We start from the raw sequence: 66,856 nt of genomic DNA on the forward strand, positions 1-66,856 counted from the left end.
TATCACTTGCCCACCAAACCAAACCTTCCCCCAGATCCCACGTCCATCTCTAGTTTCTCTCCTTATCTCTCTTCATGCCCTCTGAGCTCATCTTATGAGATCCACCTCCTGCTCCCTTGATCCCATTCCCACTAAACTGGTGACCACAGAACTTCCCTTCCTTGTCCCTATGCTGACATTGTAAATGATTCCCTCTCCTCAGGTACAGTCTCTCTGCCTTTCAAAATAGCCATCATCACACATTTGATCCCCTGTCCTTGCATACTACCGCCTAATCGCCAACCTCCCTTTTCTCTTCAAAGTCATTGAATACATTGTCGCTTCCCACATCCGAGCCCATCTTTCCCGCAACTCCATGTTTGAATCTCTCCAAAGCAGGTTTTGAGTCCCTGCCACAGTACTGAAATAACCCTAATCAAAGTCACAAATGACATTCTTTCTGATTATGACCATGGTGTATTATGTCTCCTCGATCTCCCTGCAGCCTGACCACACCATCCTCCTCCATTGTCCAGCTCAGTTGGACTGCCCTTCACTCATTTCCACTCTTACCTATCCAATCATAGCCAAACTATCTCCAGAAAGGCTTCTCTTCCCACTCCATTACCTCTGGAGTCCCTTCATGATCTATCCTTGACCACTCCTCTTCCACATTTACATGCTGCGCCATGGAGACATTAGCCTAGAAATTGGGCCAACCCTACAGAATGCCTGCAACAAAAAAGGTAAGTTTCTTACTTTTGAATGTGGGTCCAGGAGAAGCAGGAGTTCTCCTCCCGATCCCACATTAAACCACCTTCCCAAGCGCCTCCGCAACCAACCCCACCCCCAGGTCCAGAGATTCCCAACCTCCAGGCTTCCCAGCCCCAACCCCCCTCCATCCTGGCCCTGAGATCCCCAACCCAGGTCCCAATCCCTGGGCTGCTGCCAGCCCCTCCCCCAGTCATTCCACCCCCAAGACCATCACCTACCTGTGGGCCACTAGCAGCAGCCCAATCTTCCACCACTCACCTTCTTGGGCTCCTCCCGCAGAGCCATTCCTGTATGAATATCTGACCCTTAGTGCACAGGGTAAGTATCATGCGCATGGGGTAGGGAAAGCAGCCAAAAATGGGCACTCCTAAATTTCTAGACTATTATCTGAAGACATGGGGTGGGTCAGCTTCCACATGTACGCTGACTACATCCAGCTCTACCTCTCCACCCCCACTCCCAACCCCTTCACTGCATCTGTGCTGCCAGACTGCTTGTCTGACAGTCAGTCTTGAATGAGAGCATTTAAACAAGTATTTACATCTTCTCTAACTTTAATCTTCCTTTCTCTACCGAAAAGTAATTTGTGCCTTAAGAGCTGCTAACTTGTTGATGAACTTACTGATTTGGTATTCTACCATCTTGCCAAATCTGAATTGCAGATCAATTCATGGTTAGAGGTTATGTCTGCATGTGATTCAGGTCACTTTAAATTTACTGGTTTCCCAGTTTGCCAAGCATCCAGCAAAATAAAAATGTTCAGTAGACTTGGAAGAATGAAAACCCTAGACAGATGGGCTGCTAAAGTTTAAGTTTATTACTATATGTTGACAATAGTCTATTAGGCATAAACTTCACAACAATCTCCAATGATTACATGAAAAAAAAACAAGGAATAGTTTTTATTAAAAAAGTGTAACTACAAACTTAAAGCAGCCTTTATTTTTAGGAACGCCTGAAATTCCTAGCGTTTTCTTCGGGAGCTAAAGCCAAATCATTAAGATGAAGGTTTGTTGGGCTCACTTGCATGTCGTTTCCTCATCATTTCTTGAGGCAGGACACAGCTTATCTTGCCACTAGAAAGAAAATAAAATTATTGCAGCAATTTGGTTATACACTGGTTTTTGACACATCATACCTTATGCACTAGAGTTGATGTTATGGTCTAAAATGAATATATGAAACTTAGTTTATTACTTGATCATTTGCAATCCATCTTCCATTACTATTCTTGATTATATTGTATGGATAGCTCACCTTTCTGTGGACTCTGACAGAGATGTCATTACGGGAGGGTTCTGTGTTTTCCCAAAGAAAAAGCTGATCCACCATTGGCCTGATGTAGACTTTGGTAATCCTGTAAATAAAAAAAGTTAATTAGTAACTAATGATATCTGCCTACCTGTGTCCTTGATATAGGTCGTGCACAAACAAAATAGGTCCATAAACTTATGCCTATTTTAAGTTACCAGCAAGTCTTGTTGAAAGCTATGCCATTTATAAAAAAAAATTGCTGTTCATGACAAAAGTGTACATTCAATTCAAAGAATTAAATGCTAGTTTCAAACACCCAAGATTTTCCAGCCTTGATGGCCAGTACATGCAGGTTTCTTAGTCAAGGTTGGACAATAGCGTACTTCCATAATTTAGGTTCAAAGCAAGTTTAATATGAGCACTGTGCATGTTTCAGGAGTAAATTCCCTACTGTTCAAACATTTGGACGTTTCATGATCAAATTCTTGCAGCAAGACTTGCAATAATGCTGAAACCCCATTTGCACTGGATAATTTAACTAGGGATGCTGTATGTCTTGTTGGCGCATAACTGAATATGCAGGCCCATGAAGACAATCCAATGAAGTTTTACAGCTGCATGCACTTGTCTTTAAATAGAAAAATTTGACCAGTTTTGTAAATTCCTGCATCTATAATGTAGACTGCTCATATAAACACACACTCCTGATTGTGGTGGCACTATAATGTCTCTTATCTCCCAGCTTCACAGCCTGAATTGCTGAGAAACTCCTATGCTCCAACCAACTAATTATCTTGCTTTCAAAATTGCCAAAAAAATCACTACAATTACAAATATTAATTCGAAGTATTATATAAAAAAAGGGTAGAATGTATGACTAAAATGGGGACTGAATTACATTCTGGTTCAATTATCCACCACTTTATAATCCCGATTCACCTTAAGACTAAACTTCATCTCAACTGAGTAACACCATGAGGCCAATTAGTTAATTAAAAGCAATTTTGGAATATTTATATCTTAATTAAACTCAAACTATTTCCAAATAGTTTTGAATTTAATTAGATCAGATAGAATTGTTTAAAACACTTGATGAAATGAAACAAACTGCACATCAATAGCTTATCTCACTATATATACACTGCATTATGTGAAGTGCTTAGTAAAAATCCTCTTACCTGGGTGGTGTGGAATCACTTCTCCCATGTGCTCAGAGCTGCCACAAGAGCTATTACTGGAAGCTGAACCAAGGCGCCCTGGAATTGGAGATTTGTACTTTAAGTCAAGAGTTTATCATAAATTTGTTTTTCTGCAAACTATTAAGCTCCTGGAATATAATTCCCCAACATACCTAACAGGTTTGGAACAGAGGTTTTCAAGTTTGTTTTGCAAATACCAACAATGGGAAGGTACCCTGTCTTGAATTTTGAAAGACAGCATCACCCACTCAAAAAAGGAAAATAGTTCATATAGGATACAACATTAGAAATACTGTAATAAAAACAGAAAATGCCAGAAACACTCAGCAGGTTAGGTAGCATCTGTGGGTAGAGATGTGCTAAGTTAATACAGAACACTAAGAAAAAGTCAGGTTAACAATGTTAGGAGCTCAGCACCCTTCCTCCTCCTCCCTCCTCCCTCCCTGGACCAAGGACCTGAGATTGAAAGCCAGTGGTTTAGAATACAGCTTTCAACCTGAACAGAAGAAGATACAGATCTTACTCATTTGTTAGCAAAGTCAATTTCATGTGCAGTATAGTGTAAATTATAATGTAATTACATGAGTTGAAATCATGCATACATGAAATTCTTCTGTTCACTATTTAACAAAGGTTTTAACCCATTTAGCAGACCATCAAAAAGGAACAATGACAGGGACGGCCATGATGATCCACCTAGCTATTCCCATTAGCACCTTTGTTAAAACAGCAAAGGAATTTCCAATGAATACACTTAATACATTTGTCACCAACATTTTAACCACTAGGTCAGTAGTTTTCAAACTTATATCGTTTACCCCTGCAAAAAACAGACACTTTCAGAAATCTCTTTCTCTAAAAGGGGAGGTCTGCTAACTAGATGGGGGAAAAAAAGTTATTGCAGAATATACTAGTATAGATACTGAACAGAAATAGCAAGTTAGTTAGTCAATAAATACAGAAATCTGATTCCTCAGGGACCCCAGTTTGAAACATAATAAAAGTTTACAGATCTGATCCACCTATACATATAGTTGCTGAAACAAAAATTCTTGAGTTACAAATTTAATCCTGTTGGATATGGATAGGCAGAATTAAAAAGCCAATTGCAGTTAATAGAAATAACCAGTCAAAATATTTTTTAAAAATTACAACACGAATACTAGCCTGACAAATTCAGTAAACTGGACTCATTTGAATGAAAAACTGATTGCTATGAATTTTATTACAAGCAAAATAAGTTGTTATTCATCAAGTTTGCAGCTGCTTCTGTTGGAAGTAGCCCAACTTAACAAGCACATATCCTCCATTTGATTATCTGCAATTCAGTCATTCCCTCCTCCTCCCCCTCAAAAAAAGTAACATTGTTTTCCAGCAGAATTACTTACTCCTGTAATAATCATGGGTTGCTGCAAGAGAACCAGTTGATGGAATGGATGCCATTATGATCTTTCAAAATTGTATCTGGATGGTAACCTGAAAGAGCAGAAGGAAACAAAATAGGAAACTATGTTTAGGTTAGCAGATTAGCACTGTACACTCAGCTGGAAGCTCAACAGGTTCTTCAAAATTGGTGTGCCATTCTAGTGTAGAGACATGCCCAGCCTGACTGGTCACATAACAGAACTACATATTGTAGGTCAGCTTTAGTCAGTATGGATAATTAGCAAGCACACCTCAGTATTATTAAACATATATTATATTTCCATCCCAAACCATATCCTGCAACAATGTCAAAGTATTCATTGTACATGAAGCATTTTACCAAGTTAAAAAACAATATAAATTAAAGCCTTTCCTTTCAAACAAAAGTACATTTTATTCTAAAATCTTACCTTCATATAAATCAGTTAGTCACAGAGTTTAAGTCCCTATGTAAAGAGACTAAAAGTTTGAGAATATCCAGCATACTTCAGACAGCCAAAGTATAAAAAGTCAGTAATTTCATGCCAACATCAACCATGTTAAGAGAAGTTTGTAGATTGAACTGGAGAGAGGCAAAAAGAAAATCACCAGTATTGTCCAAATAGATCCTGTTTTTGACTAGGATCTATTTGGACAATTTACCCCCACTGGATATACCTGAATGGTTGCCTTAAAATGACAGGCCAAGTTAGCAGCTAAACACCACAACTGTGCCCTAGACCCCAGATTACCCACAAATATCACAGCAAATCAGATAATCTCAAAATTATTAATTATTCAGTAATTCAGAGTTAGTTGGGACCATTTTATAGTTTATTTCAAGAGTGGGAACAGGGAAGGAAAAATAGAGGGCATTAGGAATTGGCCCTGACCCAATAGTCTTATCAAAATCTATTGCTGTAACTTAAAGATTGCTAAACTCAAACAAAGTTATACTGTTGGGAAGCAGTGGAGAAGAGGAGAAAAGGGAAGAATTTATAGGAATCTTCTAGGTGCTGTACAAGAAATTTGCCTCCAGTTTAGCTGCAGAATTCAACAGGTTTTAAGCTGTCACCATAGTAGTCTACAAGTTATAAACAGAATCTTGGCCCCAGTACCCATCCCATGAACCCCAGAGACTGCCAGAATCATTCGCAGTATAAATTACTTAAGTGTCACCTATTTTAGGTGAGTCACTGTTAAATTGACAGCTCCCATGTGTTCAAAACTGTCACTGTTTGAGATTGCAAGTAATTGAATTTCACAAACACAATCTGTGTTTCAACTTGCAGAAAAATACCCACGGCATACAACAACACTAGATAAATCTAAACAATTCATGTACTTAAAAAAAAGTTGCTTGGCTACAGTACAAACGTTGCTACACTAGAGAAACAGTTGAGTTAACAGCACAGCTGACAAGCGAAGGCTGAGTAGGCTTAAAAGTTGCTGATTGCATTGCTCACTTCCTTCCCCCGCGGATACAGTGCAAACACTGACATAAAAACCGCACCAACAGGCTTCTTGTGTCGAGGCCTCGCAATGAGAGCAAACCGCTTAATAAAGCGACATCAGGGCAGCACTCGTAACACCAGAACCGGATGGAACTAGATCGTACGGCCCGTGGCAACCAGACTGTCACCAGGGACCAGAGACCGAGAGGACGGGTCGGCCACAGACCACCCCAGGCACCGAGTGCCCCTCCACCCCGAGTGCCCTCCCACTCACAGGCACCCCTTTCCCCCACCCACGTACCTTAGACACAACCCGCACCAAATAGCAACCCGAGAGCGATGACTGAAGAAGGTAAACGCTAGGCGACAGGGCCCATTTGAAATAGTTACTGACACAAAGCGATTCCCCCACGTCCGCAAATCAAATCTTCTTTTTCTTCAAGGTAAACTAGCGAGAAGTTCGCTTATATACACTTCAATACTCGCGGGTAGCCCCGCCTCTCGACGGCCAAAGAGCTGCCAATCACCAACACAACAGCCGCCCGTCCGTGGCAATGAGCGGCGCAGGTCACCCACCCCCCCCTCAGCTATCATTCATCGGCGTGAGCCCCGCCCCTCCTCATCGACAACCGTTGATTAATTACATCATCACACGATGCAGCTCTGAGAAGACCTAATGGAACTCATCGTTTCAGTTTCCCTGGTGGTCTAGTGGTTAGGATTCGGCGCTCTCACCGCCGCGGCCCGGGTTCGATTCCCGGTCAGGGAATTTCATTTTCCACTTCGGATTATTACTTTTTATTTGCCGTGGTACCCTGTATGTTCAGTGAAAGAGAAAAAAGCGAATCACTATAGATGCTGGCAATCTCAAACAAAAAAAGTTTGTGCTGGAAACACGTAGCAGGCCAGTCAGCATCTATGGAGCAGAAGCAATGCTTCTGCTTTTAATTTCAGATTGTTTTAAATTGTAGCATAAATTAAAACCGTAAATATAAAATTAAAAAAATGTTCCCTGACCGGGAATCGAACCCGGGCCGCGGCGGTGAGAGCGCCGAATCCTAACCACTAGACCACCAGGGAGCTCTGAAAAGTGAAGTGGAAGATTTACTCTTTGGCCATTTTGAATCTATGGTGGTATCGCAAAGTTTTGTTCGTGTATTTCCATATTTTCAAAACAAAATGTGATAGTTCAATAAAAGTATTTTACTATAAACTCATCTTTTTCTCCAGCTTTCAAACCACTTCACCATTACAAGAAACATAAGAAAAATCAGGGACCATTGAGGCAAATAGCATAGATACATTTAATGGGAAGCTAGATAAGTATGAGGGAGAAAGAAGTAGAAGGTTATGTTGATAGGGTGAGATGAAGTAAATAGAGTGGGAGAAGGCTTGTGCAGAGCATAAACACCAAATGGCTTGTTTGTGTGCCTATGTAATTCTATATAATATCATCCCTCTGTCATAATCCATTGGCTTTCAAACTGACCATAGAGGTGCTTGTGAGTTTTCCAAGGGTCTGTAAGATATGTCTGCCTGTCACCAGTTTTCTATATTTGTTAACTTCCTAATATGTTATTTCTGTTACTGTATATAATTGCAAAAATGTTTTCTGCAATAATGACACTGTTTTCCTTTCGGTGGTTAACACTGTATTCAGAGGTTGGGACAAGGAGGCATAGGAATATAAAAATATTTGTGTGATTCATGCACAGAAATGTTTGAAAATTAGTGATATACGAGATATAAACTAAGAGTTATAATTGATACCATTTTATTGCAGTACCTTTTTATGTTGGACTACGTTAAAAGTAACAGCATAAACACGTCGTCGCCTCCTAAATCCTTGCCAATCTTTCCCGCAACTCCATGTTTGAACCCCTCCAATCAGTTTTCCGCCCTGCCACAGCATTGAAACGGCCCTTTGTGACTGTGACCATGGTAAACTATCCCTCCTCATCCTTCTTGACCTGTCTGTAGCCTTTGACAAAGTTGACCACACCATCCACCTCTGTTATCCAGCTGGATTGGACTGCCCTTGCCTGGTTCTAATCTTAGCTATCCAGTCGTAGCCAGAGAATCACCTGCAATGGTTTCCCTTCCCACTCCTGCACCGTTACCTCTGGAGTCTCCCAAGAATTTATCCTTGGCCCCCTCCTATTTCTTAGCTACATGCTGCCCCTCGGTGACAACATCTGAAAACACAAGGTCAAGTTCCACATGTACACTGACAACACCCAACTCTACCTTACCACCACCTCTCTTGACCCCTCCATGGCCTCTGATTTATCACTCTACTTGTCGGACTTCCAGTAATGGATGAGCAGAAATTTCCTCCAATTAAATATTGAGAAGACCAAAGCCATTGTTTTCGGTCCCTGCCACAAACTCTGTTCCCTAGACACCAGCTCCATCCCTCCCCTTGGCCACTGTCTGAGGCTGAACAAGACCATTAGTAACCTTGGCATCCTATTTTACCCTGAGCTGAGCTTCAAACCCTATATCATCCCCATCACCAAGACCTCCTACTCCCACTTCGGCCATTGCCTCAGCTCATCTGCCACTGAAACCCTCTTTGTTACCTCTAGATTTGACTATTCCAATGCTCTCCTGGCTGGCCTCCCACCTTGCACCCTCCATAAACTTGAGCTCATCCAAAACTCTGCTGCCCATATTCTAACTCGCACCAAGTCTCATTCACCCATCACCCCTGTGCTTGCTGACCTACATTTGATCCCAGTTCACCAACGCCTCGATTTAAAAATTCTCGTCCTGTTTTCAAATCCCTCTGTGGCCTCGCACCTCCCTATCTCTGTAACCTCCTCCGGCCCTGCAACATCTCTGTGCTCATCCAATTCTGGCCTCTTGCGCATCCCCAATTTCATTATTCCACCATTAGCGGCTGTACGTACAGCTGCCTAGGCCCCAAGGTCTGGAATTCCCACCCAAAACTTCTCCACTTCTCGTCCTTTAAGATCCTCCTTAAAACCTATCCCTTTGACCAAGCTTTTGGTCACCTGTCCTAATATCTCATGTGACTCGGTGTCAAATTTTGTTTCAATATGCTCCTGTGAAGCGCCTTGGGATGTTTTACTATGTTAAAGGTGCAAGTTGTTGTTGTACCTTTTTCTGTTGGACTGCCTTAAAAGAAACAGTATAAAAAATGTACATACACCTGTCATTCCAAAAACAACTCTGGTAAAGAATAATGAAATGATGATAGAACATTCTCCTCGATAGACCAATGTCCTCCTCGGCATCCCAAACATCACCTTTTACAAAATACAACTTGGCCAAAACTTCTCCATCTATTTGCGTGGGACCGATTAGGGACAAAAAAGATCTTGTGGAGGCAGAGGGCATGGCTGAGGCACTAAATGAATACTTGGCATCTGTCTTCACTAGAGAAGAGAATGCTGCCATTGTAGCAGTAAAGGAGGAGGTAGCAGCAATATTGGATAGGGTAAAAATAGATAAACATAAGAACATAAGAAATAGGAGCAGGAGTAGGCCAATCGGCCCCTCGAGCCTGCTCCGCCATTCAATAAGATCATGGCTGATCTGATCCTAACCTCAAATCTAAATTCATGTCCAATTTCCTGCCCGCTCCCCGTAACCCCTAATTCCCTTTACTTCTAGGAAACTGTCTATTTTCTGTTTTAAATTTATTTAATGATGTAGCTTCCACAGCTTCCTGAGGCAGCAAATTCCACAGACCCACTACCCTTTGAGTGAAGAAGTTTCTCCTCATCTCAGTTTTGAAAGAGCAGCCCCTTATTCTAAGATTATGTCCCCTCGTTCTAGTTTCACCCATCCTTGGGAACATCCTTACCGCATCCACCCGATCAAGCCCCTTCACAATCTTATATGTTTCAATAAGATCGCCTCTCATTCTTCTGAACTCCAATGAGTAGAGTCCCAATCTACTCAACCTCTCCTCATATGTCCGCCCCCTCATCCCCGGGATTAACCGAGTGAACCTTCTTTGTACTGCCTCGAGAGCAAGTATGTCTTTTCTTAAGTATGGAGACCAAAACTGTATGCAGTATTCCAGGTGCAGTCTCACCAATACCTTATATAACTGCAGCAATACCTCCCTGTTTTTATATTCTATCCCCCTAGCAATAAAAGCCAACATTCCGTTGGCCTTCTTGATCACCTGCTGCACCTGCATACTAACCTTTTGATTTTCTTGCACTGGGACCCCCAGATCCCTTTGTACTGCAGTACTTTCCAGTTTCTCGCCATTAAGATAATAACTTGCTCTCCGATTTTTCCTGCCAAAGTGCATAACCTCACATTTTCCAATATTGTATTGCAACTGCCAAATCTCCGCCCACTCACCCAGCCTGTCTATATCGCCTTGTAGGTTTTTTATGTCCTCCTCACTCTCTACTTTCCCTCCCATCTTTGTATCATCTGCAAACTTTGATATGTTACACTCGGTCCCCTCCTCCAAATCGTTAATATAGATTATAAAGAGTTGGGGACCCAGCACCGACCCCTGCGGAATACCACTGGCTACTGGTTGCCAGTCCGAGAATGTACCATTTATCCCAACTCTCTGCTTCCTGTTAGATAACCAATCCTCCACCCATGCCAGAATATTACCCCCTATCCAGCGATTCTTTATCTTGAGCAATAATCTTTTATGTGGCACCTTGTTGAATGCCTTCTGGAAATAAAGAGGTACTTAAAAGATTGGCAGTACTCAATGTAGAAAAGACACCCAGTCCAGATGGGATGCATCCTAGGTTGCTGAGGGAAATAAAGGTGGAAATTGCAGAAGCTGTGGCCACAATCTTCCAATCCCCCTGAGATATGGGGATGGTGCTGGAGCATTCAGGAATGCAAATGTTACACCCCTGTTCAAAAAAGGGGAGAGGGATAAACCCGGCAATTACAGGCCAGTCAACCTAACGACGGTGTTGGGGAACCTTTTAGAGATAATAATCTGGGACAAAATAAATTGGCACTTGAAAAAGTATGGGCTAATAAATGAAAGTCAGCACAGATTTGTTGAAGGAAAATCATGTTTAACGAACTTGATTGAGTTCTTTGATGAAGTAACTGAAAGGCTTGATGAGGGTAGTGCAGTTTATGTTGTGTATATGGACTTTCAAAAGGCATTCGATAAAGTATCACATAATAGACTTCTTAGCAAAATTATGCCCATGGAATTAAAGGGATAGTGGCAGCATGGATATAAAATTGGTTAGGGGGCACAAAGCAGAGAGCAGTGGTGAACAGTTGTTTTTCAGACTGAAAGTATACTGTGGTGATTCCCAGGGGTCAGTATTAGGACTACTCCTCTTTTTGATATATATTAATGACCTGGACTTGGGTATAGAGGGTATAATTTCAAAGTTTGCAGATGACTCGCAACTCGGAAATGTAGTAAACAATGTGGAAGATAGTAACAGACTTCAGGAGGACATAGACAGACAGGTGAAATGGGCAGACACATGGCAGATGAAATTTAACGTAGAGAAGTGTGAAGTGATGCATTTTGGTAGGAAGAATGAAGAGAGGCAATATAAACTAAATGGTACAATTTTAAAGGGGGTGCAGGAACAGAGAGACCTGGGGGTGCACTTACACAAACCTTTGAAGCTCACAGGACAAGTTGAGAAGGCTGTTAAAAAAGTATATGGGATCCTCGGCTTTATTAATAGCGGCATAGAGTACAAAAGCAAGGAAGTTATGCTTAACCTTTATAAAACACTGGTTAGGCCTCAGCTGGAGTATTGTGTTCCATTCTGGGCACCGCACTTTCGGAAGGATGTCAAGGCCTTAGAAAGGGTGCAGAAGAAATTTATTGGAACGGTGCCAGGGATGAGGGACTTCAGTTATGTGGAGAGACTTGAGAATCTGGGGTTGTTCTCCTTAGAACAGGGAAAGCTAAGGGGAGATTTGATAGTGTTCAAAATCATGAACGGTTTTGACAGAGTAAATAAGGAGAAACTGTTTCCAGTGGCCGAAGGGTCGGTAACCAGAGGACACAGATTTAAGGTGATCGGCAAAAGAGCCAGAGGTGACATGAGGAAACATTTTTTTAGGCAGCGAGTTGTAATGGCCTGGAATGCACTGCCTGAAAGGGTGGTGGAAGCAGATTCAATAGTAACTTTCAAAAGGGAATTGGATAAATACTTGAAGGGAAAAAAAATACAGGGCTATCGGGAAGGAGCAGGGGAATGGGACTAATTGGATAGCTCTGTCAAAGAGCGGCAGAGGCAGGATGGGCCAAATGGCCTCCTCCTGTGCTGTATCCACTATGATACTTCCTGTCCCACGTTAAGTTCTGCTCGCCCATTACCCCTTCCCCATCTTCACAAATCTACATTCGTGCCTCATCCTCAACACACTGAGTTTAAAATCATCCTCATTTACAAATTCCTCCATCCCTTAAACCACTTTCACTCTTACTCCCCAGGCTATCCCTTGTGCAACCTCTCTCCTGCTACTCCACTGTATTTCAGCTGTCTTGGCCCTAATCTCTGGGACTTCCTCTCTAAGCCCCTTTGCCTCGCTACCTTTCTCCTCACCTTTAAAAGTTTCTTTTTGACCTTGCTTTGGTCATCTGACTTAACTTTTTTACTTCTGCTCAGCATCAGTTTCTCCTCTGTAATGCACTCTTGGGATGTTTTCTGCAATAAAGACACTATACAAATGTAAGTTCTTTTTGAATTATTATTTGTTGCCTCTAGTTTATGGATAGGTTGTCTTGCTAATGAGTATACTTTTTAAGTTGAATTCTTCAATTTTGCATAGTCTTTGTGAAAATTGATGTTTGTACAGGAATGAATGACTTGCAGTTGGCAGACCTAGCTTAAAGACACGCTATGTCATAAAATGGCATTGTTGCAGCACTAAAATTTTAGACTATCACACAACTTGCAACCAGATTATTTCATGAAATAGTCAGAAATCGCTTACTCTGCCTGCAACAAAAGTTTACCATATAGATTACCAAGAATGAGTTTGCACTTCTGAAAGCTGTTTTGCTTTTATGGTCATGTTGCTTAAACTTTCAAAATTTTTAGGGTAGATGCAATGATCAAATCACTGGCGATGTCATTACGCACTGTCTATTTACAAACTGTTAAACTTATATAGAACCTTAGTTAGACCAACTTGGAGTACTGTGAACAGTTCTGGTCTCCATATTATAAAAAGGATATGGAGGCACCGGAGAAAGTGCAAAAAAGATTTACTAGGATGATACTAGAACTGAGAGGTTGTATTTATCAAGATTGAACAGGCTGGGACTCATTTCTCTAGAAAAAAGACTGCGGGATGACCTGATAGAGGTCTTTAAGATTATGAAAGGGTTTGATAGGGTAGACATAGAGAAGACATTTCCACTTGTGGGGAAGACCAGAACTAGGGGCCATAAATAAAGAATAGTCACTAATAAATTCAGTAGGGAATTCAGGAGAAATTTGTCTAGAGAGTGGTTAGAATGTGGAACTCGCTACCACAAGGAGTAGTTGAGGTGACTAGCATAGATGCATTTAAGGGGATAAACACATGAGGGAGAAAGGAATAGAAGGATATGCTGATACGGTTAGATGAAATAGGGGGGGAAGGAGGCTCGTTTGGAGCATAAATACCTGTATGGATCTATTGGGCCGAATGGCCTGTTCCTGTGCTGTACATTCTATGTAAAAAACCTGATCAGGCAGCACAGGCCCTGTTAGGACCTTACATTAATTTGCCTTTGGTTCAGAATGTTTGCACAAGCTCAGCTTCGCCATATGTTACTCCTTAGGGGCAACAATCACTTATTTTAATTTAAAATATACCCTATCATGATACATATCTCTAAAAATTCAACAGAAAGCTACATGTTTAAATGGGTTTGCAATTTGTGTTATTCTTTTTTCTTTTAAGTTGTATCAAAATTCAGGTATCTTTGTTAACAGGATCGACTGGATCACCCATGCAGTTGTATTTGAAAATGATAAGCTGTTTTATAACAGCAGAATCATCATACCATGTAACACATAATGTATTATTCTACTACTAAGGTATAATTTATTTAATCCAGTCCTTTAAGGTCACAAGATCCAATTGCTATAAATAGGCAATCATGTCAATTAGAGATTGATTGTGTCATGCATATCCTGAGATCCAGTGCACATGTAAAGGAATTGCTTCTTTCTTCATGTAATCTTTTAAGTGCTTCTGATGCTATGACTCACTCTTATGCACCTGAGGCCCCAAATTGCGTTCTATGCTTCAACAGCCCCGCCTGTTACCTCCTGCTTTGTGTTATGTCTACAGCCCAACGCTGCTCCTTCCCACCGTCTGCGATACATCAACAGCCCCAGCCCATTCCTTTCCATTCTGTTACATCAGCAACCCCAAATCACTCCCTTCCATTCTCGGTGGTGAACAGCATCAGCAGCCCCAGGCACACACTCCCCCATCCTTAGTGTCACATCAACAACACAGCCATTCTGTGTTGGTGCATCAGCAGTCTAGATCCCAGACAGCTCCCATCTCCTCATTGGACTCCCTCCGCCGTCCATCCAATCTCCACCCCGCAGTGTCCTCATGCAGTACCATAAATACTGCAAAAAGGAGGAAATAAGTTGTAGTTACAGGAGAGAGAATTAAAAATAGGACTGTGAGAAGGTGGGGGGGGGGGCGGCAGATGAAATTGAAAAGAGAGTGAAAAGTGAAGGACAGTGAGAGAGAAGTAGCCGTAGAGGAGAGAAACAGAAGTGAAGCAGGAGGGAAGAGAGTTACAGAAGGGCTCTATCTCTGACCCACTTGCATCTACCAACGCTCCGTGCTGGCAATGGAGCCTCACAATTTCTGCCTTCAGGGTTTAAGTTGCCATCCTGCCCTACTCCTATCCTGCCTCATTTAGCTCCTGGTTGGCAAAAAGATGGGAACTGTTCTCAAAATTAAGGCTGAACATAGAAAATAAATACCTATAAAAGGTAACGTTCTTGTTACCAAAAAAAGATTTTTTTTGGAGTTGTAACTTTGCCAAGGATAATCTAAAAATGTCTTTATTAGTGGCATGGAGACACAATGTATTTGTATACCAATATACCAAGGTGTGAATAAGATATGAATGGAAAGATTTCTGCTCCTAATTTGACAGCAGGGTTGTCATAGCAGGTGCCAAGCAGGAGAAAATGTTGGAGACAAATTCACCTTCTGCAAGTATCACACTTGTTCCAGTGGATAATTGTGAAATGAAGCTTCTTGAAATTTACAGAACCGTATTAGCAGAGGTTTGTTAACAGGCTGTCCGTCAATCCCCTCTCAGCGAGGGAATAACGCATAGCGCGTGGAAAATTAAATGTCTAAGCTGTGCTGCACTCCATGTGGGAGTATGTGATGTTAATACTGAATACAAAACTTGATCCATTCAACAGCACTGACGTCCCTCATCATAATGAGTACAAATTAAAGCCCCACTCCTGCCCCCCCGCAAATAAAAATAATTAAATCATCTAACTTTAATATTGTTGGTGCACAAAACAAATTATTCTTATGTTACATAACATTATAGGCACAAAGTTAACAAATATTGCTTTTGGACATCAACGATTGGAGATTAATTGGTGAATGGCAACTTCATGACGTAGGTCACACATCAAACACATTGTGTACAACCTAATTCTTTTTGTGAAATGTCGTAAGTGCCAAATATATAGACAGCTTCCATTCAATTAGTTTCTAACTCTTCTGAAACCATTATCAGATGATGAAATGACATTGGCACTTGGAATATTTTATTACAAACTCAGTATCCATTTATTTTAGAAACATTATAATCTACAATAACTAGACTTTATTACATACATCAGATTTCCATGTACAAAACATCATGGCGTTCAGTTTGCTCCGGCATGCACTGGTTAATGTGTTTGGCTAAAAGTTCTTTGTGAGCTATTTTAACACTGATATTAAGTCATTTATCTATTTTAAACAGGTTAACAACTGCATTAAAACAGTGCAAAAGGAATTTATGTGAACACATTAAACAGTGCTCTCTGGAGGAAATTCAACAGCCATGGCCTAGAAATTACCATTGGTGATATGACACAAAGAATGCTTAATGGAAGAGGTAACCCATTTTAAATAAAGTTAATGTTTTAACGGAAGAGGTAACCCATTTCAAATAAAGTTACTGCTTCTGCTAAAATAGCAGAGAAGTGTCATGCAAATACATTTACCTTTCATCCACTAATACTGGCAACAGTAATTTTTAGAATCATAGCATGTAATTTTCATCTTCACCACTTGGGCGGTAAACAGGCAAAGCAGACCGCACATCCTTTACAGATCCCGCCTGATTTTCATTTCCAGTGAAATCAGATGGGTTCTGTAACAGGCAAGTGATCTGCTCTACCAGTTTAACACCCAAATAATGAAGGTGAAAATTACCCCTATTTTTTATATGGGTAAATGTTCTGATTGTATGCTCCCAGTGTGGCGCCTCACCCACCAGGATCACATATCAGGAAATCACACGTGCAACCCATAATTTTAAATTAAAAGATGGAAAAGTTTGGGTGGCACGCAAGTGGTTTCCTGATATACACCATGCTTAGAGTGGCAATTGGGAAGTTAATCCTATAGTATTTGAACAGAAGACTGAATACGTTGAATTATGCTGCGTATACAGTGCTGGTTAACAATCCATGCTTCATGACATCTCCTGTTGTTTCAGAAAGTAGATCAGTACACTGAAGGGGCAGGCGTCTTAAAATGAATTTCCATTGATCTATGTTTAATCCTTCTATCATCTAGAAAACAAGCCAGACTTTACACACAGTATGAGTGCAGGTGAGTGACATATTGATAAGATAAACAAATACTATGTGTACTGAAATGATGTTAAATCAGTCAGTATGTTTCTACGGATACAAACAAACCTTCCTGAACATGTTCAGAAGAAATTATATGTGTTAAAATGCCCTTAAAGGATTACTTTCAAACTGAAAAATAAAAATATTATAATGACAAACAATATTAATCAAATTAAATAAGGCACACAATGTAAAAAATTCCCTTTGTCTGGAGAATTTTTACTTAGAAGGAAATGCTTTAAAAGCATTTAAAGGCAAATGTTCAAAAATTAGCACTTGATTAATGCAGCCTGCTTTCAGGAATGTACCGGTAACAGGCATTTATAAAATTTACCCGACAACATGAAAAATTCTGTTTGTCAGAGAATAGAACTTTTACATACATACTTAATATAAATGGAAGCAGGATCCATTGATCAACTCATTATTTTTGAACATCTGGCCTTAGGTCATACATTTTGAACTGAGGTCCCTGGACCCTAGGGCAAGGTTTTGTTTTTGTGGAGAGTGTAAATAAGTACAATAGCATATATCTCAAATTGCTGATACTGACTTATCTTGTTGTACCCATTTAGGATTTATCCACAAACAAGGCAACAGACCTTTTCAAACCTTCAGATTCACAAAATTCAAACAAGATACCCACCTCCCCCCCGCAACAAATAAGAAGTATCAGCACAAATAGGACTGTGCAGCTTAGGCTCTGAAAACTACAGTACTAGGGCTCAAGTGCCATCTAGTGGGCCTGTGAAGGAATCCAGAAGGTCTCTCAGTTCAGAAGATTTCCACATTTTTCTGAATTTGTTGTCTTACTAGCACAGTATTTCTGTTGCTGTACATCAATAGAAAACATTTTCTGCAATGCAATGTTTTCCTTTGGGTGACTGACACTGTCTTTCAGAAATAATGACAAGTGCAGGACTGTGTCAGTATCTCCAGGATATCCCTAGGAGTGTGACAATATTTGCGAGAATCCCTGGAAATGTATCAGTATGTATTAATGTATGTATTAATGTTGTTGTTGAAAGGGGGAAATCAAATTTTCCCCATCAAATATGTGAGTTATATTTGTGTGTGTGTTGTTACCTGAGGAGACATGACATGCATCTGGTCAAACTATCACTTCATTTTAGAGTGTTAAGTACCATTTTGTGCCACTGAATGAATATTAAGTTAATTTTTTAAAAATTGGCCAATTGGTACACTGAAATGATAGTGTCTGTGAGAAAAATGGCATACATGCCACAGTAACAACAAAGAAGTAATTTCCTCTCAAATTCAAGAAGTTGAAAAATTTAAAAAGTTATCACAACTGGTCAGTGGGTTAGATACTAGGCTTTCACTTATGGGATCTGGTTCAAATCCAACCCAGACATTTGGGATGAAAGTCTCCTCTATCTGCTGGATGTAAGGCTCCTATATGAAATGAGTTGGGTCTGTCTTAAATCAGTTCCTAATGAACATGGATCTAAAGCCCAAAACTGTTCCTAATTGGTAATCTCGTTCAGGGATGCCACAGGATGGCTGGTGTGGGAAATGGAAAAAAAGGTCAATAGGAGGGGCTTTTCTGAGGTTGTCGACTGGGACATATTGTGGGGTGGAGGCTATTCTCTACATTTGGCTGTGCTATACCTGGAAGTGCTTGATACTGACACTGGGTGCCTGAAATGGGAGTGGGTCCCATTCTCCAGCATTAATGCTTCTCACCTTGATGAGCATAAAGGGGTTTGATGAAATTTTTTAACCCAATTATTTGTGGCTATGTTCTATTTCTAAGCCATTTTTAAGAAGCACAACAGATGGTACTGAAGATATCACCTGTGTACCTCTAATTAAAGATAAAACAATCCTTCAGCGCATTGTTGTGTACAAGAGATGAAAACTGAAGACATTATTTGGGTTTTACACAATGGCATGTGTGCCATGAGATCTAGTGCAAGTTTAATTCTGTGGTTTCACAAAAAAACTTGAACCTTTCCTGTGATATCATGGATAGACTTGTCCAGTACTTATTTAGCTATACCCATACCAAGTACTGAATACATTGGGGACTAACCTTAGTTTTTGGGTATGTTGGGGGTTAACATTCATCATTAGATACAGTGATAATTAATCTTAATTATTGGACACGGGGTGGGGTTAACGTTAATCATTATGTTCATTGAAGGTTAACATTGCCCAAGAAGGAATTACATTTTCATAGCAAGCTCTCAGAAAATAAATTCTGTTACAAAGTGAGTTTAAATTTCAAACCTGGAACTTGCTACTTTGTAGTGCTTAGTACTACACTGCACAGTGCAATTACACACTGAGCTATTAAACACTCTTAATTGTATCATGTAACAAACTCTAACAGTTCACATGAGTTGTCAACTAAGGCAATATCACTTCATGTAATAAGAAAAGTAAGCCTTTTCCAGTTGTATATAATAATAATAATTTACATACAATTGAATCTCATTATTGCAAACTTTCATTACAATAAATGTTTTCCTGCTCCCAGCTAAGGCACTGTTATAAGTCAATAAAGTAAGTCAAAGATTGATGGGATGATCCCAATAAGAACTGCTTTCCTTCTCCCTATGAGTTTATAGTAATGTGGTTTGATTTTAACAGAGCTGTAGTTACCATATCATGAAATGTGCATAGTATTGTGTGCATGGTACACACTTTACTATAGTATTTGGAAAATCTTGTCACTTGACCTTTTAAAACTATAAACACACATTCAAATTAAAAAGCCCCTACTTCTGTAGCCCAGAAGTGTTTTCCAATCTTTACAGCTTGTATTGGAGGTCGGGCTGCAGCAGCTGGCAATAGAGGAAGAGGATCAATGGAAAATGGGAACTGTATGGCTGACAGAGAAGAAACTGGGAATATTGAAGGTGGTATATGTGCAGCATTTGCCATCATGGGGACAACACAACCTGTAGGGGACACTTTCTTTAACTGTTCGAGATGGATACTGCTGAGCATTGACTCCTTGTGATGACTTTGTTCTGCATGAGGAAAGCCGCCTGCGAGAACTTCAGCACTAAAATGAGATAAAGAGGTCAGCGCAGGCTGATGGGGATACCCTGCACTCCAGAGCTGATGGCTCGTCTCAACAGTCACAACTTCCCTCTGCGATGCACATGTGTTTAAATGTGACACCAGGCGAGCCTTCAAAGGATCAGAATGGTCTAGTCCTTCAGTCACACTGAGATATCTGGCAACTTCAGATAAGCATTCCCGAAATCCCAGGATCCGGTAATCTGTGGCAAATGCCTGAGTCTCAAAATAACCTATTAATTCAAAACAGTAAAATTAGAAACTGTGCAAAACACCTAATTGCAATAAAATCAATTACAGTATGACAATATTCTAACTTTGAAATGAACTAAAAGGCAAGATGATTTAAAACCACAAGGTATTATACTACACTCCACCACTGGCTCCACAGATTTATCAAGCGAGCCATACAGATCAAGAAGGTCCCAAGTTCAATCCCAAGTGTGTGATGAGTAGCTGCACTATAATTGGCCTCAGTGTCCCAAATTACAAAGTGGTGAAATCAGCCATCCAATTTCCCAGTTGGCAATGGGCTTCTGTGGATATCAAATGAGGAGAAGTCCAGGCTTGGCTGTGATGATCCCTGGCGGCCAAACAGCCTCCTGACGCTCATTGTCGAGGTTCACACATAAATGATGGGTGAAGTACTGGAGGATGACTGGTATCTGTGGAAGTGATACACATATCTGGGGTAATTTTCCGACTATGCCTTCTCGGCAAGGAGCCGCACCTAAATTTCCATTGTACGTTGCAGCGGTCAAAGTGTAAAGTCAGAAAACTGCCCACTATAAACTTGGGCACGGAAATCAATGAGCCATAGTCATGGCCCGCATGATTGTCTGTGCATTATGAATAAGAGATAGAGACCAAATCATGTAATTGAAGCAGAGAAGGATTAGGGTCTGATGCTGGAGTGAGAAAGGAGCATAGCATCAGGCTGTTATGGAGAGGGTACCAAAGTTCAAAGCTGAAGCAGAGTAGGAGAAAGAATGCAGTGGGGCAAGAGGCCAAAGAAGTAGTGGGAGGGAGCATAAAGTCTGAAGTAAATAGAAAAAAGGGCAGGCATTGAAGCTGGGAGGGGGAGAGGCTCAGTGCTTGATTTAAGGAGGAGGATTAACCGCATAATAGAACAGGAGTGATATTAGCAAGGCTGAGACAGCGGGAAGTCCAGGATTGAGGAAAAGGCAATTGAGAAGAGGAGAAGGCAATTGAGAAGAGGAGAAGGCAATTGAGAAGCGGTCAAGGCTGGGATCAAGTTCAGAGAATGGGGAACTGCCATGACAACTATACCCATATAAATGTTTTCCTTTGGTGGAATCTGATTGGTAGTTTTCTGTCCAATAAGAAAGTTGACTAGTGACAGTACAGATATTTGTCCATTGACAACTAAAAGATATATATATATATATATAAAATCTCACACATTTGCACAGATAAATTTCTAAACAAAAACATGCATTCACATCTTTTTTTCATTTTTGCTATCATTGCTTGACAGTAAGCTCCAGCAAAAATATGAACGTTTTATTTCACACGTGTTAAACCTGACAATGAATTTGGCTACTGCTCATCATGAACAGTATGTGCTTCCCATAGAAATCACAGCACACAAGGAGGCTATTCAGTCCATCGTGCCTGTGTCGGTGTTAACTCTTCAACTGCAGCTATCTAATCTAATCCAATTTCCCTACCCTTCGCTCGTATCCTTTTCTATTCTTCCTTTACAAATACTTATCTAATTCTCTTTGAAATGATGTAATAGTTTCTGCCTCAATAGCCATTTCCGGTAAAGCATCCCATGTTCAAAAACCACTGTGTGAAAAAAGTTCTTCTAACCTTACCCTTCATTTTCTAATGATAATCCTGAGTCTAAACCTTCTTGTTACCAATTTGCCAATCAGTGGAAATAATATTTCGCTATTTACCTTTCATAATTCTGAAAAGCTCTATTAGATCCCCGTTAACTTTTTCTGTTCCAGTGAATAACACTCCAACTTTTCAAGCCTTTCTTCATAACTATACCCTCTCATTCTTGGTATCATTCTAATAAATCTTTGCTGTACCTTTTCCATGGTTACGATGACATGCTGCATTCTGGTCATGTACTATACAATGTGCTCCATTCCTTCAACAAGTTGAAAGGAATGTTCATAATGAGTTTATAGAAGAAAAGCTAATTTCTCAATTAATCAACTGTACATAAGCCACAGAGATTCCACTCCATTCTATGCCCATGTTCTGCTATGCTAATAAAATTTGCATTGAAATAATATCTTACCATGCCAAAACATCTCAAAGCTCTTTACTTACAAATTACATTTTGAACTACAATGAACAAGGAACATCCCACAAACAGCAATGAGATGAATGATCAGTTAATCTGTTTTTTGGTGCTATTGGTTAAGGGAGGAATGTTGGCCGGGAGGCCAGGAGAATTCTCTGTTCTTCTTCGAATAGTATTGTGGGATCTTTAATGTCCACCAGAAAAAAACAGAATAGGCAGATGGGATCTCGGTTAAATGTTTCATCCATATCATGATGCTACAATAGAATCCTGGCCTCGCCCCTCCATCTCTGTAACCTCCTCCAGCCCTACAACCCTCCGAGATCTCTGCGCTCCTCCAATTCTTGCCTCTTGCGCATCCCTGATTTTAATCGGTCCACCATGTGCCTTCAGCTGCCTAGGCCCTAAGCCCTGGAATTCCCTTCCTAAACCTCTCCGCCTCTCTACCTCTCTCTCCTCCTTTAAGACACTCCTTAAAACCTACCTCTTTGACCAAGCTTTTGGTCACCTGTCCTACTATCTCCATATGTGGCTCGGTGTCAAATTTTGCTTGATAATGCTCCTGTGAAGCGCCTTGGGAAGTTTTACCTCGTTAAAGGAGCTATATAAATGTGAATTGTTGTTGTTGTTGTTGTTGGAGCCACACAATGCACATAAGAGATGGCAGTATGTTGAAGTCACTTCACTACACTGGCACCTTCAGTTGCCTTGATACAAACAGCAAGCTCTGAAGGATTACTGTTACCACACCAAGTCAATGTTTATACCATTGTAACTCCCAATTCAACCCCAGCCAGTCCAGATGAGTCTGAACTCCAGTCAAAAAGTAAAGCTTGTATTTTAGGTAGTGATGTAGAGGATATACCAGAATCAGAAACAACATATGATAAATATCTCCATAAGTGAGTTATGACCACAAACATGCACTTTCTAGCACAGGTCACTGGATAACAATCAGGAGTTTTCTGCTCTGTAGTCCAGGAGTGCTGAAGCCAATTTTAACAACTATCCAGCTAACTCAGCACAGGCCGGGGATTGAACATGAGGCATTTGTGTTTGTTTTTCACATTTCATTTTTTTAACATAAATGTAGTTCCAAGATTATCATAAAATAATAGTAAACTACTGTTTAAATGGCCTGGAAAGTAGTCTTATTCATGTCTGCAATAGATACATTATTTACAACAAGCGTCAGTTATAATCAATATATATATATATATATATATATATTTATATATATATATATATATATATATATATATATATATATAAAACAATGGCTACTCAGTCACATCAACCAAATTGGACAACTTTTTAAAATTCACTACCCGCAGATCATAATCATCTCTGCTGCATTAGCTGGCACAAAGGTGTTGCCCACTCTAACAAATGGGCATAACAGCAGTACATTAACTTGGTGCTATCAATACACTTTCAAATGAGGAGGAAAACAAAACATTATAGTCCAAGATAGATATACTTGCAGGTAGTTTTAATATTGATTTACTTGTTTTATACATTACATTATGGGAATTACATGTAAACTTCTCATTTAAATGCCAAATCTTAACCACAGAAAAGATAACCAAGTGGTTATGAGTGAATTTTTTGATGGATTTTGGCTCTTAGCTTGCATTAATACTGCAGCTACCAGTCTCAGACTACTAGTATTGGTTCCAACCTGGCAGCACCTTGTTTATAGTGCCTGGCTCCAACTGCATTTCTCCTGCTTAGAGACATACACAGAGCCTCCCTCCCAGTCATTCAAATTTAACGCCTGGAATTTCCTCCACATTTCTGCACAGATACACCGTAATCTGGGTGCAAACAAATTACTTGGACAAATTAATTAAAGAATTTTAGACGTAAGTGCGTAACGCACATAACTACAATATGCCCCAGTCTCCTCAATCTTCTACGTCCGTCGATCAAACTCTCAAATGTGAGAATCCTCCAAATTGCACTTTTTCGGTAGGGGGGGGGGGGTGCTCTCTTAACATTGCATCCAGATTTTCAGGCGCAGTGGGAAGCAAAGTCATTTTTCTGGTCTTTTAATTGCAATTTTTTAATTAAAAAATTACCCTCACTGAGACCTGCTCTGTATTTTCCGTTTCTTTCAATGCATTTTTATGGCCTAAGTATGTCACATTAAAAACTGAAAAGCTTCCCCAATTGTTGGTTCTCAAACATGCTGGGGTAGAGTTTCTGCTTTGTAATTGCACCCAAAATGCACTTGAAATTGCTGGTGAGGTTACACTTCAAATTTCCGCTAAAATGTATTTGCATAATCACCAATGTAAAATCTCCCATGAACCAGCAAAATAGAGCAGTGTAATAGAACGTAATCATTTTTTTTTCTTTCCATTAAAAAGTATTCCTTGATGTATTTAAGAGTGGTAACCTGGTGCAGTTTTATTAATACAGCTGAAAATGGGTTTATCAGCAAAAATAAGCATTTTTAATAAGTCCTCCACTGAAAATTACTTTAAAAAACCGATACTGGTCCATTTAATAGTATCATCAGTGGTACACTGTCTTAGTAAATTAAATATTTTTTTTAATGAAAAAGTTTTTAAAATGTGCCTACTAGTGCCTGTGCGCCTAAAAAAATGAGCGCAATTTGAAGAGCCTTCCCTAGCCAGCACAATCAGTGGAATCTTGTAATTTCGACCTGGGGTCGTGGCCAGTTTTGTGGGCAGGGCCTGATTCGGGCGATTTGAATCTTGAACCAGCGTAAAAGATCACGGAAAACACGAGCGGAAGTGGTTTTGGGTGTAACTCACATTTGAAATTCCCCGATCTTTTGTGCTGTTTTGGTTGACTCCACTCGATTGCACTGACATAACTAGCAGAAACAAGCGGCAACTTGATCCCACTGTGCCTAATGTTTATGGATGATGGTTAAATGAGTTGAAACTTCAATTTTATCACTCAAAGAAGAAATATATTGGTGTGGGTTTGATATTTCCTTGGGCCCCAATTGTTTACACTGATTTATGCCCATTTTAAATTCGGGCATATTCTAATGAGATTGGGAGGATACTTAGGTGCAACTTGACATTGGCAACATGGGCACATTTTCGGGTCTGACATCAGGGTTGCAACCGAGGAAGAAACTCCAGGCCTAAGTGCTTAATAACTGCTGGCAGGAATACCCACACTCTCTGAAACTTTCATTCAACTCCAGGTAAATTTTTAAAATTCCCAAGTTATTCCAGATTTAACACTGCACAGGAGTTCATTGGATATGTTCTTGGACACGATGGCGAGTTGAGAGTTAATAATCAAACTGAACTATAGTAACCATAGCTGGTTGATGGACCAGCAGGTTGTCTGGAAAGACAAGGAGAGAGGATGAGTTCTGTTCCGCTCCAGATGTTTGCTTATCAAAGGGAATGCTGGCTAGAATGGACATCGACCATGAGGGATTAATGTATAACTATAATACTTACGAATTAACCATAATATAGCAAGGATACAGAATGCTTTGGAATAAACATAGTGTCCTTGATAAGGCCCGGAGACAACTAATCATAAGGATGTAAAAGGAATTGGACATATGAAGGTCTGTCTATCTATGAAATATAACGTATGTTGCTTTTGTGGTAAACAACTAGGGTATATAAGGAAGAGTTCCAGAGATAAAGTTAGGCAGCAGGAGCGAGAGGATCCCGAGTTGTACCCTTTGTACTGTATGGACTGATCATCTTTTTTTTATTCGTTCATGGGGTGTGGGCATCGCTGACAAGGCCAGCATTTATTGCCCATCTCTAAATGCCCTTGAGAAGGTGGTGGTGAGCCGCCTTCTTGAACCGCTGCAGTCCGTGTGGTGAAGGTTCTCCCACAGTGCTGTTAGTTAGGGAGTTCCAGGATTTCGACCCAGCGACAATGAAGAAATGGTGATAAATTTCCAAGTCGGGATGGTGCGTGACTTGGAGGGGAATGTGCAGGTGGTGTTGTTCCCATGTGCCTGCTGCCCTTGTCCTTCTAGATAATAGAGGTCGCGGGTTTGGGAGGTGCTGTTGAAGAAGCCTTGGCGAGTTGCTACAGTGCATCCTGTAGATGGTACACACTGCAGCCACAGTGCGCCGGGGGTGAAGGGAGTGAATGTTTAGGGTGGTGGATGGGGTCCCAATCAAGCGGGCTGCTTTGTCTCTATACTGTATAAAGTCTGTTCCGTACACTCAACTGTCTCACGCTTACTTGAAGCATGTTGCCAGAACCACAGAGGGAAGGAGGTTGACTAACAGAGTTCTGCTCCGTGCAGCATGAAACCCAAGCAGTGTGAGACTGACTTCTCCAGGAGGTTTCACACCAGTGAGCCCTGAGATCAGGTTGGGTCGTAACTCTAGAGTATAATCTTGCAGGGCAAGGTTTCCGGTGTGGAGCCTCACTACAGGTTGCAAAATTAGGGCTCCAGGGTTGCAGCCCTCTCTTCACTATTGCACTCACTGCCACGAAGGCTTCACGCATGGAGCAAAGCCCCACAAAATACCTCCCACATTACAACCTTAGCAACAATTCAAATTGGAAAACACTCGCTAACATTAAAGTTGCAGTATAAATATATCTTTTGGATATGATAGCTGGGGTCGGGCCCTTTATTCCCCAGTTCACACCTTTAAGGAACCAACTTCACTGCTCAAAAACACTCAAAATTATGCTCACCTTTTCCGCTACTTGTATGTAGGATTTTTAAATGATCAACCGTCATTTGTAGTATTTCAGCTTTTTCCAGTTTTGTCGATCCCTGCAAAACGAGTGAACATATTGTGGCTGTTAGACAAGACGTTTCGGTCCCAGACAACGAATGCAACCACATTAACCTATGCAACCAGATTTTTTCTTCAACATTTCCTCAGATTATTTTAAACTTGCTTTTCTCAACAATCAATACTAAAACAAAAGCAAAATGCTGCGGATGCTGGAAATCTGAAATAAAAACAGAAAATGCTGGAGAAGCTCAGTAAGAGAGGCAGCATCTGTGGAGAAAGAAACAGAGTCAATGTTTCAAGTTGAAGAACTGCAAGATGTTAAAAGAGCTAATGTTTTTGAGCAAGTACAGAGCCAGGGGAAAAGGGGGGCGGGAGAGAGAACAAAAGGGAAGGTATGTGATATGGTAGAGGACACAAGTGATTAAATGACAAAAAGGATGAATGTGCAAGGTAAGGAGTGTGGTAATGGGACAGGTTAAGAAATGAAAGATTGATCAGGAGTAGCTATGAATGGCAGCAGCAGAACCATTACCAGCACTAGACCACCGAAAAATGGGAGCAGTAGTTATGATCTGAAGTTACTGAAATCAATGTTGAGTTCGGAAGGTTGTAAAGTGCCTCATGAGGTGCTGTTCCTCGAATCAATAATAAAATCTGCACCGAGTGTATGGCTACCACAATGTATCCTGCTTAGAACTGTACAGTAAGGTTAAGTCCTACTTGTTTCTCGTAGGCACTGGGAACCAGTCGGCGAAGTTCCGACAAACTGTTGTTAATCCGATCTCTGCGACGTTTCTCAACGATCTGCAATTAAACGAAAGGCCAATTTTAGTCAAGTTTACAAAGTTACCTTCCCGCTATTGCAGACAGGAAGCGAAAAAATGCAGATTGTTCTTCGGGAAAAAAATAAACGTACTCCTCGTCTTTTCTTCCTTGCCTGGTTCTGGGAGAAAGTCGATGGTAACACAGACTTCGAGTCTGCTGCCTTCATATTCCTATTTAAAATAAGATTGATATTTCCTTTCAATCAGATTGTTAAATAATGTAGTCTTTTGATCATGATCCGCCACTAACTATGGGGTATCTCAATAACTACAAGGTAAATTACAGTTCGGGGGTTAATGAATAAAGAAATAATTCACGGTTTACCCATTTTCTTCTTCAACATCTAATTCACTGTCCGAGGAGCTGAATTCCAAAGATCTCTTCATCGTTTAACGGCTCGCCTTCTTGTGGAATGCCCTTCTGCTCTGAGTGACGTGTTGGCTGCAGCGCAGTTACAAATCCAAGCAGTTTTCCCACGGTATCAGTTTATCAGCTCGACAGCAGGTCTCAACCCTCCTGAGACAGCTCGCCCGGGCCTGGTTTTCTTTTACTCATCGCTGGTTGGCAGTCCTGGGCTTCCCTCTGAGGAATGGTTCTGCAGTTGGTCTGGCGATCACTGATGACTTGCAGCAACCTCTCTCTACATAGGGTCGGCACAGTGGTTATAGAATTTTCCCCTCCCAAGCCCAAGGTCAGCCGAGGCCAATTGTGCCCCTACTCCAGCTGCGACCAGCTAACTCAACACAGACTAGGAATCCAACCTAGTATCTTTGTGGTCAGAGACACACTTCCTTTACCAACGGAACCATTGGGAGAGCACAGTTTGGATCTTTAGTAACTTGTTGATGAGCCCTACTACCTCATTTCACTTTCACATTCAAGGCAACCACATCAGACAGAGTAGATCTCCATTTATATTTTTGGTTCTCAGCTGGACGCCGTTGTTTAACTTAGATATTTTTGTGCCTGTGCAGTAGTGGGTGAGCCTTCAAACCAAATGTAAAGAATCCTAGAAACCCAATTAATATCTTAAAATCTGTTGCAACAATCCTACACTCAACACAAAAGAGACCAACAGCCCAAATCAATACAGAGGGTTAAAATCTTTTGTTTAATATCTTATTCTTTAGAGGTATCCACCTCATCTACATTTGTCCTGATCCAGTATTATACCAAGTATCCACTGGAACTGAGATAGCAAGATTGAAGGTGTCAACAAATCTCAGGAACTATATACTCCGTAGGGATCAAAGGGACTTATTTGAACCCAGTCTGTATTAAAATAATTGTTCAGATTGTTCTTACATCAAATCATATGTGCAACATTTTGCTTCCCCCCCCCCCCCATAAACAGCACCATGAGATATTTTTCTATATTAAATGTGCTATATAAAAGCAATTTGTTATTATTATGCCACCAGTTTCTTTGTCTCCATATATGTGATATTCTGATGTGACCAACAATAAATGATAATAGTCGGAGTCAGACAGGGACTTTTACAAATGTACATGTATTTGCTGTTTCCCATCTGATCCATTTACTTTCTGTGGTGGTCTACACCAGCCAAATTATCTGACACTGAAGAAATGATGGTCTTGTCTTTGGCAATGCCAGTATTGTGCCACAATGACAGATTCTATTGGAATAGAACTTGGAGGTTTCTTAGATAGAAGATATAGATAGACGGGGGGCTCGCCACTGTGAAGTTTCTGGACAGGCTCTGTTTCTGGAATGATCAAAAATACCCTGCTATAAGAAGGCTGCAATGGAGTTTCCAAATTGGCAACTGGAGAAATTAATCAGATCTGATTTTACAAAGTTTGAAATATTTCTCAACTTGTCAGTGAAATGAATGGCATAAACATATTATGAATTCTGTCACTTGTGCTGCATGTATGCAGAATTCACTGGATGAGATTGCCAAACCCTTTCGAGTGAGGCTCCCTAAGCCTTGGAAATCCCTCCCTAAACCTCTCCCCCTGTCCACCTCTCTCTCTCCTCCTTTAAGACACTTCTTAAAACCTACCTCTTTGACAAAGCTTTTGATCATCTGTCCCAATACCTCCTTATGTGGCTTGGTGTCAAATTTTGTTTGATAATGCTCCCGTGAAGCACCTTGGAATGTTTTACTACGTTAAAGGCGCTATATAAATGTAAATTGTTGTTGTTGATAGTGCATATTTAAGGGCATTGTTACATTGCAGGTACCAGTCTGAGATAGGTACCTGTTTTGAGCAACGTAGAACAGCGGATCGGAGTTATACTGTTGACTCAGCCACCTTCTGGGCAGGGAAAACGGAGCTTCACTCACGAACACCTGAATGTTTTTAATGGTAGCAGAGAGTTGACGAAACAACTAGCCCTCTGCCAAAGAGTAAAAATACTTTAAAAGTTTTCGGGGTAAGGTTTCTAAACTTTGCTTCACGCCAGTGCGAAACCAAAGTTGTATAAAACTATTGCCTTAAGGTGGTGTCACGCTGCTTGCTGAAATTCAGTTCAGCACAATTGAACTGTACCACGCAGTTTGTGTCAACGAGAAGCTAAACTTGATCAACAAAACATGTGGAGTACAGCTCATCTGGGGCAAGTGCTGAGTATCTACATATTTTGCACGTGTACCGTAAATGTTTTATCACACACATAAGAATCCCGAAAATGAACCTAGAAATTGATGTTGTAAATATTATCAGATAAACACTTAACATGTTCATTTCACTTTCCTTTATTTGTTATTTTAAGGATGGTGTTAACCGAGTTACTTGCAATTTGTTAATATCTCCAATAAAACAGTGGACAAAGAACGTGCTCTGCCATTGTCCGCCAATATTGCCAACAATAATTTCTAAACTCAAATCTCACCAATAGCCTATTAACTTGTTTGGAGATTTTTAAATTAGGCAGCAACAGAAGAGGGAGAGAAAGTTCACTGAGGGCACGTTTCCTGACACTGGGAGAAATATGAGACACAAGAGGCGCCAGCTAGCGCGGCTGTACGTCCCACACGTGCGACTCAGGGCAGCGTGGGAAGGTCGAGCAGCCGCCGGGATCCTGCAGCAAACTCAGGCTGCTGTTAAACAGGCGCCTGCTGAAGGGTTGCTTCAGAGCTGGCGACTGGCCGTCTGTGTTACAGCGTGATCCGGAACTTAAGACAGTTTGAAGTTTAAATCACTGAATTTGTTTGACCAATGCACCAAGTCATCGTAAAACTCAATCCTCTTTAGAAAATAGTCAAACGTTTGGCATGTTTCTTCTTAATTTTAGCTTTCAGTAAACGTGTCAAAGAAGAACAGATGAAAGATCAGGTTTAAAATCTGCAAAATAAAATCACTCGGTAACACAAAGGATTATAACTAGTGAGTTGTGCTAATCGTGTTACTCCTGATTTAGCAGCAGACAGTATTCATTGGAAGCAGAACGTTTTTAAAACCTCTTTAAGGATTCGAGTTTACTGCAGTTTCCCTTGGTTGTCTAATAATGTTTCAGTTCATTAATGGTATAAACCTGATACTAGATCTCACATTCCCGATAACCGGTGAAAAGTTTTTTTATTTGTAGTTTTCCCATGTCATCTTCAGCTACTGCTGCTAACTTTTCCTAGAATATTTTTCACGTAACTGAATAAAAGTCAACCCGACATTAACAATTCTACCTTGGGTAAAATACATCAGCTATTTTATATAAAACATCTATCTATTTCAATTATTATATCACCACTGGCACCAGGGTGTAATTATAGCATGGTAAATTTAAATATGCAGCTTCCATTATAAATGTGAACACAGGAATTCATGATGGAAAAGTTGACAACAGGAAGTAAGATTTGGTGGAAGTGCATTAAAACGTGATTTTTAATTTATTAAGATATGGCTCTATAATATATTAAGAGTTGCATATAGCAAGCACTTTCTGTAAGTGTCACAATTACTTCTTGCAACACTTTGTCACATTTTGTTGATAACACCCCTATTGTTATAAAGCAGTATGTCCTGTAACTTTGAGCATTGCTACAGGATATATATATATGTCTGTGTGTGTGTCTTGACTCTAATATGCATTATCACACTTTGGGCAAGGGAGTGGGTTGGAAAAACAAAATGGTGGGCAAACCTGGTAGTTACAACAGCATTACTTAGTGGTGGAAGGCCTACAAGATTAAATATTATAGAAGATACGTGATACCCTGTGTTGACATATAGGTTAAATTACGCAGGTGTGTCTCTCTAATTTGAACATATAGTTGTGATGGAAATAAAGAAATGACTGAGAAATTGTGACACAGAAAATAAGATTAATGTGTACAACCATTTAATATATACAGGGCCAGTTAGCAGCCAAACATCACAACCATACTCCAGTCCACAGATTGCCCATGAACAATGCCACAGGAGATTATAAAAGTTTTGATATGCATCAGTCACATGTCAGACATCACACTTTCACACACATGCAAATGTCTGTATTACACTTAAAGTGTAGTAAATGGAAAGAAACATGGTCATTTCCTGATGGCTTCTTCTAACCCTTAAAATGGAGTTGAAGATTTACAGGTATCTGTCAATAAGAAGGAAAGAAAGAACTTACATTTATAAAGCACCTTTCACGACCTCATGAAGTCCCACAGCACTTTACAGCCAATGAAGCACTTTTGAAGTGTAGTCACTGTTGTAATGTAGGAAACGCAGCAGCCAATTTGTGCACAGCAAGATCCCACAAACAGCAATGTGATAATGACCAGATAATCTGTTTTTTATTGATCTTGTTTGAGGGATAAATGTCGGCCAGGACACCGGGGAGAACTCCCCTGCTCTTCTTCGAATAGAACGGTGGGATCTTTTACGTCCACCTGAGAGGGCAGACGGGACCTCAGTTTAACATCTCATCCATAAGAAATCTCCAGCAACAGAAAATGTCCTCTAACTGGCATGCGGATCCACCTACGAGCCATTAGCTTGTAATCGGCCTCAGGTTGTGCCTATATAGCAATTAGATCTTGTGGCCTTAAAGAGCCATGCCATTTACACACAGATCTGCCTTAACAGCAAAATAATATATTCTACATTACATGGTACAATGTCTTCCAATTTACTGTGAGCAACACCGCTAGTTTTATATATATATGAACGAGAGAGAGATTCACTTCAAATAAGTTTCCAAATAAGATAAATCAGTCTGGTATTTGGCTTATTATTCAGTATCATTGTAAGTCGCTGGATGACCAAACAGTTGATAATGGGGATTTGAGCTTATTGTGATTGCTCCTACATGTGTTTCTCTGAGTCTCCGAATAAGTTTTTTTGGCTATGTTACTAATCCTGCCAAGCAGGAACTGCAAAGATACACACTGTAGATAGGACATGATGGCTTTAGTTGTCTAGTGCAGCAGGGATTTTATTTGTGGATGAAGTTGAGAGTTCAGTGCCTGGCAGTGTAAGCCAAAAAGTTTGATCAGGACAGTATGAATAGCTGCTTAATCACCAACATAATTGCAATCTATTTAGCAGTGTCTCTCAAGCTGCAGTTAATAGAGATCTCTCTCCCTGTAGAATTGCCAGAGGTAGAGGAAATATTTTCCCACAACAGTGGAGAAACTACTGAAATTCAATCGCCGTGTGACTGCTGGCCTCTGCTGTAACTAGCACTGCTGCTCTGCCTTTCATTACACACGCTTTGTGCACAGATTTGCTGTATAAATACAGCTGTGGGTTTGTCTTGCTGAGACGAGTACTGGCAGATTCCCATTTCTATCCCTAACAATAAGTGCATTTGCTTGCAGAGGGTTTTGATTTCCTTGTGCCCTCACTCTGTTGCTAACACAACATAGACACCAAACATGCTCTAACTTGTAAACTATGACATAAAAGGATCACAGTGTTATGCGGATTTTTTCACTAAAGTTTTTAAAATGCTCCACACATACTTAGAAAAAGTTGGTTTCTCAGCTGAAATGTTGTTTACATTTAACCACGAGCTCAGAATTAAATTTGTTAAAGATGGTAATTTTTTATCTGGATCCCATCAGCTATGGTTTTGTGAAAAACCACAATGTTTAATTGGAATTCACTCAAGTAAGCAGGTTCATTTCATACAGAAACAGAATAGAAATGTTAATGCATGTATATTTTAAGTATCTGTATAGCAGTGACTGAAGTGAACAGCAAACAGCAGTATTTTGTTAGAGACAATGGCCTAAAAATTTGGGCGCACCCATTTCTGGGTGTGTTGGGGGAGAGGGGCCCTGAATGGCGAGGCCTGAGCTGCACCTGATATTGGGCCTCGGGCTTCATTACCATCAAGCCGGCGAGCTACGGACAGTAACAGGCAGCTCGCTGGTGAAGCAGGATTGCAGATTAGGCCACTGTGATGCCAGCAGCGGCCCTCAGGTAAGAGATGAAGGGGGGCGACCGGGAAGGGAGCGACCGGGTCATGAAGGAAGCAGTGGCTAGCGGCGGGGGGAAGGTAGTGATGGCTGGCAGCAGCACACGTTATTTGAATGTGGGATCGGAAGGCGCACTCTTTGAGCTTCTGGGGAGGGGGTGGGGGAGAGTGTTCTGAGTGGAACCTCTTTCTGCATCAAACATGGTCCCTGACATGGGAACATAGGAACAGGAGTAAGCCATTCAACCCCCCCGAGCATGTTCCGCCATTCAATTAGATCATGGCTGATCCTTATCTTAACTCCATCTATCGACTTTGGTTCCATAACCCTTAATACACTTGCCTAATAAAAATCTATCAATCTCAGTTTTGAAATTTTCTATTAACCTAGCCACAACAGCTTTTTGGGGGAGAGAGTTCCAGATTTTCACTACTCTTTATGTGAAGAAGAGCTTTCTAACATCATCCCTGAACAGCCTAGCTCTAATTTTAAGGTTATGCCCTCTAGTTCTGGACTCTCCCACCAGAGGAAATAGTTTCCCTCTATTTACCCTATCAAATCATTTAATCACCTTAAACATCAATTAGATCACTCTTTAATCTTCGATATTCAAGGGAATACAAGCCTAGTCTATGAAACCTGTCCTCAAAATTTAACCCTTTTAGCCCTGGTATCATTCTGGTGAATCTGCGCTGCATCTCCTCCAAGGTCAATATATCCTTCCTGAGGCGCAGTGCCCAGAACAAAATGCAGTAGTCCAGATGTGTTCTAACCAGAGTTCTGTACAGCTGTAACATAACTTCCACCCTTTTGTATTCCAGTCCTCATGAAATAAAGGCCAACATTCCATAGTCTTTTTAATATTTTTTGTACCTGTCCACTAGCTTTTAGTGATTTCTGTACTTGGACCCCTAAATCTCTCTGCTCATCCACAGTTCCTAGCTTCTCGCCATTTAGAAAATAAATGGCATGGGGCATGGCTAGGGGAGGAAATTACCAGGACAGGAATTTTCTTGGCCCTGGACTGGGTTACACTGGACAGCTGGTACTTCAGGAGAGAGGAGGCGTATTAGCCCACTCTACAGTGTAAGTTGGGCCACCCTGGGAGACCTCAGCTGGTCCCTAGCCTGCACCCCTGAAGAAAGGCTGTGTCTGTTGTCAGAGATTGGTTCCCTTTACAAGAGGATGATAAGTCCTTCACAACCCGCCTCTTGGCCTGAAACTGCCAAAAATAAAACTAGCATCTTCCCAGCACTGCAGTACCCACTCTCCTGCTCTGACAGGCACTGGGCAGTTTCATGCTAAGTAGGGAACCCACCCCTGAACCCGGATATTCTGACAGTTTCCCAGCAGGCACACCCCAGAATTTATACTGGGAACAAACGCTCATGGATTTTCAGGCCAAACATCTGCAGATGACCAACAGAACATTTCTGGATATGAGGAAATAACTATAATAGTTTCTTAAAGTGACCATTGCCCAAATGTAATTGCAATTGAATTGATAAAGGGATTGATTCAACAAATAACACAAATAGCCACTATAACTGACTGAGCACTATAGAAGAAGGCCAGTGTGCCATGGTCCTTTGGTGCCACGTAATCTCCATTAAGCTGTATTAAGGATGTCACTTAATTCACAAAATCTTTCACTAAAAAACATTTACTGGACATTTTTTATTAAAAGCCTGTCAAATTCGAAAAAGGTTAAAAGTTTAAAAATGTTCCCGATCAGACCTAAATCCTTTGACTCAATTGTTCCTATCTCACCAACTATAAGGAATCCTACAACACCAGGTTATAGTCCAACAGTTTTATTTGAAAATCACAAGCTTTTGGAGGCTTTCTCCTTTGTCAGGTGAGTGACGAAGGAGAAAGCCTCCGAAAGCTTGTGATTTTCAAATAAAACTGTTCAACCATAACCTGGTGTTGTAGGATTCCTTACATTTGTACACCCCAGTCCATCACCGGCATCTCCACATCACCAACTATGGCAAGTCATTCTGCAGGGTGGGTGAGAATTTGCATCTTTATGGGGCACAGTCAATAAACTAGCAATTTGTGGGCTGCAATAGAAAAAATGACCATGAAAGCTGCTTGATTGTCATAAAAACACATCAGGCTCACCTCTGTCCACCAGGGAAGCAAATCTGCCACCTCTACCTGGCCTGGCCTACAGATGACTCCAATCCCACACTAGAAATATCTGAGGTACAAACAAATAGCCCTTGTTTTTTCTTTAAAGCTTTTTTTTAATTCCATTTTGTATCTATGTTCTGTCTATCTCTTTATGTTGCCTTACATCAAATGACATACTGGCCTAGATGTTCCTCTGTGATGGCTACACAGATGTAATTTTAGTGGGGCAGGACTTCTGCCTGCCTGACATATGCACTGCTAACCCCAATGAATATTCCAGGGTGAGCCTAACTTACATTTTTGGGGGGCCTGAACACATATTGTAGGCATTCCATGTCCAGTGCTGTTATGGTGGCAATGACAGAAAATGCAATGTATGACATCAGTCCATCATTATGCCTTAATTGGTAATGACGTCCCCTTTTCCAGCAGGTGATTCCATTGTCCAATGTCCAGTGAAAGTAACACTGGAAAATCAATACAGCCCACCTGATTTATGTCAGAAAACCAGCATGACTTCAGAGGAAAATTGGAATCACCATTCCCTGGCTGAAAAAGCAATAGATGTCTTGGCCTATATCACAACAATGATTACATTCCAAAAGTAATCCAAAAGTGCTTTGAGATGGCCCGAGGACATGAGAGATGCTATATAAATGCAAGTCATTCTTTCTTTGTTTCAAAGTTCCAAAGACAGGGCTGAAGTGATTGAAAGCTCTGCCATCAATTGTGGGCAATTAGAGGGGAGACTCAACAAAGGTCAGAGTCAGAAGACTGACAGGTGTGGGAGAGGAAGTCTGGAAGGGGTTCCAGAGGTAGGATGGTGTGAGACCATGGAGAGATTTGAAGATGAGGGCAAGAAGTTTAAATTAGATGTATTGGAGGATAGGGAGCCAGTGCAGGTCTGCAGGATGGGGGTGATGGGCGAGTGGGGTTTAGTGTGGGACAACATTTGGGCAGCTGCATTTTGGATTACTTGAAGTTTATGGAAGGTGGAAAAATGTAGGCCAGCAAGCAGACGTTTTGAATAATCAAGTTTGAAAGTTACCTTCCTATAATGGATTCCCTAGAACTGCACGCAATGCTCCAACTTGTCTTGTATAAATTCAACACTTTCTTGCATTTATATTCAATACATCTAAATATAAAACCTCAAATTCCATTTATCTTTGAATATCATGGTTCTCTTTATGTTATCGATTTAGGACCAGTTTGATTCTGCCAACTGGCAATTGTACCATTACTGTAAATTTACATAGGTTTATGGTTTTGAAATTTGTCATTAATGTGAGAAAGATCATGCAAAATTACAGGGTAGGAGCTAAAATGGTTTAACCTTCATGGGTTCAGGATTCCTCACCTGGTAGGTGCCCACGTTGGAAAGAAATGTAGGCATCTCCTTTACTTCACAAAGTGGTGCCCTTAGAATACTAGGACAGCAGCGGTAAAACTCCTTGTGTTCTGAGCATTAATCTTTATTTATGTGCAGTTCACAAAGTCCACTTCAGGTGTTAGTGCTTTTAGAATATTGATGACAAGCTTGTTTTCCTGTAAATGGTAACAACTAAAAAGTATTAATCTATCATTCACATTTATACACACTTCATAGGTAAGGTCATTTGTTGTTGCCTTCTGTCTCACAAGTTAACAAAGAGCAATCAAACTGATACCTAGCTTAAGATAGCTGAGCTAGGAGGAGAGGTACAAAAGCCTGTGCTTGTTTACTCTGGAGAAGAGAAGGTTTAAGGGAGAAATTATTCAAGTATTCAAGATTCTTAAGCAAATAGGTAAATTGAACCCCAATAATATGTTCAAGTTTGCCACAAGTTCTAAAGCCAGTGACTTGTTTCAAGCTTAGAACAGGAAAGGGGCAAAGGCAGCTTAGATCTAACTACTTTACAAAGAGGTGGCTGAGCATGTGAAATGTACTGCCCAGGGAGGCAGTAGAAGTAGATGGAGTGGAAAATTTAAGGGCGAATTGGAAGTATATTTGAGGGAATGGGAAATTAAGGGATATCAGTTTTTGGAATTGACCAGAAAATAACTGCATAGTCTTTTCCAATCCTGTGCTGTCCTAGTGCGCTGACGGGGCACAAATTGGGATAGAAATTGGACCTTGTTGCACAATTTTACAGGCATAAAATGGGTGCCACAAGGCCCTAATTTGGGGAGCAACATCCTGTGTCCCAAGGAAGCCTGTAAGATGTCCTATCCAAAAATGGAATGGACCATTTTCTTACGTATGTAAATGAAGGGCCAAATGCCTGTTTTAGGACCTTTCAGGAAATTGGTTTCCTGAGGAGCGGAGCAAGTGCCAGGCCTGCTCTGCTTAGCTTCACCTGGCGTGGATGTGGCCAAAGAACCGGCCACCAATGAAAATGTAAGTTTTGATTTTTTAAAAAAAAATTATGTGGACCCAGGATGAGCAGGAGTCCTCTTCCTGGCTCCACAGCATTCCTTATGACCTCTGCAGGCAGCAATCAACCCCCACATGCTGTGCTCCCTCCCCCTCCCCCCAGAACTTAACTGAGAGCCGCAGTCAGCGAGACAGGCGGCCCAAAGTCCGATTCACCAGCCGTGCGAGCTGCTTGTAGAGACACGACAGGCACCAACAGCTCAGATTGTTTAGATGAGACCTGAGGCCCAATTACGGGCCGGCCTCTAGCCTCCCGGTTCGCGTGTGCGTTACGACCACATTGTTGCCTTTGCGCTCTAGACTGGGTGCCGTCAAAATTTCTACCCCATTTTGTTTGGTCAAAGATATAAGCATGGCATCTGCGAGATACTTACAAGGTCATATTTATAGATCTGTAGAAGTCTTGTGGTTCACTTAATTGCCAGTTAAATTTGCTTTAATCTATTACAGCATTTTACATAGTCAGAGAATGGAGACTTCTAATCTAACAGGCAAAGTAAATGTTCCATTCACATTTTTATGAATACACAGAAGGAAGGAAGCAGCTGCATGGTAACATTTGGTCAATAGCATGGAAAAATGATGTTGCTAATGAAACTCAGTAATGTAGATGGCCTGTAGATAGCTGCGCAATAAGTGCATTGTGAGGAAAAGCTAAGTGCATTATCTGATTTGAAAAGGGCCTGCCCAAATGTCATTGCTTCTGCTTAAAGACTCCTCTTAGGTTACAGGTTCTGATTATTAATAACTAAAACAACCACAGTTCAAGGAAAATGCAGCAAATCATGGAGTGTAAATTAATTAGGGCCTTGAAATTACAGTGTATGATACTAACATACATTGAGTTTGTTTGAAATTTCTTTGTCCATACACTAATATCACATATTGTAATTTTAAGATCTAGGTTGCATATTTCCAGTTTTTACTTTTATTAAAATTCTGGCAATTTGCAGTGTTTTTTAATTAAATTAAATCTGAGAGAAAATAATTTTTGTCTCTAAAAAACTTGAGTAAAAATCCTCTGCATACTCAATGCATTTGTAGCAAATTTCTCTGTCCACTACTGTAACAAAGGCATTAACTTATTTTAAATAAATGGGGTAATGCGTCTGTTAGAATAGCAGAGAGAGGAGTTTGATATGAATATGTTAAGCGTTCATATGATAACATCTCTCATGATAATTTCTGGGTTATAGTGTTTTATTTTGCATTTCATTTAATTTAAATAATTATAAAAAAGCTATAATCTAAATAAATTATTTATTTTGTTTATGGTTAACAAATTGTTTCAAGGATTTTTTTTAAATCCCTAATTTTATAACTAGAACAGCTGATATTAGGAGACCAGTTTTGATTATACATTTATAACATTAGCACTTTGGAAACATTTCATTATAAAAGCATTTTTGTACAAATAACTGATGTTAGTTTCATAAATATTACTAAAGATGTTTTAAACTTGGAGATAAAAATTAATTTGCAAAAATATAACTAGTTCCAGATGATCAATTCTATGGATAACCACACAGATGGTGTTAACGGTGGCAAAACTTTAGTTGTATCATAAATCTCGATGGAATGTTCTAAAAGAATAGTACAACAGTTTATCAAAACATTACTGGAAAATGTAATGCATAATTCACACATTTATGCAGATATCTGTCATTTGCAAACCTGGTGCAAAAAATATTTTGTCAGTAAACTGTTATCCAGTTCACATTTTTAAACAAAGTGTTATTCAAATTAATTGGTCTAACAGTGGTGTATTCCTGCTACAGTGATATGGGTCAGCTTGTCTCAGATGGTAGCACTCTCATCTCTAAATCAGTAGAATATGAGTTTGTGCTCCACTATATGACTTGAACGCAGAATCAAGACGGACATCTCAGAGCAGTACTGAGGGAGGGCTGAATTGTCAGAGTTGCCAACCTTCAGATACTACATTGAGGTTCCATCTACTTGTTCAGGTAAATGTTAAATAATCTCTTAGCACTATTCGAAGAACATCAAGGAATTCTCCTGACATCTGGACTGACATTCCTGTCTCAATCAACACCACCAAAAACAGATTAATTGGTCACGTATCTCACTGTTGTTTGTGGAATTTAGCTGTGGACAAAATGGTTGCTGTGTTTGCCTACATAACGACAGTCACTCTGCTTCAAGACAATTCAGTGTGAAGCACTTTCAGATTGGATTAGGTGCTATATAAATGTAAATCTGTCCATTCTTTATAATTTTGTTCCATTTTGAAAGTACAAAAGTACTTTTGAAAGTACGTTTTGAAAGTGAAAGACATGAGATCATTTTTGCCTGACTCTGTAGTGTGCTATTTTATATCCTCTACCCTGGAGGAGGCAAAACAATCCTTGAATGTAAAGACCAATTAATTATAAAGATTCTTTACACTCCAATTGATAGTTAAGACTATTCACAAGCAGATCTGAAATAATATAAGTAATTGCAACTTTGAGATGATATTTGAGTGCTGTAACTCTCAGTTATGGTAAATTAACTGATCCATAAGTTGGACTGGTAAGTACTGCAAGTGGTACTGCTGGAATCTTGTTCTGAGAAAAATCCCAGGTGCAAAAAATGGTACAGTTTCTATTTAAAATGTTTATTTTTCTTCCCACGGATCAAAGTCAAAAACCTTTACTGAAGCACAGCTCCAGCAAACCTTAAACAGTAGGACTTTGGAGAGATGAAAGACAAGGAAATTGAATGCATATCTTTCCTACTTGGTTATTTATTCACTTGGGAGGAGGGGAGTAATACTTTGTGCCTCATCTTTTAGAAGAGGAAAATTAAATACTACACATGGAAGTGGTGATACATTCCCTTTCACAAGATAAACATGGATGTGAAAGGACATTCAGCCCATCTTAGCTCATCCATCTAGAAAAGCTAAAGTTGATTCCCCCCCCCCCCACACTCCACCCCAAACACAGCATTCAATAATTTCTTAAATGATTCTAGGATTTTTGTCTTCACCAGTCAACCCAGATGTCCATTCAAAGTGTTAACCACTCTCTGCATGAAGAAGAACTTCCTAACATCCATTCTAAATGTGGTCTACATCCGTTTAAAGCAGTGCCTCCTTGTCTTTCAGTCTAGTTTGAAGTAGTGCCCCAGATTTAACTTTTCTATACTGTTTGCTGTCATAAATGTCTGTTTTGTTTAGCTGGTAGCACTCTTATTTCTGAGCCAGAAGATTGTGGAGTCAAGTCCCACACCAGGATCTGAGCTCATAATCTAGGCCATCAATTCAATTCAGTACTGAGGAAGTACTGTATTGTTGGAGGCACCATCTTGCAAATGAGATGTTAATGCGACATCCCCAGGTGGATGTAAAAGATCCAATGGCAATATGTGAAGAGGAATGCTCTGGCCAACATTTATCCTTCAACCAATGTCACCAAAATAGATTAACTGGCCATTTATCTCATTTGCGGTTTATGGGACTATGTTATGCACAAATTGTAATTCATTGGCTTTAATGAGAATATAAAAAGTGCCATTTAAATGCAAGTTCTTTCTTTCACTTCAGACGTCCAATTTCCAATTTTATTTTCTCTTTCTCTAATTGAATCCATTTTCTCACCATTTCATTTGTGTGGGGCTCTCCCATGACTTTTCACCGTCTTAACTATGTACACATTCCTTTGTTCTTTCAGTGTTTTTCTATTGCCTCACTGAGATGATCTTTTATATCATCTAACAGTTTTCTATTAAACAGTTTGCAGATCATTTAGCCATCGCCTTTCACTCTGCAATTGAGTATCTTTTGTTTCTCCCCTCCCCTTTTCTCTCTATTTTTCCAACTGTACTAAAATGCTTGCTTAGCTTTACGTTTTCAGTTGCAATTAAAGATATAAAGAGAAAAGTTACCCAAAACATGAACTTGTTTTTAGACTTTACAGATACTATGTATTTTCTGTTTTTATTTTACTTAAGTCCAATAGTCGTGAAATGCAATTTTACAGGGAATACAGAAAGGTTCTATCCAGAGAAAATTCACCAGTTCAGTGGCTTTAAGGTTAATTTCCTTATCTTAATGCTGACAGATGTGACCCATCAAGAAAAAAGATGAACTGGCAACACAAGCTTCATTGTTTTATGATATGTTGATCCCCACAGGGCTGACCTAATTCTAACCAGTCCATCTTCAATACTATAACACGTTGTTTGATAGGTGTCTGTTTCATGTTTCACTCGAACCATTCTTTGCTGTCTTACCTCACAGGTCTGGTTACTACACACAAGCAGTCAACAGCTTTACCGTCAGTGGAAACTGGAAAGTGAAACTTAAGGTGCAGAAAAAACTTTATAGAAAAGTGAACCAAATATTTCATACCACTTGTGTAGTGAAGATAAACCAATTACCCCCTTTATGATTCTATGGATTTGAAATCATAGTATGGTACAGCACAGGAGGAGGCCATTCAGCCCATCATGCCTGTGCCGGCTCTTTAAAAGAGCCAATTAGACCAATTTCCCTGCTCTTTCCCCGTAGCCCTGTAATTTTTTCCCCTCAAGTATTTATCCAATTCCCCTTTGAAAATTATTGTTGAATCTGCTTCCACCACCCTTTCAGGCAGTGCATTCCAGATCATAGCAACTCGCTGCGTAAAAAAATGTTTCCTCGTGTTGCCTCTGGCTCTTTTGCCAATCACCTTAAATCTTCTGGTTACCGACCCTTCTGCCACTGGAAACAGTTTCTCATTACTTACTCTATCAAAACGCTTCGTGATTTTGAACACCTCGATCAAATCTCCCCTTAACTGTGTCTGTCCTAAGGAGAACAACTCCAGTTTCTCCAGTCTCTCCACATAACTGAAGTCCCTCATCTCTGGTACCATTCTTCCATAGAAATGAATTATTACTGAAACTATTCCCCTCCCCCAATACACATACCCTGTGTCCAGCCGTAGTATTTATAGTCCCCTAAAATTCAGGTTATTATAGTTTTTGGTTAGTTGCTGTGAAAAATCACTGAATTAAACAGCCTCAAAATTTATATGACAGACAATAGGATCTAAATCTATGGTGATAAACCTGCCAGTTTTTCAGAACCTATATAACTAGAAATGTATATGCTGAATGTCTGAGCCCCACTAAGACTGCAACTAACTAACCGAAAGGACATTGAAATTCTTTGTAAGTTTGAACAAGTCTGACATCAGGTTGTAAACTAACCCTGGGAAACTCCCACATTCCAAATTATTTCTGACAAGTTTCAGCCCTCAGTCTGGGACTCAGACCAGCTCGGAGCCCAAATAAGAGCACAGGTGCACCGATGTCATGACCAACTCCCACTAGCCGAAAATGAATCGCAATTCTCTGACCATTCTCACCCATATTTATATTTTAACTACAGGAATCATATTGGGCCAGGAATTGTTCGTAAGACAACGGTGAGCCTAACAGCGTTCACCATTATTAATGGGCAAATCGAAGAGCAAGTTCCAGTGACCACACATGCGCAGTCAAATGAAGAAATCCAGAATTTGCTCTTCCTGATTCACCAGTGATGTGAAAGCTTCACATTAAAGGAACCTCACCGGCTAAAATAATTGGACCAACACCAACTTGCTCTCCTGCCCAGCTGAAAACTAACTAATCTCGCCACAAAAGAGGTACGCTGAGTTTTTTAGGTCTAATCTAACTTTTAACGGGGTGGTAAGTCTTAATGACCGCCAAACAACCTCTCTGGAATTGAAAATTAATTTTTCAAAATGTGGAGTCTCATTACTCCTGATGTTAATAGTTTTTGGACATTTAAAAACTAAGAATTTTTTAATTAAAAAAATGTTAAAAAATGTGTTTTTTTTCTGTCTCTTTTATCTTAGTCTTTAAATCTTACCCTCTCTTTATTTTGCTTTCTCTATCTCATTTTATTGTACATTTACTAACCTTATCGGGCACTTCCTGGATTTTAGACTGCACGGTTTGTCAGTTAAGTTTCACTTCCAGGTTCTCGCAGCGTGGTTTGCATCATGCTGAGGGGACATAGAGATCCTATGCCTGCTCACACAGCCCAGGAAGAACTCTGCTGTTTTTTGAACTCGGAATTCAAAGAAGTTGCCGCCAAAAATAATGTGGTAACTTAGTGGGTGAATTTAAATCTCATGAGCAGCGAGCATTGTTGATTCGCCGCTCAGAGCAATTTATGGTCCATTCATGTTTCTCATTTCCCCCCGCCAGGTTATATTTTTATTAGGATAAATGTACTTGCAGTATTAATGTAATCTGACAATGTTGAATTCTCTATGTGACATTAATCTAACTGACAACAGATAACTGGATGGATGGTATCAACCATCAACATTGCATAAACCCAATTGAAAATAGTTAGATTATGGTAGAAGGTTTGCCAGAGTTCTAAAAAAATTACCTAAGGTGCTAATTCTTCCAGGAGAATCTTTTCAGGTAGGAAGTGCTGACCTGTCACGACTATTTATTCTTGAACTAATTGATCTCCCTTGGTGTTGGTCATGGACAAAAATAAAGATTAAAAGTTGTCTTGACTTTCCGGTAACTGTCTGTTTCTCTTCCATTTTCAAATTTTTCTTTGCCCTTCCCTGTGTCTTTCTTCTTCCTGTTTGTTGTTCAGTCTTTCCCTTTTCTCTATGTCCATCTCTGTATGGCTCTCGCATCTTTTCTCTCATTGTTGTCTCTGTATCTTTCTGTCTCTGACTTTCTTTCAATCTTTCTATTGGTCAGTCTTTCCGTCCGTCTCTTCTCTCTCACTCTGAGAAAGCATCTCATATTTCTTTATTGATTTTATGATTATGTATCTTTAACATCATTTTTTAAAAGGGCTATGGCAAGATAAAAGATGAAATGTACTTGTTGGAGTTGGAGATCCGGGGTGGATAGGGAGAGAGCTGGGTTCAGTGAGGAGAAATTATCTGGGAGATGCTGTAATACACGTCTATAAGGGGGAATGTGCCAAAGCCTGCCCAGGGATGGAGCTGAAAACACAGACTTGCAGTCCTGACTGGTATCGGCACATCTGAGAACCATTGCAACATACAGTAATGTGAGCATGGGCATGGAACTGGGCAGAAGTAGAGGCATGCAGCTTGAAAGGGATTTGAGGGTCGGATGGGATGTACTCAGAGTCCAAAATTGAAGTGGCAGAGTGATGCCCATATCCCAAAACTGGAGGGCCAGGGGGCACAGCAGGACCTGAAACCCAAACCTGGACAATTAGGAAATGCAGCAGGGCCAGGAGTCTGATGCTGGAATGGGAAGGAGCCGAGCAAAGCCCAAGGATCAAAGGTGGAAAAAGTGGGGGGAGATTTTGTGATATCTTTATCTTTGGAACCAAGGGAGCATTGTTGGTTTCTGAGTTAGGGAACCAACAGCTCAGGTTTTAAAAAGATGCGCAGATTCAACATTGGACCCAGTGGATCAGCTGGTTTCCTAAGTGCTCATCCTGCTGTTTCCATTGGTACATTTTGCCTATCTATCTTGGCCCTGCTAGTCCTCAAACCCAGCACATGCCACTGATCGCACTTCCTTACCAGTTGATAAGTGATCAAAACATGGAATAGTACCATTTTGCTGTAAATTTTGAACATTATGGAGCAAATCTTCAAATCAACCAACTCATTACTTTGAACACAAGAAGTATTTTAATAAACGGGGCAATTGAGAGAGATGAAGAACAGGCTTTAAAAAGTAGCCTTAAAGGCATGTCTGACTGCAAAGTTTGTGCACTATTTGAACTCTTTTGCATAAATACAATGAGTTTGGTCAGTTCTCAGACAGGACCCTGATGGATAATGATGCGGAGGTTAGGCATTCCATATTGGGGTTGTCCATGAAGGTTGTGGGAGCGGAGATGGAAAAAAATACACACTACCCACGTCACCTCATATGAACAATTCTCTGGCTGATCATAGAGAAGCTGGCTCACAATGTCATGCCTTGCCAGATGGGGCAGAGTGCCTTCAAATGGACAAAAAATAAATCTAATTAACAACACAATCAATCTGGTTATGATAACAGCAAATGTAGATAGTTTAACATTATTCTGAATAAGTTATTAGTGTTGATTCTGATAATTTCTTTCCCAGAATTAAGCTGTACAGTGAGGAAATCTAATCTAAAATCACAGTGTGTGCCAGGCACTGTGCTGTTCACCTATATTTATACAAAGAAAGTGAATTAATTTCTTATCAGTTCTCACACATAGTGGAAAAGAAACCAACGTGCTACTACTCACAGGCTTCTTGTACAGTGTATGCAGCTATTGTCTAGAATTGCTATTCTGCTTTGAAAAGAGTACTCTGGGAAAAGAAAATGTCAGGACGTCTTAACACTCCTCTACATCACATTATTCACTCTCTTCCACAGTTCTTTCAGCTGGCAAGCCTATAAAGCATCACTTTCAAAAGATAGGCTCATAACGGATTGCTGCAACTAACTTAATGGATCTGGTTGTAAAGCTGCATATCTGAAGATTCTTCATTTGCCCATAAAGTTTGGGTTATTTAAACATATTCATTCTAAAGTTTGATAAATAATCTGGGATTTTATAGTCAAAAACTGCATTTTAAAAATGTTAAAATATAAATCTGTGCAATACTATTGGTGATAATAGATTGAATGAAGAGATGACTCTCCTCTGTCTCATATTTTATCAGAGGCATTAACCCATTTATTGTAAACACGTTAATGTCTCTATAAAGCTGCCTCCCCCTGTGCTGTACATTATATTATTCTATGATATCTATGCCTTACAACTCTATAGCAAGCACATTAACATGCTAAGATGGCAGAGAGATGAATTTAACATAATGTAACAATGAAATCAGAGAGGAACATGAGTGTCCAGAAATGTTTGTGTAATTAGGGCTGCATAATGATCACACATTTCCAAAACCAACTAACCAGTTTATTTTGGAGAGCCTTTTGGCTTACCTTATCCGACTCTTTTTAAGGTTTTTCTTCTTGCAAATTGATTGCTTTAATTAAATTTTAATCGGATGCCTGTAATGGACCATATAAACTTTAAATAGCCTTGTTGCATGTGTGTCCCATTTTTACAGGATGAAAACCTGGTCACCTCATTGGAAAATTGTATCACAGTTGTGCGGACTGTGCGCCATTGCACTAAAGTGAAATATGAGCCCAGGATGTGTTACTCCAGTGATCGGCCATATTCTTCATGGGTGCTTTTTACTATTCACATTTGTGCTGTAAAGATAGCCTAACTTATTTATAGCCATTGGGACTAGACTGAAGTTAGGCCTCTGCACCAGAAAACCCTCCAGAACAGGAAATTCAGACACATGTCTGTCAAACCACAGGAAAGCTAGTGAAAAAGTAATCTAAATCTGAACGTAGCCCTATTGAATAAAAAAAATAGCAGTGCTCTAAAGTGTACATTCATAATAAAAGTGTTGTGCCACAGATTCTGAGGCCATGGAAGGGGCATAAATACATATTGGATTGCAACTGAATATACTTATTTCAACTCATAGTCACATGTGAGAGATATCTATATATTACTTAAATATAGGTGTTACTTTGTGTTTATTCTTCATTGGTGAAATTTAGATGTATCAAGGAAGAAGATGCTGCCAGAGTCTCAGTAAAGGAAGATATAGTTGAGCTACTGGATGGACTAAAAATTGATAAAGAAGAGGTGCTTGAAAGGCCAGCTGTACTCAAAGTAGATAAGTCACCTGGTCCGGATGGGATGCATCTTAGGTTGCTGAGGGAAGTAAGGGTGGAAATTGCGAACGTTCTCGTCATAATCTTCCAAACATCCGTAGGTACGGGGGTGGTGCCAGAGGATTGGAGAATTGCAAATGTTATACCCTTGTTCAAAAAAGGGTGTAAGGATAAACCCAGCAACTATAGGCCAGTCAGTTTAACCTCAGCATTGGGGAAACTTTTAGAAACGATAATCCGGGACAGAATTAACAGTCACTTGGACGAGTGTGGATTGATTAGAGAAAGCCAGCACGGATTTGTTAAAGGCAAATCATGTTTAACTAACCAGATAGAATTTTGATGAGGTAACAGAGAGGGTAGATGAGGGCAATGCAGTTGATGTGGTATATATGGACTTTCAAAAGGCGTTTGATAAATTGCCGCACGGTAGGCTTATCATCAAGATTGCGGCCCATGGAATAAAGGGGGCAGTAGCAACGTGGATACAGAATTGCTAAGGGGCAGGAAACAGAGAGTAGTGGTGAACGGTTATTTTTCGGACTGGAGGGAGGTGTACAGTGGTGTTCCCCAGGGGTCGGTGCTGCGACCACTGCTTTTCTTGATATATATTAATGATTTGAGTGATGCCAACCTATTTAGCACCTCTTTTCTATTTTTATCCTATCCAATATCTCTACCCGCTCCTCCTCTACTACAACATTAACTTCATCCTCTTCTTTTGTGTAGATGCAAAGTACTCATTCAGTACCTCAGTCATGTCCTCTGCCTCCACAAGAAGATTTCCTTCTTTGTCCCTAATCGGCCCCACCATTCCTTTAACTATTCTTTTACTTTTGATATGTTTATAAAAGATTTTTGGGTTTCCTTTTATGTTACCCGCTAATCTTTTCTCATATTCTCTCTGCCCTCCTTGTAGCCTTTTTCAATTTCCCCTTGCACTCTCTGTATTCTGCCTGGTTTTCTATTGTATTCTGTACCTGACATTTGTCATAAACCTCTCTTTTCTGTTTTATTCTAACCTCTATTCCCTTTGTCATCCAGGGAACTCTAGCTTTGGATGCCCTATCTTTCCTCTTTGTGGGAATATGCTTGGTTTGTACCTGAACTATCTCCGCCTTGAAGGCCTGCCATTGCTAGATGCACTTCAGCATCAGATATTTAACAATTTAACTGTTTATACTTGGGCTTGGGTGTACAGGGCACAATTTCAAAATTTGCAGATGACACAAAACTTGGAAGGGTAGTAAACAGTGAGGAGGATAGAGATAGACTTCAAGAGGTTATAGACAGCCTGGTGGCATGGGCGGACACGTGGCAGATGAAATTTAACGCAGAAAAATGCGAAGTGATACATTGCGGTAGGAAGAACGAGGAGAGGCAATATAAACTAGAGGGCACAACTCTAAAAGGGTTTCAGAAACAGAGAGAGCTGGGGGTATATGTGGACAAATCGTTGAAGGTGGCAGGACAGGTTGAGAAAACAATTAAAAAAGCATATGGGATCCTGGGCTTTATAAATTGAGGCATAGATTACAAGAGTGTGGAAGTCATGATGAACCTTTATAAAACACTGACTCGGCCACAACTGGAGTATTTTGTCTAGTTCTGGGCACCGCACTTTGGGAAGGATGTGAAGGCCTTAGAGAGGATGCAGAAGAGATTTACTAGAATGATTCCAGGGATGAGGGACTTTAGTTACGTGGATAGACTGGAGAAGCTCGGGTTGTTCTCCTTGGAACAGAGAAGGTTGCGAGGAGATTTGATAGAGGTATTCAAAATCATGAAGGGTCTAGTCAGAATAGATAGAGAGAAACTGTTCCCATTGGCGGAAGGGTCAAGAACCAGAGGACATAGATTTAAAGTGATTGGCAAAAGAACCAAAGGTGATATGAGGAAAAACTTTTTTACACAGCGAGTGGTTAGGATCTGGAATGCATTGCCCGAGAGGGTGGTGGAGGCAGATTCAATCATAGCCTTCAAAAGGGAACTGGATAGGGCGGGGGAGTGGAACTAGCTGGATTGCTCTTGCGTAGAGCCGGCACAGACTCGATGGGCCGAATGGCCTCCTTCCGTACTGTAACCTTTCCATGACCTGCTCTAAATGTAGTGAAAAATTTCTTGTTAAACAGCCAGATAACTGTAGCAGATTGAATCTGAGATTTGACTAATGTTCTCACTTTGGATTTCCCCTATTGGGAGAGCTTCACTAGCTCATCTGGAAGGGAAAGAGAAAACACGCCAGGCTATCTCTTCTTGTACCACTCAGTGGACTGACAAAAGAACAATATAAACAGAATCTATATAGTCATATTTGCAGGCGGGACTATCCTACCCACCTAAGGAAGACAGTGTGGCTGAGAAACTGGAGCAGTGCCAGAAATAGGCTTGAAATCAGCGTTGCGAAGGGAACATCCCCTGAAGATGTTGGGCCCGAGGCTCACTGGAAGTTGGGCTTCGGACCTAATTAGTATAAAACTGGCGAGCTGTGGACACCAATCGAGCGCCAGATGCAGCTTGCCAGTCAGGGCCTCAGGATAATTGTCTGACTTCAACACCAAGATAGCCCGCAGGTACGTCCTGGAAGGGAGCTCCTGGCTTCAAATCAACGCAAAGGCCATTGGTCAAGCCACCGTAGACCCATATAAACTGGTCTACACAGAGCATGCTCCACTCAGTTTATGCCGAATTTGGAGCAGGGTCCTAAAACAGGTGCTAAATAAATGCAAATCTTTCTTTACAGTCAAAAACAAATCAATATAATAAAATCTTTTACATACACATTATATGTTGCATCGTCTACTTGTTAGTAGTTTATCATTTTGTGACAAATTTGTAGTAATTTCCTTATGCTAATTTATACACTTTAATTTAGTGGAAACAACTTAATGAATAGTTTGTATAGATTGCCTTTCAGACAAAAAGAACCCCGGAAGTTGCAACTTTAGCTGTTTTAGGTGTTCCCTCCCCTGCTCTTTGTTTTAATTCAAACTCTGGGAGTCCGTTGTGCATGAGCTACCTCCCAGCGGAGTTGAGCATGTTGGTGTATGTCCCACACAGAAGGACCAACAGTGAAGTTCTTGATGCTATTGTTTTTAAAATAACAGACTGTCACACCTTGAAATAGAATGGGGGCTGTCAACACAGCATGGTTAGACAATTATATTGGCAAAGAGTCAGTATCAGATGTTTTTATACTGGATTAAGTATGTTAGGACTGCTGGTTTCTGATGCTGGTCTCACAACAGCAGACTTGAAGTAAACTTACTGGATTCACTAAGGCAAGACCCAGTTAAAAAAAAAACAAGTCTTCCAGCCACTGGCGTTAGTGAATCTGGCAAGTTTACTTTGGGATTGCTGCCAGCTCCGTGAGACCCATGCATCAAGACCCTAATACTCCACTAAGCCCAATATAAAAGCAACTTTAGTCTGATAAAACTGTTTGAAATTACAATTCCAGGGTTTGCAACTCTACCTCAAAAGCACTTCATTGTCTCCAAAGCACTTTGGAACAATCTGAGGTTGTGAACGGCACTATATAAACGCAAGTTCTTTCTTTTTCCTTCAGCTTAACAGTGTAGTAAAATCACAACTCTCAGTAATAGAATCATAGAATCTTACAGCACAGAGGGAGGCTATTTGGCCCATTGTACCTGTGCCGGCTCTTTGTAAGAGGTGTCCAATTTAGTCCCACATCCCAGCTTTTTCCCCATAATCCAGCAAATTAGTCCTCTATGTTGCCAAATTTTGTATCATACGCAAACTTCGAAATTGTACTTCCCATACCCAAGTCCAGGTCATTTATATATAACAAAAAAAGCAATGCTCCTCATACCAACCCCTGGATGACCCCATTGCATACCTCTCTCCAGTCAGAAAAACATCCGTTCACCACTACTCTCTGCCTCCTATCCTTTAGCCAACCATATTCCAAGTTGCCACCATCCCTTTAATCCCATGTGCTTCTATTTTCCAAATAAATCTGTTACGTGGTACTTTATCAAATGTTTTTTGAAAATCCATATATACATCTACTACACTACCTTCATCAATCCTCTCTGTTACTTCATCAAAGAACTCAATCAGGTTAGTCAGGCATCATATGCCTTTAACAATCCATGCTGGCTATGCTTTATTAACCCATGCTTCTCCAAGTGAGAATTAATTTTGTCCTTGACAAAGGTCTCTAGAAGTTTTCTCACCACTGCGTTAGACTGATTAGCCAGTTGTTACCAAGTTTATCCCCCTCCCCTTTTTTTTAATAGAGGTGTAACATTTGCAATCCTCCAGTCCTCTGGCACCATTCCCATATCCAAGGAGGATTGAAAGATTGTGGTCAGAGCTTCTGCTGCCTCCACCCTTGATTTCCTCAGAAACCCAGGATGAATCCCATCTGGACCGGGTGACTTGTTAACTTTTGAGTGATGCCAACCTATTTAGCACCTCTTTTCTATTTTTATCCTATCCAATATCTCTACCCGCTCCTCCTCTACTACAACATTAACTTCATCCTCTTCTTTTGTGTAGATGCAAAGTACTCATTCAGTACCTCAGTCATGTCCTCTGCCTCCACAAGAAGATTTCCTTCTTTGTCCCTAATCGGCCCCACCATTCCTTTAACTATTCTTTTACTTTTGATATGTTTATAAAAGATTTTTGGGTTTCCTTTTATGTTACCCGCTAATCTTTTCTCATATTCTCTCTGCCCTCCTTGTAGCCTTTTTCAATTTCCCCTTGCACTCTCTGTATTCTGCCTGGTTTTCTATTGTATTCTGTACCTGACATTTGTCATAAACCTCTCTTTTCTGTTTTATTCTAACCTCTATTCCCTTTGTCATCCAGGGAACTCTAGCTTTGGATGCCCTATCTTTCCTCTTTGTGGGAATATGCTTGGTTTGTACCTGAACTATCTCCGCCTTGAAGGCCTGCCATTGCTAGATGCACTTCAGCAGCAGATATTTAACAATTTAACTGTTTATACTAGTGGTTTTCAAACTGCAACAAGCGAAAGACTGAGCGCACGTTTATCAGATTTGTCTTGCACAAAGAAGACAAACACCATTAAAAAAGAGAAATATAAAACCTATGCTGGAACATTCAACAATTAGGTCACTACTATTGTATCAAAGTATCATTGCTAAAATTATATTTTCCCCAAAATCTAAATGCAGATTGCACTAGAATTAGTTAATTAACTTAAATGCTATGTGCGGAACAGACTAGTTGGTCTCATTCCACAATAACTCCTCTCCTTACATTGTTCCTTTAATGTAATAAAACACCCCAAGCACAGAGGCAAAAATAACTGGGCAATGGTAAAAGAAAGGTTAGAGATGCAAGATCAGAGAGATAGGTTTGAAGGGGGAGAGTAAGGAAGCAAGTCAGAGGAATTTAGGAAGAGCGTTCCTGAGTGTAGGACTCAACGGTCTGCAGTTGATGTTGGAGAGAAAGGGGATATCGCTGCATCTTTATTGGCCTAGTTTAGTTTGGATTTAGGGAGATCAAGGTTGATGAGCCAGCTCCCAGAATTTACAATAGAAAATATGGCACGTTTATCCCAGTAGCAAAGCAGTAAACCCATGAAAAGCCGAGATAGAAGAGACAGATTTAGCAGTGTAAACACTGGGAACTAGCTCACCAATGCTAGACTTACAGAACCTGCACTAAACAAGCCCAAAATAAAAGCAGCGGACGATGATGACCTGTATATTCCAGATTCACAATGTGTTTGTCCTTTACCCATATTTTAGAAAGTTATATTTCCAAACTTATTAAATGCAACAAATGTGATGTTAAACTGGCTGACAGGCGGTGCTATTTTTCAACTTTTCTTGTTTAAAGCCTCTAATGCACTTTGTTTATTTTTCTGTCAAGAAGAAAATTGAATGATTTAAAAACAAAACTAGTACAATACTTGTCAATGAAGAGGCATTATATAAGACAAACGGATAGATTTTGTTGTCAAAATAACAGTGAGGCTAATGGCACGCGCTGTTATTTATGCACAAATGGTACAGCAACTTCAGGCAAAGGCCAGATGCGCGGTTAATCACGAATATCCAAAAGTTGATGGCCTCTCGCTGTCGGCCTCATCATTGAAATGCATTGAATGGCGTGAAGTTGCTATATTTGCACAGTAGATACGAACTGAACGCGCCACAGAAAGTTAAGTCTTGTCATTTCAAGTGTAAGTACCCTTTTAATGATACAATAAGTGTTAATTACTACCAATCAACCTCTCTAGCACTGAAACTTAACTATTACAAGTGTGGAATCTCATTCCTTCAGGTATTTATTGTTGGAGATTTTAAAAATGTCAAATCTAGAATTTTTTAACTTATTTTTACTTTTCCTTTCTGTCTCTTTTTCTCTCTCTTGTCAGCTAATCTTTCTTTCACTCTATTTTTCTTTCTGTACCTGATTTAACATTGAATTCACCCACTCTAATTTACACTTCCTTCTCAGTCCTTCCGTTGTTTATTTCTCAATCCTTCAATCTGATTGGTTAAGGAGATACGCCATTGCTTGCCCTGTTCACTCAGGTCCTACACGCTCTGTTTCCCTCACTGTGCCGATATCAGCTTGCTCTTTCAGCAACTTGCCACACAAAAATTTTTAAAACCTAAACATGCAAGGGCAGGTCTAAGTAACGGCAGACGGCGTTAGATGCCCTGCTTCAGCAATTTCTGGCCCAATGTGATTCAAGAATTTCCTTAGAAACGCAAATGTTTGGGGCATTGAAGTTATCAAGTATGGGGGCTTATCTCCCCCCTCCAGTGGATTTAAATGATCCCACGGCACTTTTCGAAGAAGAGCAGGAGAGTACTTCCAGTGTCCTGGTCAACATTTATCCCTCAACCAACACCACTAAAAACAGAGTATCTAGTCATTTATCTCATTGCTGTCTGTGGGGCTTTGTTGTGCGCAAATTGGCTGCCGTCTTTTCCGACATTACAACAGTGACTACGTTTCATCGGCTAGGAAGCGATTTGCGACTTCCTACAGACGTGAAAGGCAGTAGATAAATGCAAGTTCTCCCTTTTTTCAATCATTCCTTATCATGCAGAATGCTGTACTTGAATGAACAGACTGAAATATCAGTCTGTGACTTTTTTGTCCATTAGTAGATATTTTGTGGTGTTGCTCATGTTCAGTAACCAAGCCCAAGGTCCAAGAGATAGGGGCAGGCCTGTGCGAGGAAAACTTCTTGCAGGGATTTCTAACATTAAACGATTAATTTTATTTGGATTAGAATCCAAATAAATATTAAGCTGCTGGAACTACTTTGGAAAAGTAAATTCAGCAACTTGATTGGTTCAAATTGCATTCTTTCGAATGGCTGCTTTGCCATGGTTTCGGGTGGTACCTTTGCCGATCTGTTTTGCAGTGAATCAGAATGGCTAAGCTCCTTATCGGAACCTATGAGAAAAGTATGGCATTGGATTTTTTGTACCGCGCCAGACAGGTTAAGTTGTGATGCGTTAGAAGACTTTTAATTTTGTAGTTTTATAAACCAGTTATTTTTGAAAGTTATTTTGTAAAGGCCATTTTACAAAATGGAAAAGATGTACAACAAATCTATAATATAACATGAATACTCAACAAGTAAGCACAATATCTAAATAAAAAGGCTGTTTTCTTAAAAAGGAGTATCCAGATCATTACTACTGCAGTAATTGTTCAGTGTCAGACCAAGGACTAAAATGGCAAATGTCAAATTACTAGAATTTTCAACTTTAGCTGTGCCGCCGGTGACCCCTATCAACTAACACCGGTATCCCAGTATGTGTCACTAGTACTTATTGTGCCAACTGTTTCTTTTATGGTGAATATAGTAGTTCTATATCTATGCATGATGTTTCTATTCTCATTGTGTTCAGCATAGGCACTCAGCAGATGGAAGAGTTCAAACTAATATATTTGATAAGGCCTGGAAATTATAGAATCATAGAATCATAGAAGTTACAACATGGAAACAGGCCCTTCGGCCCAACATGTCCATGTCGCCCAGTTTATACCACCAAGCTAGTCCCAATTTCCTGCACTCTGGAGGATGTTATTGTATGGATGCTTAATGTGTTCATATCAAATTCCTGACTGCTATTTTAAATGAGGCATAAACCAGTTGAAAATAAACATTAAAATAATGGAGAGAGGAATTCGATATGAGTGCATTGAGCATTTGAATGGTAACACCATTCATAGTAATTTCCAGGTTTATATCTTTGGTTCAAAGTGCTAATTTTAGCTCAAATAAACACACAAACTTAGTCACTGGCTAGATCAGGAGTGTTCAAACTTTTTCTCAGGGGCTATGTATAACATTTTAAATCATTGTTTCAATTAATTCACATATATCTCAATTTGCTGATGCTATCAGATCCTAATGTTTTGATTTAGGATTTATCCATCACTTAAGAACAGCCCTTTCCCAACCTCCAGGCCCACAAAATTCAAAAACAAACCATCCTTTAAGAAATATATGTACAAACAGATTTAAGTTGTCTGAGGTCGAATTGCCAAGGCTTGGAGGCCAGATATAGAATTATTGAATAATACAGCATAGAAACAGACCATTTGGCCCATCATGCCTGTTTTTCTCTGCAAGAGCCACCTAGTTTAATCCCATTGTCCTGCTCACTCGCAATAATATTGCCTTTTTTCAAGCAATTATCTAATCCCTTTTAAAATAACTTCTGGACACCGCTTTAACAAGTTTGCGGAAGACAGTTCTAAATTTTAACCACCCCTTGTGTAAAGAATTTTTTCCAACCTTCCATTTAATTATTTGTGTGATTATCTTAAGTGTATTCCCTAAAATATGGTCCACAGGGCACAGTTTGGACCCCTCGGCTAGATAAAACTGCTTTTTTTTTGCAATGTACAAATGCAACAATTAGAGTTATTCTATTATCACATGACTTTCTGAAAGCAATTACTCCATTTTACATAAAACCTAAATTGAAATGAGTAAAAAGCTAATTGAGAACCGAAATCAGGAAAAGCATCAGAGTAAAAGTCTCTATCTGCTGGCTGAAAGGGACCTATATGAAATTAGTTTGAGCAGTCTCAATCCAATAGTTCCTAACAGGCATGGACCTACAACAAAAAACTGTCGCCAATATGGCAATCTTACTCAGAGACTGCAGAATGGCTGGTGTGAAGAGTGCAACAAATGTCACGAGGTTCAGTGCGGGAGGTGGGGGGGGGGGGGTTCTTTTGGGGTGGCTCAATGCATGTTATTGGGGTCTGGCAGAGTGGAGGGAGCTTTATCATGCATCTGGCTGTAATATACCTGATCCAGAGTGCTGACGCTGGGCACCTGAGATGTGAGGTATTCCATTTCCCAACACTAACAGTGCCTCCACTGGTATGATTCTATTATAAATGTGGACAGGACACTGCAATTTATAACTGCAAAAGTTGACACAAAGTATGTAGACCTAAGATTTTTAATATAGTACATGGATTAGTGACCTGTCCTCTTAATTTGTGAGCAATTAAATTGCAAGTAGGTTGCAAGAGTCAGAATATAAATTGAATATTTTTAGTGAACTCCTGGGCTATATTTTAGATATACAAACAGTATGATTCATTTTTAAAAAAAATTCCTACGATGCATGCAAACAGAAAACCAGTATCTAGTAAATTCCCATAATACTAAATTGCAGCTTCTTTCTAGATGTCAGTTCAGTTGAATTAATATCCAGATGGAGTGCAGATTACCGTACTAGCACTGCTGATAGGTACGTGAGAGGGAAGAAAACAATTCTTCCTATGAGTAATCCCAATGGGAAGAGAAGCAGCTATCATAGGGAAGCTTTACATTAAGGGTTGCTCTAAGAACACAGGGTAGAATGGCAGACTGATAGAAAATTAATTCACAATGAACTACCTGTTACTTATCAATGTCTAATACCAAAGTCTTATTTCTATCATGCAGCATGTGTTTTAAAAGTATTTTATGCATTAGTGTGCTGCGTATAGTAGCTAAATGTGCCTGTGATTTCCTGGATGCATAGCTTTACTGGAGATAAAAACCTAATCAGGTTCTAATCCCAGACTGAGCTGAATTTGGCTCAATTTGGACACTTTAGTTCTGTGTCTGTTTGTTCTTTTAAAAAGTAGAATTGCCTCAGTGCAATGAACAAAATTCTAAACAATCCTAGGAACAGTCCCCTGAACAAGTTTCTTTAATGATGTGGAGATGCCGGTGATGGACTGGGGTGGACAAATGTAAGGAATCTTACAACACCAGGTTATAGTCCAACAACTTTATTTTAAAATCACAAGCTTTCGGAGATTATCCCCTTCGTCAGGTGAGTGAATGAATAAGAGGTTCTCAAATCGCATATCTTATATTAGGCTGGGACACCATCACACCAATCAAAAGGTGTCGTTGGTGTTCAGACAGGTTAGCCACGGAAAACAGTAGGTCCCAGTATGCTGAATACACATTGGGCTCGATTTTGGCATCGTGTTTCCGGCGGGTTCCTAGCGGGGTGGCCCCGAAAATCCAGATATCCGGTCACATGACCGGATCGCGACGAAATCCCGGCCACTTCCGGGTACCGCGCTGACGTGCGGGGCTGCGCGCGCAAGCCCCGCTGGTGGGAATCCCGCAGGCAATTAAAGCCAGCGGGGTTCCACTTGAGTGTACTTACCTTGCTTGTTGTGGTCAGTTAATGAGCTGAAGCAGCTGTCAAAAGAGGAAGTGTGGGATTTTAGGTTCAAGGCAGTGAGTTTCCCACACTGGGGGAAACAGTCTCTCTCCAACCAGGCGTGTTGCATCCAGCAGCCTGTGGCAGGTGCCAAGGTGCGCTCCACGGGGGAGAGCCCTCACCCACGCAGGAGGCCACCGCGTCACATAGGGCAACCCCTGCCCTCCACCACCCCCCGCCAAGCCAGAGGACAGACCGACACGAAACCGCAGCCCCAGTCCGAGGAAACACCCACCTACCCTGCACAACCCCTCAGACCAACACCTGCCAGATGGGTGGTGCGTTGACATCCTCGGAGGACGAACAGCATGACCAGCCCCAGCAGCCTCGCAGTCCACGCCGTCCGCCTCGGAGACGTGGGGCCCCCCAACACGGTGCGGTGGCACACCCACCTGCACAGCAGGAGGGAGGGCAACCGCAGAGAGAGATGCGTCGCAGGAGGCACTACCCTCCGCACAGGGTGTACAGAGCGAGGCTCAGCTTCATGGACCTCTCCGAGGAGCAGTGCATACGTCGGCTCAGAGTCAATCGCCAGGTAGTCGCCGACATCTGCAGCCTCCTTAACGACGAGCTGCTCCCTGATGGACCAAGCAGCATCTTCTTACCTGTCGCCGTCAAAGTCACCACTGCCCTCAACTTCTTCGCATCCGGTTCCTTCCAGGGTGCCACCGGGGACATCACCGGGGTCTGTCAGTCCTCTGCACACAAGTGCATAAGGCAGGTCACTGATGGGTTGTTCCGCAGGGCCTCGCACTACATCAACTTCGCCATGGACGAGCGCAGCCAGATGGAGAGGGCGGTTGGATTCCATGCCATGGCCGGCTTCCCACGGGTGCAGGGTGTAATCGACTGCACCCACATCGCAATACGGGCACCTCCGCATGAGCCAGGGCTGTTCATCAACAGGAAGGGGTATCACTCCATGAACGCCCAGCTCATCTGTGACCACCGCCAGAGATTCCTACACGTGTGCGCCAGATACCCCGGCAGCTGCCACGATGCCTTCGTCCTCAGGGAGTCCGCCGTCCCGCCCATCCTGCAGGCACCCAACGCCGGCAACGGCTGGCTCCTCGGCGACAAGGGGTATCCCCTCCACACGTGGCTCATGACACCTCTGAGGAACCCCATCACCGAGCCGGAGCGTCGGTACAATGACAGCCACACTGCTACCAGGTCTACAATTGAGCAGACCATAGGGCTTCTCAAGATGCGCTTCAGGTGCCTTGATCGTTCTGGGGGAGCGCTGCAATACACACCATTCAGAGTGGGACGAATCATAGTTGTCTGCTGTGCCCTGCACAACATGGCCCAACAGAGAGGGGTGCCGCTGGAGGAGGCCCGATCCACACCCGCCACCCACATTGAGGAAGGCGAGGGCGAGGAGGAGGAGGTGGAGGAGGAGGAGGCGGAGGAGGAGGACGCGCCAGAGGATAGTGGACGACCCATGCGCCGAACCACGACTCACCGGGATGGTCGCCGGGCCAGGGAGGCACTCATACGTCAACGGTTCTCCTAGAGTCAGACAGTGCGAGGCGCTCGCATCTCCTCACCTGCACATGCGAGCGGCCATACCAGCCCCCTCCACTGAAGAGTGTTGCCAGTAATCCTGCACCCACAGCAGTGTGCCCAATGGGCGGCAGCAGGTGTTCGCCGTCATGATGGCCTCCACGGAACGCACCTATTGCACAGGCCGCGGAAGAATGGACGAGAGGTGGCAGGAGTGGTGAGAATAGAGTATTTAATATCTCCAATGTGACATGATATAAAAAAAATGTACAAATTAATAGACACCCTGGTGTATTCCCTTTGTGATTATAATGCCTTTGCATTTCTTTTCCGGGTACCCCTACGTGGTGCTACCCCTGTGGCTCCAGCAGAGGTAGTGGCAGGTTGCTCGTGTTCTCGCCTTGACCGGGTAGATGCTTTTGGCGGACGGCCCCTGGGTTTCGGTGCCCGTGAGGGCACCTCCACAGACTGCTCCTCCTGCACCGGGGCAGGGGCAGACTCGGCCACCTGGAGAGGAGGCACCATTGCGGGTACTGGTTGAGAGGTGGGCGACGGGTGGGACGTGGGGGCGCCTTGAAAAGCGTCCCCGCTTCCATGTCCCCGGTCACCATCATCCCTCTCGTGGCCTCGGCCCACATCACCCCTTCCACCCTGCTGGACGGCAGTTTGGATGGCATGTGTGAGGCCTTGCAAGGCCACCCCTAGTGTATCCGTCAGCCTGTTGATGGCGGCGGAATGTTGCTCACCCTGAATCCGTACAGACGTTGTCAGGGCCTGCAAGGACTCGATCTGGAGCTGTGCGTGACGCTCGAGGGAGGCCAGCCTGTCCTCCACCGCAGACAGTCCCGCACCTACCCGCGACACTGTGTCGCCGGTACCCTCCTGTGCCTGCGCCACCAATGCCCGCATGCAGGAGTTGGACTCCTCCATCGCCTGCGCTATTGTGGACAATGCGCGCGGCACCTCTCCCAGTACCTCAGCAATTAGCTGGTGCCCCTCGACGACTCTCCTTTTCACTGGTGGCCCCCTGGGTTCAGCATCTGGGTCCGGCTGAGCAGAGCCTGGAGATGAGTGCTCCCTCCGTCGCGGACCCTCCGCGGCTGCCCCTGCCACCAGGGTCTGCTCATACTCACTCGTGCGCGGTGACTCACCAAGTGCTACCCCAACTAGTTGGCGAGGGGGACCCAACGAGGTGCGTGTCTCTGCGCTGGTGGATGGTTGGCTCTGATGTGACGATGCACCCTCAGAGACCGCCATGTCCTCTGAGGAATCGCCCTCCTCGATCGCTTCACACACAGATGGACCTGCAAGAGAACAGAGGGCACTTTGAGGCATGTGGACCAACTTGACGGTGCGCCTGATGGCAGGTGATGATACGGTCACTCGCGATCATGGGTGTTGAGTGTCAGCTTTCCCTTACCGGCCGTTTCGGCAGCGACACACTCGCCATCAGCCACCGACAGGCAATGTCGCGTGCGGGCGAGGTCGAGCGCCTCCACCTCGGCGTCGGTGAGCTCCACCACTTGCGGCGGGCCACCTCCGGTGCGTGCCCTTTCGCGATTGTTCTTGCTCCTCTTCTCCTGTGAAGGCAAAACACAGATGTGTGAGTGGGTGCGTATTGCATCGTGAGACGCATCGAGCATCGGTGTGGTTGGGTTGAGCGTGGCGCAGATGGATGGGAGGATGCGTGGGCCACGTGCCCATCCCATTGCATGGGGATTGGGGTGTGTGGTAGTGTTCGGGTGGGGTCAGGGACGGTGGGTACTTGCGTGCACGGCGAGGATGGTGAATGAGTGGCTGTGAGGATTGCTGATGGAGCGCAGTGGTGGCTGTGCAGGAGGGGTTGTGATCTGTTTGGCATGATGGTGGGGACGGGATGTGGGAGGTTGCGTTGGTGTACTCACCTTGCCAGACCTAGTCAGGTCATTGAAGCGCTTGCGGCACTGCTCCCAAGTCCTTGGGGTGTTGCCCCTGCTGCTCACCTCCGCCGCCACCTCTGCCCATGCCTTCCTGGTGGCGGCGGCAGGGAACTTGCGTCCATCTTCTGGGAAGAGCGTGTCCCTCCTCCTCCTCACGCCCTCCAGCATCAGCTGCAGTGCTAGGTCTGAAAAACGGGGCGCAGCCTTTCCCCTTGGCTGAGCCATCGTCAGAAACCTATTGATTGCAGCAGGAGGGGCTTTGGGAGACTGCCCCTTTAAGTGGAGCTCCTACATCGCGTCGACGGCACTGCGCATGCGCAGCCGGCCGGCACGCAGCTGGGGAGCGGAGAACCCGGAAGCAGGGCTTAATCGGTCCAATTATCCCGCGATCGCGTGGGGGACGCACACGATTAGCCGTCCGCGTTTTCCACGCTCCCGGAGGACCACCCACTGGGAACCCGCAGGCCTGCTAAATTCGAGCCCATTGTGTCAAATTACACAGACAGAGAGAAAGAGACCCAAAAGGCAGAGTGAGAGAATATTAAAAACAGATAACTTTTTCTTCCCCTTGCTGGTGGGGTTACGTGTAGCGTGACATGAACCCAAGATCCCGGTTGAGGCCGTCCTCGTGGGTGCGGAACTTGGTTATCAATTTCTGCTCGACGATTTTGCGCTGTCGTGTGTCTCGAAGGCCGCCTTGGAGAACGCTTACCCGAAGATCGGTGGCCGAATGTCCTTGACTGCTAAAGTGTTCCCCGACTGGGAGGGAACCGTCCTGTCTGGCGATTGTTGCGCGGTTTCCGTTCATCCGTTGTCGCAGTGATAGCATGGTCTCGCCAATGTACCATGCTCCGGGGCATCCTTTCCTGCAACGTATGAGGTAGACAACGTTGGCCGAGTCACAGGAGTATGAACCATGTACCTGGTGGGTGGTGTCCTCTCGTGTGATGGTGGTATCCGTGTCAATGATCTGACATGTCTTGCAGAGGTTGCCATGGCAGGGTTGCGTGGTGTCGTGGACGTTGTTCTCCTGAAAGCTGGGTAATTTGCTGCGAACGATGGTCTGTTTGAGGTTGGATGGCTGTTTGAAGGCGAGTAGTGGAGGCGTGGGGATGGCCTTAGCGAGGTGTTCGTCGTCATCAATGACATGTTGAAGGCTGCGGAGAACATGGCGTAGTTTCTCCGCTCCGGGGAAGTACTGGACGACGAAGGGTACTCTGTTGGTTGCGTCCTGTGTTTGTCTTCTGAGGAGGTCTATGCGATTCTTCCCTGTGGCCCGTTGGAACTGTCGATCGACAAGTCGAGCGTCATATCCCGTTCTTACGAGGGCGTCTTTCAGCGTCTGTAGGTGTCCATCGCGTTCCTCCTCATCTGAGCAGATCCTGTGTATTCGTAGGGCCTGTCCATAGGGGATGGCCTCTTTGACGTGGTTGGGGTGGAGGCCGATTTTAATAAGGTTTGTTTTCCTTGGAGCAGAGGAGGCTGAGGGGGGACATGATTGAGGTGTACAAAATTATGAGGGGCATAGATAGGATGGATACTAAGGAACTGGTGCTGGTTGAGGGATAAATATTGGCCAGGACACTGGGAAGAAATCCTCTGCTGCTCTTCAAAATAGTTCCATGGGATTCTTTACGTCTACATGAGAGGGCATCAGTTTAACATCTCGTCCAAAAGATGGCACCTCCGACAGTGCAGCATTCCCTCAGTATTGCACTGAAGTGTCAAGACTGGACTTTTGTGCACAAGTCTCTGGAGTGGGACTTAAACCCAGAACCTTCTCCCGCAGTAACATGCATGACTTAAAACCAGTCGGCAATCTAACAGTGGATTGAGGGCAAGGGGAAAGGGGATTTGTGGCATTATAGTAGTGATGTATCTAATTTTTAGTACTTAATGAAAAAACTGTATTTTTATTCATACAAAGGAAAATGTAATGTTCATTTTAAAATGGCAGGATTTTTAAAACTTTGTTATACAATAGCTTTCTCTCTTCCTTTCCTCTTCTGAAGGCATCGGCTCCTTCCTCGAGTACAGTTTCAAATACACATTATTCAGACGTAAGCCTTGCAAGCAAGGAGCCAACTTTAGATTTTAAACTATTCACTATATTTATTAATGACTTAGATAACACAATAGAGAGCCGTATGTCCAAGTTTGCCAACGACACAAATTATTGGTGCATAATAACTAGTGTAGACGGGAGCATGCAATTACAAAGAGACACTGATAGATTAAGTGAGTGGGCAAAACTGTGGCAGATGGACTTCAATGCAGGTAAGTGCAACGTCATCCATTTTGGACCAAAAAGGGATAGATCTGAGTATTTTTTAAATGGTAAAAAGCTAGGAACAGTGGAGGTCCAAAGAGATTATGGGGTCTATGTACACAGATCATGAAAATGTAGCATTCACGTACAAAAAATAATCAAAAAGGCTGATGGAACGTTAGCCTTTATAAGTAGAGGGTTAGAATATAAAGGAAGTTTTGCTACAGCTATACAAAGCCCTGGTTAAACTACATCTGGAGTACTGTGCACGGCTCTGGGCACCGCACCTTAGAAAGGATATATTGGCCTTGGAAGGACAGCGCAGATTCACCAGAATGTTACCTGAGCTCCGAGGATTAGATCATGAGGAGAGATTACATAAACGAGGCTTGTATTCCCTGGAATATAGAAGGTTAAGGGGTGATTTGATTGAGGTTTTTAGGATGTTGAATGGAATTGATAGGGTAGAGAGAAACTTTTTTCACTAGTGGGGCAGTCCAGGACAAGGGGACACAACCTAAAAATCAGTAGATGCTAGTTCAATTATTATTTTTAAATCTGAGATCAATAGATTTTTTGCTAGCCAAGGGTATTAAGGGATATGGAACCAAGGCAGGTGGATGCAGTAGGTTACAGAGCAGCCATAATCTCATTGAATGGCAGAATAGGCCTACTGCTGTTCCTATGATCGGTCCCATTTTCTCTTGGACATTCTGTAACCATTTACACCACCATCTTTTGTTTCTATAGGTGTCCCATTATCATCTCCTTTTGCCATTTACCCTTTTGTCACTTAATCACCTATGCTCTCCACCCCACTACAGACTTTTCCCTTTTGTTCTTTCCCTGCCCTCCTTTTCCCTGGCTTTGTTTGCTTAAAAGTTGTTCATCCCTAACATCTTCCAGTTCTGATGAAAGGTCATTGACCTGAAACATTAACTCTGTTTCTCTCTCCACAGACACTGCCTGACCTGCTGAGCGCTTCCAGCATCTTGTTTTTATTTCAGATTTCCAGCATCTGCAGTATTTTGCTTTTGTAGGAATTTGTCTTCAAACAAAACAGAAGCTGCTCTTTTTGCTAAACAGACTAATCTGCAGGTAGCATTGATGAATTATTGGATTCAAGGATTTCTTTTGATTGGGAAGAGCAACATGATTAAAAAAACATTAATGGATACTGCATTCATCAGACTAAGATATAATTTTTGCTTAAGGTCACTTATGTAAACAGTCTGGTAGAAATTACAGAAAAGGAAATCCAACTGTTACAGGCTGTTGACATTATTTACTAAGGTATGAAGACTTAATGTTCTGCTCGCTTGACTGCTTCGAATAAACAGCTTTACGTCAAAGTAAATCCACAGTTCTGGCCACCAGTTTTTAAGTTGTGGTGTGGATGCACCAGGCTCTGTGGTCATTTGAGGCTCACATATTGTGTGTAAAAGTGTATTGGCTTACTTAAATTGATAAATAGAAAAGACAGGTTTCATTGTGGGCATACAATCCAACGCACCCAATTTACACCTCAATATAACAGGAAAATCTGTCCTACAATACAAAACTACAGATTGTGAACAAGAGCTGAGGCCAACATTTCTTTTGGATTGGTTCCAGTTCTCTCCAAGTACTGTGGTTTAGTTTCTGTTCGACCTGGGAACTGTGTGTAGTTTCACTGAATTTACCCATGAAAGTAGAACTTCAGATTTTGTGTTATATTTTAAGTCTAAATGCGCGGTATACTTACAAAATCAATTTTAAAAAATCTTTTTTTAGAAATCTTTTTCTATAAATAATCTACTCAATTTATAGAATTTTTATGTCTTTTCTAAAGTTGCAAAGACACAAGCAACTCAGAAGATTATAATTTATACAGAATTTTATCATTTAAAAACATTTAAGAATTGTTGACTGAGTAACTCAATCGATTGTTTGTTATACCACTTCATGGTTCTGTTGCATTTTCTTTTCTTCTTTTGCAGGATGAAAAACGACAGCGGAAAGCAAATACAAATACAATATTGGGTACATAATCACCCAGTTATTAT

General features: G+C 41.5%; 2 protein-coding genes and 2 non-coding genes across 4 annotated transcripts; 1 reads left to right on the forward strand and 3 right to left on the reverse strand.

The window, feature by feature from the left end:
• Positions 1–1,549: 1,549 nt before the first annotated feature.
• LOC137335229 (pancreatic progenitor cell differentiation and proliferation factor-like) lies at positions 1,550–6,560 on the reverse strand. The gene is made up of 5 exons (XM_068000472.1): positions 6,366–6,560; positions 4,595–4,682; positions 3,186–3,263; positions 2,011–2,110; positions 1,550–1,829 (listed from the first exon to the last, which is right to left on the reverse strand). Exons 2-5 carry the CDS (start codon positions 4,647–4,649, stop codon positions 1,751–1,753), a joined length of 312 nt encoding a protein of 103 aa, XP_067856573.1. The 5' UTR covers positions 4,650–4,682; positions 6,366–6,560; the 3' UTR covers positions 1,550–1,750.
• A 201-nt stretch (positions 6,561–6,761) lies between these two features.
• trnae-cuc (transfer RNA glutamic acid (anticodon CUC)) lies at positions 6,762–6,833 on the forward strand. Its single transcript has one exon. It is a non-coding gene; the product is annotated as a tRNA-Glu (tRNA).
• Positions 6,834–7,072: 239 nt separating this feature from the next.
• On the reverse strand, positions 7,073–7,144 carry trnae-cuc (transfer RNA glutamic acid (anticodon CUC)). The gene has a single exon. It is a non-coding gene; the product is annotated as a tRNA-Glu (tRNA).
• Positions 7,145–19,371: 12,227 nt separating this feature from the next.
• Positions 19,372–28,179, reverse strand: LOC137335230 (hairy/enhancer-of-split related with YRPW motif protein 1-like). Its single transcript, XM_068000473.1, has 5 exons — positions 28,099–28,179; positions 27,866–27,944; positions 27,670–27,753; positions 26,903–26,984; positions 19,372–20,183 (listed from the first exon to the last, which is right to left on the reverse strand). Exons 1-5 carry the CDS (start codon positions 28,158–28,160, stop codon positions 19,633–19,635), a joined length of 858 nt encoding a protein of 285 aa, XP_067856574.1. The 5' UTR covers positions 28,161–28,179; the 3' UTR covers positions 19,372–19,632.
• Positions 28,180–66,856: the final 38,677 nt, after the last annotated feature.

This window comes from Heptranchias perlo, chromosome 19 (genome assembly GCF_035084215.1).
Source record: "Heptranchias perlo isolate sHepPer1 chromosome 19, sHepPer1.hap1, whole genome shotgun sequence".
Classification (NCBI taxonomy): Eukaryota; Metazoa; Chordata; class Chondrichthyes; order Hexanchiformes; family Hexanchidae; genus Heptranchias; species Heptranchias perlo.

Coding starts and splice junctions, on each gene's coding strand:
- LOC137335229 (XM_068000472.1), bottom strand. CDS start 4,649: ATGGCATCCATTCCATCAACTGGTTCTCTTGCAGCAACCCATGATTAT. Junction 2,111..3,185: donor AGTGATTCCACACCACCCAG/GTAAGAGGATTT, acceptor TTTTATTTACAG/GATTACCAAAGTCTACATCA. Junction 1,830..2,010: donor CTGTCAGAGTCCACAGAAAG/GTGAGCTATCCA, acceptor TTTTCTTTCTAG/TGGCAAGATAAGCTGTGTCC.
- LOC137335230 (XM_068000473.1), bottom strand. CDS start 28,160: ATGAAGAGATCTTTGGAATTCAGCTCCTCGGACAGTGAATTAGATGTT. Junction 27,945..28,098: donor GATGTTGAAGAAGAAAATGG/GTAAACCGTGAA, acceptor TATTTTAAATAG/GAATATGAAGGCAGCAGACT. Junction 20,184..26,902: donor ACATACAAGTAGCGGAAAAG/GTGAGCATAATT, acceptor TTGAATTAATAG/GTTATTTTGAGACTCAGGCA.